The sequence below is a fragment of the Tasmannia lanceolata genome, unplaced genomic scaffold (assembly GCF_043159265.1).
Source record: "Tasmannia lanceolata isolate RefF3 unplaced genomic scaffold, GAP_Taslan_0.1 ptg000023l, whole genome shotgun sequence".
Classification (NCBI taxonomy): Eukaryota; Viridiplantae; Streptophyta; class Magnoliopsida; order Canellales; family Winteraceae; genus Tasmannia; species Tasmannia lanceolata.
In genome coordinates, this window is record NW_027518700.1 from 19865952 (window position 1) to 19926899 (window position 60948).

The following is a 60948-nucleotide window of genomic DNA, read 5'->3' on the forward strand; positions in this document are numbered from 1 at the left end:
TATAACCATGGTCCATTTTTTTATTCCTTGAACCTAATCACTCCTTGTGATAGCTATTAGACCAGGACTTGTCCATCAGTAAAAATTTTGGGTCTAACTATTAGCTATATTCTTTCACCCTCCAGTTCTCTAACCTGGTCAGTAATTTTCCCTGGCCGTTATCTTGACCATGGTTTATGATCTGCTTCTTGAGTGTACAATTGTGTCGTTCCTTTATACATGTCTTATTTGCTGAGTCAATACACAATTTTGTCATCTTCTTGTACATACCCTATTTGTTGAGTTAATCGTTTAGATTAGGACCCATCTTCAGTGGGTATTCCTGGTCTAACGCATCCTATTTATATTCTTTCGATATGGTGGGTGGCATTTCTTTTGCCATTGTTGTAACCATGACATATCTTTTGTTCTCGAGTTATACAGCTCTTTTGTATATATCCTGTTCTATCGGTTGATTAGACTAGAACCCATTTCTAGTGGGGGATTTCTGGTTCAATCAATCGTATTTACATTCTTTTAAATTCATTTGATGGATGGCCTGTGCTTGTCACTCTCATGGCCGCAGTCTATTTATTCCCCTTTGGATTATATATCCATTCTTTTGTTGTGTCATAGATTTATGCTATGTATATGTCACTCTCCGATTGTGTACCCATCCTATTGTCGTGTCATATATCCACATTGTGTATATTACCCATTAGGTTAAACTCTGGCTTGTTTGTTTGCTTTGTCTTAGATTTGGTCGATGGCTTGCCCACTGTCTTTATGGCCATGGTCTATAATTACCGATCTCTTTGATCATACAGTTGTTGGTATCCATCGTTAGATTTAGAGCTGGTCTATGACCTACTTCTGTCATTTTGTGGCCATGGTCTACCTTTCTGATCTACTGATCATCTTTGATTATTAATGAAAAATTCATTGTCTCAGATTGTATCATTTTCATATAATTGATTGCCAAGTTAACCTTGTCGTTTGTTTATGCAAAGTTATCCCCATTCACTCCTGAACTTTGTCCTATCTGAATGTTAGGTCTAATCATGGCAAACAATTTATTACACAAATGGATAGCTAAGACTATTAAATCTTTTCCGCTAAGGTGTGAAGAAAGGAGTGCGGCTGAGCGTTTCATCAGTTCATTTACCCATCTGAATAGTCGCGGTATAAATTGGAAGTTTCTTTAAGCAGCTGCTGGACTTTGGAATCCTGTTTTTCATGTCTTTCGATTTGGGTCTTCTGAATTTTGTCCTATATTTGAAGATTGGTGTGCCCTGTTAGAACTCCCTCCTGAAGGACTTTGGATCCAACCTTCAAGCCTAGACTCCCCTCATGATCTTTTTTGCAAATTATTCGAAAATAAGATTGTACAAACTCTGCCATGCTTAGCAGAGAAAAACGTGCAATTTCAAGTCCTCATTTAACTTCTTTCCAAAAACGTCAATCCTGCTGACTCCCGTTTTCAGGAATGTCGACGTAATGCCTTAATCTTTGTTGTCTTTGCACGTCATGTCATTCGTGGAGACTTTAGTGCTGCCCCTTTCACCATGTTGAAGATAGTAGATCAAATAAATGAGGGGATAAATCATGTTCCTACAATGCTAGCAGAAACCTTTTATGGCTTAGACCTTATTGCTAGTAAAAAGGTTCAGGATAATTTTTTCGGGTGTGCTAAGCTGTTATACGTGTGGCTTTGTGAAAAACTCACTATCCTTCAGCCACAAAACCGCATTGAGTACACCCTTAAGAGTTTTCATTCCTGGAAAACAAAGGTTAAGCAATCTCAGCTTAGTGAATGGCACCATTGGTTGCAGAATGTAGAAGAAAACTAATTTCGTTGGGTAAGCCATTCATGTCTACAAATTATCACCAACACCTACCCATACTCATTTGTCTATCTTATGGGTTTAGAAAAATCTTCTTTCTATCCACCATTGTGTTTCCCTCGTTAGATTATGTGGGACCCGATCCCGCGAGAGGGTCGCGAGCGCGTGAGGCGCTACACTCTCTCTTGGTCTCTCGTACCCACGCGAATGGCGTGTGCTTTTTATTATTGATTTTAATTACCCAACCAAGCAGGCAGCAACCAAGCCATAGGGTGCAAACAAACGTGCAACCCAGTACCCATAAGGGCAGGGGTAAGCCGCCGAGCCTAGCAAGGTGTGATTTAATTCATCTTTTTCGTGAACTTGGGATCACTAAGGCAATCCGAATTCCACACAAAAGAGAGTGACAGAGTCGCCACCTAGATGAGAGATCTAGGACCCAAAATTTACCAGAAATCTAGACTCGTTACCTGGTTACGAGAATGGAAGGTATGAGGAGTTACCACCACATGCACCATTCCTGTTCGATAATCGGTCTTCAATTCTAAAAGTTAATTCTTTTGAATTTCTTTTAAATGACTCATTTAACTCTATATTAATATGCGAACTACGTGACATGCATCTAAGATCTAATTTCAATATAATTCTTAAATGATTTAATTACTTTTAATTTAAGGATTAATGTACAAAACCCCACTACTTATGTGTGGAGCCGACTCGAGCTTGGTACGCCACTCAAGTATCCAAGTTGCCTATGTATCCCAGCCTCACTGGAATCAGAGTCGATCGTAGTTCGGTGCACCTATACTAAACTACTTATGCCTAACTCATCTAGGACACCGATCTAGACTGAATTGAATGTTTCAATAGTTTTAAGAGAAATTATTTAGTTCAAGTTGAAGATTTTATTATCCTATGACTTCATCTAAGATGCTATATGGTCCTAGCTAAGTGCACTTTGTCCCTTAGACTAATGCATGTTAACCTACATCCTAGGTAACTAGGCTTGTCCTATGGGAAAAAGAGATAAGTAGTGTAACTAGATCTATGACTCAATTGCTAATAATAACAATCGGTCATGATGAGGCTGAACTCCCTAACTCTAGGACACCCTAAAACCTAGAATACAACATGACACAAGTGTTCCTAAATGGGGCTCTAATGGTTCCTACGATGGGAAGCCGTAATCCAACGGTTCCAAAGACATGGAGTGAATTAGTTCAATTTGTTGAACTTGACGATTTTTCGATTTCAAGGATTTTCGATTCCTAAACATCTAAGGAATACCAAAGGCTCTATGGTTTGCAAGTTTCGACCTCGAATCGCAACCATGGAAGGGAATCATGCTCTCAACCCTTGTATAATTTTAGCACGTAAGTTATGGTATCTTATTGCCTGACATATTTCTCAGGATTTCCGTGGACAGTGGACCTCGGAGCCAATAACATACTATAATTTACGCACTCCAATTATGCTGAATCGATCCCAATTAGTATACGATTATGGTTACGATCTCGACATCTAAATTATCCTGGCATGTTATTTTACAAAGGAAATCTAATACTCCTAAGATTTCTATTTCAGATGGCTTGGTGATTGAATACATGATGAAAAGTTAGAGTTCTCTGAAAATTTTCAGGGTGCTTTGAATTAATTTGGATTTTTAAATGAATTTATCACAATTGGATCAGATTAATGATTTTACAAAGAATCCTATAGCTAATTAAGTTATCTATTCCATAAACTTTAGGATATGATATGTTCTTAAAAAATATATTCTGCTTTAATTTTTCATGATTTTAAAGATTGAAATTCGATTTTTAATTGATTTTGCACTTTCAGGTTAGATTGATGACATTACACTAACAAATATGGCAAATTAATTCCAAATTCATCCAAACTTTTACTAGGCCATTCTCGGACAAACATAAAATTATGAGAAAACATTCAGACATTATTTAGATAATTGTCTATTTTTAACAGATATATTCATGTTCTGGTCATAGCAATTAAAAATCAATAAAAAATATTAAAATATGCCCAAAATTTCCGACCAATTCACAATATGATTCGGACTGGTCAGTTCATCTTGCTACCAAATTTCAGCTTTTAAGAAGTTCGTTTAATGATATGTCCTTCATATACATGAAAATCAGTGATTTCATCAAAACAATTCCAGTAAAAATAATAAATAAATTCCAAATATTTTAAAAAAAATTGTATGATATTGAAACATTGAAAATATACTGAGGACCAAATTTCAATCAGTTTTGAATGGTTTTGTTATATGAACGATTTTTAGAACCACCAAAATCCTATTTCCGAATATTATTTAAACGAATTTTTGAGCCATCAAAACAAATGAAATCTACATGAATTTTTAGATTCTTGGTGCTATTTTAACCATATTAAGACTCAGAAAACATAGCTTCACGAAAAACCCTTGGTTTTAAAACACTCACTTTGTAAAACCGATTCAAAAGCCACTAGATATCCCAATCGGTCAAACGCCCAATTTTCTTATATAACGATTCATTTTTTTGACCAAAATAGATAATCAAATAAACTGACCTACCAAAATCATATTAGATCATGCTTGGTAGCTTTTACGAATATCATGAAGAAAACAAAGAAGAAACGGCCCTAAGCATGCTTTTCAACCTTTGATATTATAAAAATGGAGGAACCTACCGTTGATCGCGCTCCTTGTCTCTAGGGTGCGTAAATCCGAGGTATACGCTTTGTCGCACCCTTTTATATGCTCTAGAAAACCCCTTTGATGAAGTTGTGAATCGAAGCTATGTGCGAAGACCCGCAGAAGGATAGATGAGGGAGTAGGAGAGATATATGAGAGAGAGATTTGTGAGAGAGAGATGAGATGGAGAGATCAAGTTGCACTCCGACTCATCGAGAAAGAGCACAGGAATTGTCTTTTTTTTTTCTTCAAAACATCTCCGTTGCTCTTATATAGTGGGGTGAAAAAAGCAGCTTCGCACTCTTTTTAGAATTGATCCGGAGGAGTTGCCAAATTTATTTTTCTCGGAGAGCAAGGGACGATCCAATATAAGCTGCTTGCTAATATGAGAGAGATAAATAGAGCTATTGAGATTAGAAAGAGAAAGAGTGTCTCACACGTGGATCGCTTTCTCTATATAAAAGAGAGAACCCCCCCCTTATAACAGCCCATTGGATTTATTTTTTATAGCTTTGCTCAAAGAGTCCTTCCCAAACATACTTTCTAAAAGTTTTATTGAAAAGGAATTCTTAGTATAGGTGAAAGATGGGCATGGGCTACTTGCATTAGAATCCAAGAAGATCTTGGTCTCTTATGGGATTAGAATGATCCCCAAGTGGACCCACACGAGATGGATAAATCCAATTCCATGTTGACCGAAAGTTCAATAGCTCTAAAAGTAACCAAAACGGATGTTGAGGTTATTTTTATAAAGTTGGTATGCATTCCTTTTTGAAATTGTAGCTCTTAAAATTCTCAGGACTGAGTGAATATTCAACACCACACATTTTCCACTATTAAAAAACCGTGTGGGGTCCCCATACAAGGAAATAGAGGATTACTGAATTGTAGTTCTTAAAAAAAATTACTAATTTCTTTCTAAAAAAGGTTCAACGAGGCTGCTTTAGCATTTTTTTCATCTTTAAAAGTACTGTACGAGTCACCATGGGATGATCCAAACCATCCATTGTTGGGCCTTCACGCAAGGTGATCTCAATCATCAATTTTACGAACCACTAAGCGAGTTGGTGGCGCCCCAAAACCATTTTCATGGGAAGATCTAAACCGTTTAATTTGTGGGCCACAATATGTGAATTAGTTGCGCCCCTTAAATCATCTTTGTAGGGGGATCTAAACCGTCCAAGTGAAAGGCTATAATAATATTGAAAGTGAGCCCAAATCATTTCCATAAGACGATCCAAACCGCTCAAACAATGGGCCACAATGCAAATAAGTTGTGTCCCCCCTCAAATTGCTGCCATATATTGATCCAAATCGTCCATTGGATTGGCCACACAGGTTGGATGAAATTCCATGGAAATTTTTTTTTTTTGAAATCCTAACATAGTGGGCCCCACTTACATGCTTGACCGAGTATGTATTTTCTTTTGAAGAAAACCCAAAATTTGAATTGAATGGGAAAGATAGAGAAAACATAACAGGCGGACACGGAAATGAAAAACACTGAAAACCAATAGGAAAACACTAACTTCTTTATTGATTAAAGCGGAGCAAAATGAGGGTGTCTACAGATTACTGGAATCTTGTGTCCTCCCGGGGTTATTACACCACCTCGTTGTGAAGACCTTACTCCTGATCTCATTAAGTCCATAGTAGCTGCTTGGAGAAATAAGGTAGTTGAAAAGAGTTTTGCCTTAACATCTAAGGTCTGATGTGGGGAATTGCCGGGAAAGTTCGCGGGCAAGAGAGCTCGGATTGGAGAGCCTTGAAGATTCTTTTTCATGAAACTGTCATTGTTAATTTCTTCAAATTTCATTATAAACAGTTATTTTTCATCCAATTGTAATCAGAAGTTAAAATTTTGGCAGTTATACCCACAGTTTAATTTGAATTAATGAAGTGTGCCTGAGTTTCATCTTCTCTCTATTTGATCAGAATATTTTATTCCAATTATCAATGTTTTTAATCTAGTGTTTATACTTCCATCTCATGATTTTAAAGGCGAGCAGTCATGGCTCCCAAGAAAACCACAATCTCAAAACCAACCTGGTCCCGTCAGTCTTCTGATTCCAGGCTGAGTAGACAATCTTTGTCACCCATTTCATTGACTTCTCCTATATTACCTTTGTCAAATTTTCGGGAAAACACTTTCTCCTATTCAACCTACTCCTAACACAATGGCTGATCCAGTGGACCCCATGATAACTATACAAGAAATGTTGAGAAATATGTGTCGGGATATAGCAGGACTGAAAGATGAGGTGACTCATATGAAAAATCAGAATATTGAAAAGGTCTCTACTTCTTGAGATCCTGCCATCCAGCCTCCTTCGGCCGTATTTCCTAACCTCGCTAGACCTGTCATCCCTCCCGTAGAGATCGATCTGGACGAGGAGCAATATGCCGAAGAATATTATGTCCCTCAGAAAAATAAGGAAAAAGAGTTGTTTGATATGTATGAGAAGATGGCTCGTGACATTGAGAGCATGAAGGTTCAAGGGTCGTCCAAGGGGTTCGATATTTCTGAATTCCTGATATCCCCCGGTTGCATATTCCCACCTAAGTTCAAGGCACCGGACTATGACAAATATGATGGAACTGAATGTCCGAGAAATCACGTCAGGTGGTTTGTCACTCTTTCTCAACAGCATGGCCTAAATCGAGAGCAGATGGCCCAGTTGTTTCCCTTGTCTCTTACAGGGGTGGCTAAAAGATGATTTTTGAGGTTGAAACCCGAGGAGATTAGGACATTTGAAGAAATCTCTAACAGGTTCGTTGAACAATTCTCCATGGAAGAAGGGATTGAGGTCACTAAAAGAGATCTGAAGCAGAATCCTCAGGAGACTTTCACATTATTCATCAGACGCTGAAGGCGCAAGTCTGCCCAACTGAGCCAGAGAATGTCAGAGGAGGACCAAAATAAAGTTAGTCCTTAAGAGCTTGTCTCCACAGTACTTTCACTTCATGGCACCGCAGTATTATCAGAATTTCGATCATTTGATCAAGACTGGCACCCAGACTGAGGATGCTATTGCCAAGGGCCTTAAAGCCAAGAATCTTTCGGACGCCCGAGAAGGGAAGAGGCCTATGATCCAACCAAGGGAAGTTCATGCAGTCAATTATACCAGACCAATGGCCAAGCCTGTTGCGGAAGTTGTTAGACCAGTGGTAAAGAAGCAGTTCAGACAGTTTGACCCATTACCGTATCCACTGCCCATGATACTTAAGAAATTGATCAGAGACAAGAAGATCAGACTTTCAGATATCAAACTTGCACCTAGTCCACTACCTGCAAGCTGGAGAAAGGATCAATACTGCGAATATCACAGACGCCCGGGACATTTGACTGAGAACTGTTTGGCTTTGAAGCACACGATTCAAAACATGAACGATAAAGATGAATTTGCAGTTGAAAGGCCGAATATCACTCGAAATCCTCTTCCCAACCATCGTGTTGTTGCTCCTCCTACTACTAATGCCATCTTTGTAGATGAGCCCATCCTTGATCCCTCTGCTCGCATTTGCGCTATCACGTCAGACAAAACATACGTTTTGAAGTTTGACGAGGAGGTGCTCAAAGAATTCAAAGAAAAAGAGCCTTATATGCTGTTGTTTGACGACGCTGAACTCGCTGAGTCATCTTCATCCTAGTCTTATGCGCTTTAGAGTGTGGGTATGGAAAAAACAAAGGAAGCTACCTATGTTCTAAGGATGGAGGAATTTGAAGAGGAAAATGTCAGTAATGCACCATATGTTTTCAGAATGGAGGAAAATGAACTGCTGTTGCTAGACGATCAGTGTGACGAGATGCGTCACATGACCAGAGGTGGGCGAGTGTTCAAACCTCTGGAATTAAGTGTAGAAAACCCGGCAGAGGTTGCAAGAAACACAGAAAATCAAAGGTAGAATAAGATGAACACAAACGAAGAAGATGAGAGCTTGTTAAAGCAGCTGAAAAAAAACTCAGGCTAATTTCTCAGTATGGGGTTTACTCATGGCCTCATCAAAGCACAAAAATCTTGTCCTTCGAGAGCTTGATGCAGCACAAGTCTCTGTTAACACCACACCCGATGAGCTTGTCAGTCTCATGGCCATGGCTGGAGCAACAAAGACTTTGTCATTCACTGATGACGATTTACCTCCTGAGGGCCGAGACCATACCAAACCTCTTAAAATCACAGTCATTTGTAATAAGAAGAAGGTGCCATAGGTGTTGGTTGACAATGGCTCTGCGCTTAATGTTTGCCCGTTAAGCACCGCAACAACCCTTGGGTTCGGTCGTGAGAGCTTTATTCCATCTGAACAGGGTATTATGGCGTATGATGACACTCGCAGAGATGTAATCGTGACTTTGGTCACTGAGATACAGATCGGAGGAGAGGACTTTGAGATAGAATTCCAACTCTTAGATATTAAGGCTTCATTCCTACTGTTACTTGGCCGCCCGTGGATGCACAAGGTCGGGGTTGTTCCGTCTACTCTTCACCAGAAGCTGAAGTTTGTTCGCAGGAACAGAGTGATAACTGTAAAGGGGGATCCAGATCTTGAGATAGGGCAGATTACTCCAGACTTGACTGCGGGAAAGGCCGAAGATGTAAGTTTGACTGGGTTTTCATTAGAGGTGACTGCGATCACTGTTGAAGAAGCTATGAATGAGGAAATTTGTTTCCTAACAAGCACGAATTCGAATGTCATCAAGATGATTCGCCGACAAGGGTACATACCAGATGCCGGGTTAGGCAAATATCATCAAGGTTTGACTGAGTTTCCGGTGTTCAAAGCATTCAATGGTTTGTTCGGGCTGGGATACAAACCTACAAACAAAGAGATCATAGAGATGAAGCAGCTAATGCTGAAATGGGCAGAAAACCGTCGTCGTGGCTTGGGATTACCAATGGCACTAATTGATTTGACAATGAATGGCCGATTCCGAAAAGAAGGCGCGGCCTTTCCTTTCTGTGGCTTTACTGAGACTTGATTGGATGAGAATACAGGATAAATGTTTCCGGGGTTCAAAATTTTCTTTGATCTTGAGCTACAAGATGAGCCAATGGGTATGCAGATCACAAAAATTGAGCCAGACACTGATTGGGCAGAACACATAGAGTCGAGCCTTCTGAGTTTACTATTTCATGAAGAGTCACGGACTGTGGCCATGATTGACAGGAGCCCGCTGATACTAGACCCAACTCGCCTTATCACCCCGGTTGATGAACGTCTAACTAACTGGACTTCTCAAGTCCTACCCCAGGTTATTTTCCAGTACAATCATATCCCTTCAAAAGATTCAGTTGCCCGTAAGTATGTGTTAGTATCTGAGTTTGATTCAGAGTCTATTTCTTCTAATGAGTCTTTTGATGCAAGTACCGTAGAGGATGATTCTCCTGAGGTCGGTGACGGTTCTTCTTTTTCTAACGAGATTGAGTTGGAGATTGTTTCTAATAAAGCATTTGATGCTATTTTCTCACATAGTTCTGAGTCAGTTGACACTGCTGTAAACATATCCATTAAGTCTGTAAAAATGAGTCCAAAGTTCATTGTAAACCTCGATGAGGGTAATTCATCTTCTTATGTACTTGATTCAAATTTTAAAGAAATAAAGGATTTTCCTTCTTTGTACTTTCCTGTCTCTATTTCTATTTCATCTACTGAATCTGCTTTAAAATATGATAATCCTAATAATAACAATCAAGACTCGCCCTCTGACGAGGATGCTGACGAAACTCCACCTGAAATCAGACATATGATTCAACAGGAGGAGAATCGTCCAGCAAAACCGCTTGAAGAGGAAATTGAGACTGTGAATATTGGTGACGAAACCTTAACTCGGGAGATTCGAATTGGCAAAACTTTATCTCTTGAGAAGCGCAATGAATTGATCACCCTACTTAAAGAGTTCAAGGAAGTTTTTGCTTTGTCTTATGATGATATGCCGGGATTAAGTGAAGAGATTGTCCTGCACAAACTACCTTTAATCCTTGGCTCTAAGCCAAAGAAGCAAAAACTCTGAAAACTCAAAATGGAGTGGGAATTGAAAGTGTATGAAGAAGTAAAGAAGCTGTTAGAAGTAAAATTTATTCAAGTGGTCGAATATCCAGAGTGGCTTGCAAATATTGTACCGGTGCCCAAAAAGGATGGGAAAGTTCGAATGTGTGTCAATTTTCAAGACCTGAAAAAGGCAAGTCCTAAAGATGACTTTCTGCTTCCAAACATTGATCTCCTGGTGGATAACACTGCTGGACATGCTCTTTTATCCTTTGGATGGGTTCTCAGGTTACAATCAGATTAAGATGGCACCTGAAGACACGATGAAGACAACGTTCATTACTCAGTGGGGGACTTACTGCTACAGGGTGATGCCGTTTGGTTTGAAAAATGCTGGTGCTACATATCAGAGAGCCGCTACGACTCTTCTTCATGATATAGAGGTCGAGGTTTACGTAGATGACATGATCGTAAAGGGAAAGACTCGGCCAGAACACACTATTGCCCTAAGAAAGTTCTTTGAACGGATCAGGAAGTATCAACTTCGCCTAAACCCGAGTAAATGTGTATTTGGTATTACATCAGGAAAACTCTTGGGGTTTATGGTCAGCGAAAGAGGAATAAAGGTAGACCCGCAAAAGATCAAGGTGATCTAAGAAATGCAGCCGCCTAAGACGGAAAAGCAGATCCGAGGTTTTCTTGGAAAGGTTCAATATCTAAGAATATTCATATCTCATCTAACAATGACGTGTGAACCCATTTTTAAGCTGTTGAAGAAGAATTCCTCGAAGAAATGGAATGAAGAGTGTCAGGAAGTGTTTGAAAAGGTTAAGCAGTGTTTAGCTTTGCCTCCTGTTCTATCACCTGTCATTCCGGGCCAACCATTGTTGTTGTACTTGTCTGTCACGCATACAACGATGGGTTGCATGCTTGCTCAGCAAGATCCAGAAACTAAAAAGGAGAAGCCTATTTACTACATCAGCAAGAAAATGCTAGAGTATGAATTAAAGTACACTGTTATGGAGAAGACTTGTCTAGCATTAATTTGGGCAACCCAGAGGCTTAGACATTATTTGCTGTCAAACAAGGTTCTGTTGCTATCACGGATGGATCCGTTAAAGTACTTGTTTGAGAAACCCGCCCTTACGGGAAGGGCTATAAGGTGGTTGTTGTTATTGTCTGAGTTCGACATCACTTATGTCACTCAGAAATCAGTTAAGGGGCGAGTTATAGCTGAGCAATTGGCTGATGCGCCTGTTGAAGAGAATGTTTTTCTTAAGACAGAATTTTTTGATGAAGAGATTATATTATTGAAGAAGAGACTCCGAATACTAAGTGGCTAATGTATTTTGATGGAGCTGTTAATAATCAAGGACAGGGAGTAGGAGCTGTGCTGGTATCCCCTCAGAAAGAGTACATTCCTATCTCTATCAAGTTGCAGTTTGCGTGCACTAATAACATGGCAGAGTTTGAAGCTTGTATTGCCGGACTCGAGGTAGCCTTAGCTTTGCAGATTCAAGACATTGATGTGTTTGGGGATTCCATCCTGATCATTTGCCAGATTAATGGACAATGGAAAACTCGAGAAGATAGATTGATCCCTTATAATACGTATTTGGAATCTCTGGTCAAGAAATTCAGAAGTGTCACATTTACTCACTTGTCAAGGACCAGAAATCATTTTGCTGATGCTTTGGCTACTTTAGCCTTGATGTTAAATATTTATGCTATAATGGAAGTTCAACCACTACCCATCATACTGCAATGCGCTCCTGCACACGTGAATGCTATAGAGATTTCAGCTAGGTGTCCAGATGGGAAGCCTTGGTACACAGATATCAGAAACCTCATTTCAGACAACGGACATCCTCCGGAAGCTTCAAGCAAAGAAAGGAAGACTCTTCAGAAGTTAGCTGTTAATTTCATCATTTGTGGTGAAGAGCTGTACAGAAGGTCATTTGATGGCATACAACTTCTTTGTGTTGATGAAGATAAAGCTGCAGAACTCATTGAGCAGACCCACGAAGGAGTTTGTGGACCTTATATGAATGGGAAAATGTTATCTAAAAAGATTTTGAAACTTGGGTTCTATTGGCCTACTATGGAAGCCGATTGCTTTGCTTTCGTAAAGAAGTGCCACAAGTGCCAAGTTTATGCTAATCTTATTCATGTTCCTCCTTCAGAGTTGCACTCCTTGACTTCGCCATGGCCGTTTTCAGTATGGGGAATAGACATTATTGGGAAGATTTACCCGAAGTCCTCGAGCGGGCATGAGTACATTTTGGTAACTATTGATTATTTCACGAAGTGGATAGAGGCTGCATCTTATACTTCCATCACTTCAAACACAGTTGCAAAGTTCATCCGTACCAATATAATTTGCAGATACGGAGTACCTCATGAGTTGATTTCAGATAATGGATCACATTTCAAGAAAGAGGTGTTACACCTATGTGAAGAATTTAAAATCGAGCACCATAAGTCATCTCCTTACAGGCCTCAAACAAACGGGGCTGTAGATGCTGCAAATAAGAATATTAAAGTCATTATCAGTAAGATGACTGGGACATATAAGGACTGGTCGAACAAACTTCCTTATGCCTTGTGGGCTTATAGGACATCGATCAGGTCTTCAACAGGTGTGACTCCGTATTCTTTGGTGTATGGAATGAAGTTGTTTTACCAGTTGAATTGAGAATCCCATCTTTGAGGGTGATGATAGAGGCTAACCTGCCAGAGTCAGAATGGGCGAAGGCCAGACATGAAGAGCTGTAGATGATAGATGAGAAGAGGCTGAGAGCCTTGTATCATATCCAGGGATATCAGAGACGGATTGAGAGAGCTTTCAACAAGAAATTTCGTGTCCGGGATTTGAAGCCTGGAGATCTTGTTTTGAAGTCCTACAGGGCACCGGTATTTGACCCAAGAGGAAAGTTCAGGTCAAACTGGTCTGGTTCTTACATTGTTGATAAAGTCCTGCCTGAAAAAGCCGTAAGACTCCTCAATGAAAATGGAGAAAAATTAAATGAACCTACAAACCTGGATCAGTTAAAGAAATGTTATGCTTAAGTACACCAGAAGGCGATCCTTGGTCGATTTGAGATTTCAAGCCAACAACCTAAATATTTTTGAACCATTTGCAAACCCTTTGGGCCTAAAAAAACAAACCTTGTTTTCTTTAATATCCACAAACCAGGGGCATTTTTATTTTTATTCTTTATTTTTATGAACTACGTTATGACCTGATCCCTTTTTAAGGGTACGTAAGCAACCTGACCACTTCAGGTTCGGTCGTCATCTTTTACAACCTTTTGCCATCTTTCACAACTGTTCGCAACCTTTAAAAAAACAACCTTGAAACCCAAATGGGCGAACTACGCGGACCTGATTCCCATTTCTTCAGGGATATGTAGGAAGTCTGGAGGGTCCAGATTCGGTCTAAATATATTCGAGCACTCCAATGTTTTAACATGTTTGAACCTAAGCCTACCTGACAGTCATTCTGGTGTATTTTAGGCCCAGGTTTGTAGAGAAACAGAAAGAAAGAAAATGATGGAATCTTAGACCCGCTAGACTGAAAACCCGAAAGGGCGGTCTAGGCAAAAGTTAGGGTCATTCACCCGCTAAGTTGAAAACCCGAAAGGGCGACTTAAGCAAAAATTAGGGTGATGAGCCTGCTGGATTGAAAATCTGCAAGGACAGACAGTCCAAACAAAAATTAAGGCATACGGTCCGCCAAATTGAAAACCCGAAAGGGCAATTTGGTAATGGTAGTGACTTATACAGAAAGGACAGAACTTTCAAGAGCCAACTAGACTTTCATTTGCTTTGGCTCTTCTCTGTTGTCTGAGTAAGCGCCAGCAATGCTTCCTTTGGTACTCTTTGAGTTAGGGAGGTTGAAACTAAGCAATCCAAAGGGATAATAACCTTAACAGAAATACCAAAAAGAGGAATGAAACACCTTTAATCACGGTACTCAAAAGACTCTAAGAGTGGTGGACTTTTAACCATTTAAAAAATATTTATCAAACTAAGAAGCAGATTTCAGTCTCTTTTAGTGTTGAAGTCATGTGTCTATAAACGTCATCGTTCATTGTTCGTCAATGTCCTTCCTTTGTTGAGTTGAATTCAAATTTTGAGGTCTTGTTAGTCCAAGTTCTCCCAAAGCCGGGGTGATTAGTAAAAAAAGAGCTCAGAAAAGCAGAGAATTCGTGGCCCCTGTGAACAAATGCAAAGCCAAGCAATGTTCAGAGGTGGACGAGCTTTTAGCCCAGTTCCAACATTAGCAGATGGCAGTGATGAAGCATGATTTTGAGCAGAACCATGTTCTTGTATTTTTGAAGAGCTTCATAAGCCCAAGTGTTCATAAAAAACTTTGTAACCGTAAGTGTGCATTAGTGAAAGCCTTTGGCCTGTTTTTCTTGTGTTGCCCTGCAATGAATTTTGTTATGGAAGTAATCATACTAGGGGCATCTTTTATGACTTGCGTCATAAAAATGTCAAAAATGCAACGATATCTGAAATGGACATTCTCCTCAAATAGAGACTAGAAAAGTTTGAATAAAATCTTTTAGTTCAAGCTCCCCCGTCGAGTTGTTTTCTTTTGGACAAAAGTTTTCAAAAATCTTAGCCCGACGGAGTCTAAAACTCACTTCGGCCATCTTCAAAATTCCGTATAGTGCTTTACATCTTTTGAAAAAGGGTTACAACCTTGAAAATTCTGTTAAAATTACTTGAGTCTGGTCTTTGGTAAAGATCGTGCATTCTCATTATTCTCTTTGAGAAATTATTCTTCCATTGGTGAAATTAATATTATTCAATCATTTTGTGTTGTCTTTATTAAAGGAAGAAGTTGCTCGATTCCATGATTCATGGCCTAGCCCTTTCTTCTGCCCTAAAAAAAAGAAAAGAGAGAGACTCTTTACGTGTAGCAGGCTCATGGAATGATGGAGACTCATTGAGTGTTATAGATTCTTTGAGTGTTATGGTTTCTTTGTATGTTTGAGACTCTTTGAGTAGTTGAGACCCTTTGAGTATTACAGGCTCTTCGGGTAGTTGAGACTCTTTGAGTATAAAGGTTTCTGTGTGTGTTTGAGACTCTTTGAGTAGTTGAGACCCTTTGAGTGTTACAGACTCTTCGGGTAGTTGAGGCTCTTTGAGTGTTATGATTTCTTTGTATGTTTGAGACTCTTTGAGTGTCACAGACTCATTGAGTGTTATAGATTCTTTGAGTGTTATGGTTTCTTTGCATGTTTGAGACTCTTTGAGTAGTTGAGACCCTTTGAGTGTTACAGACTCTTCGTGTAGTTGAGGTTCTTTGAGTATAAAGGATTCTGTGTGTGTTTGAGACTCTCTGAGTGTTACAGACTCTTTGAGTGATTGTTTTGGGCTCTTTGAGTGTTACAGACTCTTTGAGGATTGATTTGAGACAGAGTGTTACAGACTCTTTGAGTGATTAATTTGAGACTCTCTGAGTGTTATAGACTCTTTGAGTGATTGCTTGAGACTCTTTGAGTGATTATTTTGGACTCTCTGAGTGTTACAGACTCTTTGAGTGATTGTTTTGGACTCTTTGAGTGTTTATTTTGGACTCTTTGAGTGTTGCAGGCTCTTTGTGTGATTATTTTGGACTCTTTGAGTGTTACAGACTCTTTGAGTGATTGTTTTGGACTCTTTGAGTAGTTGCAGACTCTTTGAGTGATTGTTTTGAACTCTTTGAGTGTTACAGACTCTTTGAGTGATGATTTTGGACTCTCTGAGTGTTACAGACTCTTTGAGTGATTGTTTTGGACTCTCTGAGTATTACAAAGTCTTTGAGTGATTGATTTGAGACTCTCTGAGTGTTACAGACTCTTTGAGTGATTGTTTTGGACTCTCTGAGTGTTACAGACTCTTTCAGTGATTGTTTTAGACTCTTTGAGTGTTGCAGAATCTTTGAGTGTTACAGACTCTTTGAGTGATTGTTTTGAGACTCTCTAAGTGTTACAAACTCTTTGAGTGATTAGTTCGAGACTCTTTGAGTGTTGTAGACTCTTTGAGTGATTGATTTGATATTCTTTGAGTGGTTGATTCACATTTGTCTTAGTGATTGATTTATATTTGCATGAATAACGGTTTACATTCTCTGAGTAATTTCATTGTGTTCGTTTTCATAAAACCTTGTTTTAAAGATGAAAGCGTATGTTTGTGTTTTGTGTTTGCTTACTTTAATAGAGTCCTTGCGTATTGGTGTAGATAGTTAAGTCGTGAGTATTAGCGAGAGGCTATCTCATTGAGATGTCATGATTACCGAGTTAAGGGTCAGTGAGAGGTTATCTCCCTTTTGCTTACAGTCTTTGAGTCTCATAGTGTTATTTTGTTATTTTACCTTTGTAAATACCATTTTAGAACCCAAAACCCAAAAATTTGCTTTGTTTTCAGGTCGGCCAAAATATTTTGTCTGTTCAGCTTTGGCATTCGCGCGTTACACACGCTCTGCTAAAAATGGGCATCTGTAGACACCCCATTTTGACCGAACCCTAATAGCGTCGTTAGGATAGAAACCCTATCAAACTAGTGTTTTAGCCTCCCTAATTTGTTCCTACAGTAGGTTAGGGTCTCATTTAAGTTCCCATAAAATTTCATCTGAATCCATCGCGATTTGCCTAGTAAACAGATCAAGTTTGTATTATAGTGTAGTGTAGGAATAAGGGTGGCGATTTAGCTAGAAAAAGGGGTGTGCCGGAGCCTGGAAAGCCAGTTCAAATTTGTTGCAATAAGCTGTCCAGGAGGATATATAGGTGTGCAGATTAATGTGCAACATAATTGAGGGGTGCATTATCCGGAAGCATGGCAGTTTGGTAAATAGGGAAGATTCTTTTCTTCCTTTTCAAGCCTCAATTAGGCCTAATCATGAGTTAATGAGGTTTAAAGCTAGGATTAGTTAGGAGGGAATATTAGGAAGCTTCCTAAGAGGTTTAAGGGTTTTGATCTGTGGGACCCGATCCCACGAGAGGGTGAGGCGCAAGCCGTCACGCTCTCTCTTGGTCTCTCGTACTCACGCGAATGGCGTGTGCTTTTTATTATTTATTTTAACTACCCAACCAAGCAGACAGCAACCAAGCCATAGGGTGCAAACAAACGTGCAACCCAGTACCCATAAGGGCAGGGGTAAGCCGTCGAGCCTAGCAAGGTGTGATTTAATTCATCGTTTCCGTGAACTTTGGATCATTAAGGCAATCTGAATTCCACGCAAAAGAAAGTGACAAAGTCGCCACCTAGATTAGGGATCTAGGACCCATAATTGACCAGAAATCTAGACTCGTTACCTAGTTACGAGAATGAAAGGTATGAGGAGTTACCACCACATGCACCATTCCTGCCTGATAATCGGTCTTCAATTCCAAAAGTTAACTCTTTTGAATTTCTTTTAAATGGCTCATTTAACTCTATATTAATGTGCGAACTACAGGACATGCATCCTAAGATCTAATTTCAGTGTAATTCCTAAATATGTATCGTGATTTTCTTACTTTGTTTGAATTCAATCTAAGTGAAAGTTCTCCTAAAATTCTACTTTCATGGAAAGTCCTAAGTGATTTAATTATTTTTAATTTAAGGATTAATGAACAAAACCCCACCACTTATGTGTGGAGCCGACTCGGGCTTGGTGTGCCACTCAAGTATCCAAGTTGCCTACGTATCCCAGCCTCACTGGAATCAGAGTCGATCGTAGTTCGGTGCACCTGAAGTAAGCTACTTATGCCTAACTCATCTAGGACACCGATCTAGACTGGATTTATTGTTTTAACAGTTTAAGATAAATTATTTAGTTCAAGTTGAAGATTTTATTATCCTAGGACTTCATCTAAGATGCTATATGGTCCTATCTAAGTGCAAGACACCCCTTCGACTAATGCAGGTGAACCTACATCCTAGGTAACTAGACTTGTCTTATGAGAAAAGTGAGGTGACTAGTGTAACTAGATCTATGGCACGATTGCTATCCATGGCAAACAGCCATGATGAGGCTGGACTTCTAACTCTAGGACACCCTAAAACCTAGAATACGACATGACATAAGTGTTCCTAAAGGGGGCTCTAAAGGTTCTTACGATTGAGTCCGCAATCCAACGGTTCCGAAAGACATGGGGTAAATTGATTCAATTTGTTGAAGTTAATGATTTTCAGTTCCATAAAGGTTTTCGAATCCTAAAATCTAAGGAATACCAGAGGCTCTATTGTTGGCAAATTTCAGCCTTGAGTTGCATCCATGGAAGGGCATCGTGCTCTCAATCCTTGTATAATTTAACACATAAATTATAGTATATTATTGCCTGGCATGATTCTCAGTATTTCCGTGGACAAAGGACCTCGGAGCCAACAACATACTATAATTTACATGCTCAAATTATGCAGGAACGATCACAATTAGTATACGATTATGAATGCGATCTCGGCAATTAAACTATCGCAGCATAGTCAATTTATAAAGGGAATCTATAACCTCTAGGGTTTCTGTTTCAAACAATTTTAAGGTTAAATATATGATAAAAAATTAGGATTTTCTAGAAGTTTTCACTAACTTTTGTGTTGATTTGCTATTAAGTTGCGATTTATTAACATTAAGACCAGATTGCTAGGATTACACAGTAACCCTAAGCAATCGAACTTTAAATTCATTGTAAGTTTGTCAGTAACAAGATATGAATGAGGTTAGACTACTGGAAGAGTTTCATGAATTTGGAATAAGTTTTTCTATCAATTTTCGAATTTCCAAATTTTGGGTCAGATTACAAATTAAAAAATCAACTCATAGCATACGAATCTCAAATCAAGTAAACCTATTACAGTATAGATAGAATCATGGTATTAGACTACGGTAAATATTTCAAAGGTGTTTATCAAGATTTGATGCCAATTAAAATTCACACAAAATTCAGATAAAATCAATGAATCTATTAAAAAGTAGATTAAATGGTATCCTAAAATCATGTCCAAATTCCAGTAGATATAAAATAGGATGTATGATTTACTGGCAAAATTTTAAGACCTAATAATTAATCCTGCTCCAAAAAATTGATTTTTGAATAAAAAGGGAATTTCTTTTCCTAGGAATTAAAACCCGTTTTTTTAAAAGAAAATTGTGAAATCATATTAAACCTTTGTAAAATCTTTTAAAATATTTTCACTAACCTTCTAATGGCCTAAACTACTGGTTTGTAGGAAAAAGATTCGAAATTTCATTAATTTAATATAAAAAGGAATCACGACACGTAAAACGAAGAAACAATTAGAAAATAAATAAAAAAACCTTTTTTCAAAAAAATAATTTCATGAGAAATTCAATTTAGTATTGAACATTAATTCTGGAGAGTTTCATCAATTTTTAAAATACTACCCACACCTAGCTGCCCATACGGCATCCTTCCTATATTGAATTTCGGGGATGCCCTCTACAAAGAAAGTTTCCTTCCTTGCTGCTGCTCATGTTAGCAATGCAATATTGCTTTTTGGGTAATCTTTACTAACCAAGGGATTCTTTTTGCCCATGATAGAAAATTTCTATTTATAACCCAACCCAAACGGTTCACTCTTCATTGGATCCATTCTTAAATAAGGCCCACACATGGTGGCCCACTTTAGGATGGAAAAATGCACAATAAGCAAGGCCCACACATGGTGGCCGAATTTCGGATAAAGCCCATTTGGAATGATCCAAGCGGTTCAATTAATGGGCGGCAATGCGAATGGGTGGGGCTCACCTTGTTTAATGATTAAAAGATGGGGACCCAAACTAGATGGTTCAGATCATTCTATGGTGTAGGTTGCTCAATCCTGTGTTTTTCTTTTAAAAGTACTTGTATGCCCACTTCGTTGGGTGATCAAAACCGTCCACTTGCCGGGATAGGTTGTGCTTAGAAAATCATTTCCATGTACGATCTAAACCGCCCAATTGGTAGGTTACAGTGTGAATTGGCTATGCCCCCTAAATTGCTTCCACGGGATGATCTCAGCCGTCCAATTTATAGGTCTCAATATATAGGGGATGTGCCCCTCCAAATCAATTTCGCTCACAAGATGATCCTGAATCGCTTAATTGGATGGGCCGCAATGAGAATGGGTTGGGCCCACAAATCATTTTTCATGGGATAATCCGAGTTGTCCATTAGATCGGCCATGTCATAAATAAATTGTGTCTCTAGAAATTAACACCTTGTGACGATCCAATCCATCCAACCGATGGTCCATCAAGTGAGTATCAGGCACCGTTCACAAACGGGCTCAAGGAGAAGACAAGACCATTCACAAATGGACTCGAGAAATGAGGCACCGTTCACAAACGGGCTCAAGGAGAAGACGAGACCGCTCACAAATGAACTCGAGAAATGAGGCACCGTTCACAAACGGGCTCAAGGAGAAGACGAGACCATTCACAAATGGACTCGAGAAATGAGGCACCGTTCACAAACGGGCTCAAGGAGAAGACGAGACCATTCACAAATGGACTCGAGAAATGAGGCACCGTTCACAAACGGGCTCAAGGAGAAGACGAGACCATTCACAAATGGACTCGAGAAATGAGGCACCGTTCACAAACGGGCTCAAGGAGAAGACGAGACCATTCACAAATGGACTCGAGAAATGAGGCACCGTTCACAAACGGGCTCAAGGAGAAGACGAGACCATTCACAAATGGACTCGAGAAATGAGGCACCGTTCACAAACGGGCTCAAAGAGAAGACGAGACCATTCACAAATGGACTCGAGAAATGAGGCACCGTTCTCAAACGGGCTCAAGGAGGACACGAGACCATTCACAAATGGACTCAGAAAATGAAACACCGTTCACAGATGAGTTCAAGGAGAAGACGAGACCATTCACAAATGGATTCGAGAAATGAGGCACCGTTCACAAACGGGCTCAAGGAGAAGACAAGACCATTCACAAATGGACTCGAGAAATGAGGCACCGTTCACAAACGGGCTCAAGGAGAAGACGAGACCATTCACAAATGGACTCGAGAAATGAGGCACCGTTCACAAACGGGCTCAAAGAAACAAGATAGCTTTGGTTGATGAATTCAACAACGAAGAATTTAGAGATTTTTCATGAACTTGAATTTGACGTAGGATTGGATTTTTTTGAATCGGGGATTGGTTTTGATGAATTTTTGATTTTTGAGAAATGAGGCACCGTTCACAAACGGGCTCAAGGAGGACATGAGACCATTCGCGAATGGACTCAGAAAATGAGACACCGTTTACAAACGGGTTTAAAGAAACCACGAGACCATTCACAAATGGACTCAGAAAATGAGACACCGTTCACAAACAGGCTCGAAGAATATAAGAAACTATTCCCAGATGGATCACAAACGGGCTCGAAGAATATAAGAAACTATTCCCAAATGGATTTAAAAAAATGATGCACAGCTCCCAAACGGGTTAGAAGAAGATAACAGGCCGTTCCCAAATGAACCCGGAAGATGAGACATCGTTCACAAACGGGTTCAAAGAAACGAGATAGCTTCGATTGATGAATTCAACAACGAAGAATTTAGAGATTTTTCATGAATTTGAATTTGACGTAAGATTGGATTTGATGAATTTTTTATTTTTTGAACTCAATGAAATCGGGGATATTATGGATCGTGCCCGACAAAGATGTTGGAAACCAAGACCTTGACGAATGATGAGACGACAAACCTTATAAACGAAGAACCATTACTAACAAGAATGGATTAGGAACACTTTTATGAAACTTCAACAAGATTTTTCGCATAGAGACTGTTGGTCTTGTCTTCCGGGGATTTTGATAACTGAAACCTTTACCTGAATACGTGAAATTGGTAATCTAGAACAACGGCTCTCTTGGATACTTACATGGAAAAGCAGGATTTGCCTCTTGACAAGTGTTTAGATAAACATTTCTTGACCAGGATAGTATTTAACTAACTGGAAGAAAATTCTGAATTTTAATGGTTCATCTTTCTGAGAAATTGGCTCAACCACCACTGTATCTGAGGCTCTTCCAAGCTTAATGTGCCTTCCTGGGGTATGATCTTCTTACGAGAACTAGGCTTTCTGATGTTTCTACTTCTGAATTCTTCTGAGCTGCTCTTCTTTGAAATGAAGCTACTTGACTAGATTCTCGAGCTCGTTCAGGTACAATCGGGGGAGCTGACGAGGCCGGGCCTCCTTCACCGAGACAGTGCATCATTTGGACACAAGGACGACGATTGACTCTTTCTAAAGAGAAAACTTAGATAAAAGGCACTACTCAAAGGATTGAGCAGCTCTGAAGGAGTGAACATAGAATGACAAAGATTGACTAACTACACTGACAGACACAGTGATGCTTCCGACTTAGTTAACGTTTTATTTGGTAAGTCTATCTTTTCAAAGAATGATTTTTCAATTGGTAAACACTGGACTTTTTCCTTAAAACAGTAATGCCTCAAAGATTTAATTACGACTCCTAAGATTGCTTAGCTTCAATGCCCCCAGTTTTGAGGGTGTCACTTGAATTTGCTTGAACTCCAGTTGATCTTCAGTCTTGATACCGGCTGTAGCCTTCTTATAATAATTCTCTTACCGTGACCAAGTCACCTCTTCGGGTTTTTTAACTTGGCAGACCGTGTTAGCCTTAAGTTTTGCCTAAACCACATTTCTAGGTTTTTGATCCAGCAGGCTATCCCCTTAGCTTTTGCCTAAGCCGCCCTTTCGGGTTTTCAACTTAGCAGGGGAATGATCTTAAATTTTGCCTAGACCACCCGTTCAGGTTTTCAGTCTAGCAGATCTTCAAACTCTGTTCTTTTTTTTTTATTATTCATCTTTTTTTTTTTACTTATTGTGTCTCGGGACCTAGCTCATTAGTTCTGAACACCGGAAGGACTTCATAGGTAGGATAGGGCTTTTCAAAGAATGGCTTAAGGTTCAACAAAGATTTCGACCGAACCTGTGAACAGGTTGCCTACATATCCCAAGATAGGAATCAGGTCGTGTGTAGTTCAGGGCGAATGCCCCTAGTTTGAAGATAAATTGTTTGAAGGTTAATTGATTTTTTTTCTTTCTGGAATAATTGACTTCTCTTCTTTTGGAACTTGTCCCTCTTTTTTTCTGAAAGGATTGAATTTCTTCTCTTTTTTTTCTTTTTTGAATCGACCGAACTTGGTTTAACCGAGCTGCCTACGTACCCCAGTGTAGGGATCAGGTCTCGGGTAGTTCGGGGCGAATGCCCCGAGTTTGATGGGTTTTCAAGAAAATTTGATTCAGGCTCGAAGGGTTTGCAAACCGGTATTCTTTTGACATTGGGTTCTGATATTGGGATTTAATCGGCCAAAGGAGGCCTTCCGATGTTCAGAATGGGAATCGATCTAGGTTACTAGAGTCCCTCTGGTACTAATTATTTACTTCTTCTTTTTTCGGAGTTTGACGGCATTTCTAGGTAAGAGATAATGGATCTTCTTCTTTCAAGATTCTAATATGTACTTTCGACTTTCATAGAGCAAAACGTGTTCTTTGACATCCTCCATCTATGGATTTGTAACTCTTGATATTTGATGATCACTTTTCAATACTTGCTCTTGAACTTCTTATCTTGAATTTGTTGGCTTCACGTTATGAATTTGAGAACCGAGGTCATTGATTGGAAATATGAAAGTTGTTTCCACTCTATGTCCCTTGTATAGCATATGTCTCTCACTTTCTTCATTCTCTTGAGCTTTCTATCTATGTCTTGCCCCTGGTATCGGTTGTAGCTTTTCCAGACAATCTTCTTATTCTTGAAATAAGTTTATCAATTCTTCACACTCTTTAGAGGGTAATGTACTTTTAATCGGCATTCACTGAATCAAAGATTCAGTGCCAATGTTTACCACTTCAATTTCATCTTTGAAAGGCTGGGATTGACGCTCCTTCTCTTGTTCAAGTAATTGCTGTGACTCAAGTGGAGTTTCGTCAATTTTGTCCTCATTTGAGGAGGGAGTCTTACTTTAAGATCAGAAGCATACTTAAGAAACAGACACAAGTGAACTATTGGAATTGAAATTTTTATTTAAAGAAAAAGCTATTACATCTGACGACCTATCCTGAACATGCTCAGGATTCACAACTTTGAATAAAGAGAAAAGCAAAAGATAACTTGCCTGGATTAGGCATTAACCTTGAACTGTAAAACCGGACTCAACAATTGTACTGACCATGATGACTGACTTCAACATAAAATAGTAAACGACTAAAACTTTAACTGCCGCAACTGTCTAGCTTCGGAGGCTCGGCGAAGGCTGGTTCATATCAGGATAGCAGCTACTAGAACATCTTCACTGTCTGTATCTTCTTCTTCTTCAAAAGGTTCCGACCCAGATGTTTCAAAGGTATGTTCTAAGGCACAGATAAGAATGAGAGGATCAAATTTTGGGTCCCCTATGGTTATAGCACTGACAGCAGCAGCAGGGTTTGCATGACCAAGTAATGGGTTATTGGTAGCATCGGGTCTTAGCTCGAACACAAGGCCTTTATTGTCAAGCAACCTCTGGATTCTGAATTTTAGGGCAATGCAATTATCAGTGAGATGGCCGAAATTTCTATGGTATTGCAGTGTTGATCTGTTCGCCAATTTGCTGGTAAAGGATTAGGAAGAGCCCTAATGTCGGGCAGGATTATGCGACCTGAGGCTAGACACTCCTTGAGTATCTCAGATGGTGGAAGAGGGAGAGGGGTAAATTCTGTCTGGGCCTGTGACCGAGGTGCGACAGCAGGTTGGGTATAATCCATCACCATGGGGTTCTGAGGTTTTGAAGGCTGAGGCTTGGAGCGGGAAAGGTTATTAATTTCAGCTGATGGAGACTTCCTGAATTCTCTGGTATTCGGGTTACTTCGGTTGAATACACCTTGAGCCATAGCCTCCTCTATTTGGGTGCCTGCCACGATAAAGTGTTTGAAGTCCGGATAATACTGCAACGACATGTGATACTGGAGCTGGGGAAAATATTTTTCATGATTATCTGGACCTGCTCTTCCTCCGAAGGGCGCTCCATCATCTGAGCTGCTATTCTCCTCCATCTTTTCACAAAAATCAGAAAGGATTCCCTCGAGTCTTGCTTTGTTCTCTCTAAATCCTTTCTGGTGATTTCTGTCCCATCATCATAGTTGAACTGCCTGATGAATTGCTCGCCGATATCCTTCCATGTCCTGTAACGAGTCTTGTCCAAGACCATGAACCACCTTCTAGCGACCTTGGTTAGGGAAACCGGGAACAATTGAGCCATTTGCTCAAAAGATAAGCCTTGAGGCTGACACATGATGGTAAACATCTGTAAGTGGGTGATTGGACAACCCACACCATCATATTTATCAAAGATGGACTACGGCCTAATCTAGACACAAATGGGCAGGATATCCTAAGCTAGGCTTACACGCGTGATGCACATGTGTTCGTATACTACATGCATGTGTGGGTTAATCTAGGGGTAAGGCCAAGAGTTCCCTTAGAGCGAATCCACGTTCGATATACTGTACCAGTATCCGGCGTATCAGTACGTGAACAAGAGATCCGTTTACGCACCATAAGGTGCTAGGCTAAGGGTGGAATGCTTCTCTAGCACAAAGGCACCAGGTGATGAAATCCCAGTCAACCATGCTAGATAACACTCCGGGTTTCTAAATAGGACTTGTGTACATGTGAGATGCAAGGGTTTAGATGCAAGTGATGTAAGTGTGTGCAATAAGTTCGCGCAATCTATGATGCCTTCAGGTTTTGTTAGATTAAGTTCGAGTAAAATGTGAAGAGAAAATAAAACAAGACAAACTAATCTAACAAGTATAGAGTTTTTATGAGCCAGTTAAATTAAATTGAAATGAGTTATCTTTTGAAATTTTAATGAAGTTAGGTGGTCCCTAGCAGAGTCGCCAAACTGTGGAACCCGATCCCGCGAGAGGGGTGGGGTGCGAGCCGCCACACTCTCTCTTGGTTTCTCGTACCCACGCGATTGGCGTGTGCATTTTATTATTGGTTTTAATTCATCTTTTATGTGAACTTGGGATCACTAAGGCAATCTGAATTCCACACAAAAGAGACTGACAGAGTCGCCACCTAGATGTGAGATCTAGGACCCATAATTGACCAGAAATCTAGACTCTTTACCTGGTTACAAGAATGGAAGGTATGGGGAGTTATCCACCGTATGCACCATTAATGCACGATAATCAGTCTTCAATTCCAAAAGCTAACTCTTTTAAATTTATTTTAAATGGCTCATTCAACTCTTTGTTAGTGTGCGAACTATGTGACACGCATCCTATGATCTAATTTCAATGTAGATCCTAAGTGTGTATCTAGATTACTTTATTTGTTTGAATTCAATCTAAGTGAAAGATCTCCTAAAATTCTAATTTCATGGAAAATCCTAAGTGATTTAAATAAGAATTTACAAGAAAATTAATATACAAAACACCACAATTTGTTGTAGTGCCGACTCGCGGTTGGTATGCCATCAGACATCCAAGCTGCCTACGTACCCAAGCCTCACTGGGATCAGAGTCGACGTAGTTCGGTGCACCTAAGCTAAGCTACTTATGCCTAACTCAACTAAGACACCGACCTAGACGGGATTAACTGTTTCAACAGTTTTAAGAGAAGTTATTTAATTCAAGTTGAGGATTTTATTATCCTAGGATTTCATCTAAGATGTTATATGATCCTATCTAAGTGCAAGTTGTCCCTTAGACTAATGCAGGTTAGCCTACATCCTAGTTTACTAGGCTTGTCCTAGGGGAAGATTGGGTGACTAGTGTAACTAGACCTATGGCACGGTTGCTATCTATAGCAAACGTACGCGATGAGGCTGGACTCCTAACTCTAGGACTCCCTAAAACCTAAGACTCCCTAAAACCTAGGACACGACCTGACACAAGTATTCCTAAATTGGGCTCTAGAATAGACGCGAAGAACTACGTGACTCTGATTCTTGTTGAGGCGGGGATACGTAGGATTCTTTGGATGAACATCAGATCATCTAAAGACTCGGGTTTAGGCATTAGAGTCTTAGGATTTATTGTTAGTACTTTAGGGTTTGTGTTTGTATTTTGATGATAACTTTTGCATAGGATCTTGATAGTGTGTGTTCATTTCTTTGATTACTTACATGTTTAGCTGTAATATTTACCTGCTTGTTTACCTTGATCATATGTTTAGTTGTATCTCATTTATCTTGTTTATTGTATTTGATATATCTTGTACTGACCTTATACCTATAACTGTAGCATGCATGTGTTTGCACATCATAACTTAGACACCAATTAGGCATGTCACTCATAACCTAGCTGTGATTAGGTGACATTTCTTCCATTTATTTTGTGTGCGCTTATTCTTCCATCCCCGAGTCATGCATGTTTAGGTAGACGTCCACTCGGGGATATTTGGTCCCATTTCACGTGATTTTCGCCCAAAACTCTTCAAGGTTAATAAATAAATGGCATAAGAGACCAAGTGCTTACACTCAGACGAATTAGGGGTGCTCTTCGGACCTTCTCCATTCATAATCAAGCACAGGCCTTTTGTATCTCTGGTTATCCGTTGCAAACAGAACATTTGTTTTTTGTTCCATGGGATATCCATGGATGGCGACTCTGAGTTTGTTTTAGGTACGTCTTGGTTTGAGGATTTATCTTTGAATCAAGAAGTATCTCTTTTATCGTCACTCGTGCTATGCTATGAGAGTGGCACTTATTTGAGAGTTCCTTGGTAGAGCTCTCCTTCACATGTGGAGATCTTTGAGGATTGCAGAGGATCTCGTGTCCTCAGCACCCGTCCTCTCGGATCGGGGTCCACAATAGTAATCTAGGTGATCTATCTATAGAACTAACTAATCAATTCGGTAGAGATTGATTGGTTTCTATCCTTAGCATTGGATTGCTTCCCCTTATCCTGATTTTTAATTTGGCAAAGAGGACGTTCAAGAGACGTAACCTCAACCAGTACATCTATGAATCCCGTCTTTTAGTCGCACAAAAACATTAGTTTAGTTTTGCCTTTTAATGTGTTGTGTCCATGTGCCATAAGGAGAGATGAGATGATTAAGCTTTTGATGACTGGGTGCTATTACCTTTTTTTCGAAAGCCTGGATTGGTAATTTCTATTCAAAAACCTGTTTTAATTGTCAAAAAACCACTATAAATGGTGTTTGCCTTATTATTGGCAGGTCCTTCCTATGTTTTTGAAACTATCTGTTTATCCAGATGCATTCAAACATCACAAACGGGTAAGAAATTGTGATCTGTTTTTATTTTTATTTTTCATAGATTGGTAATCTCTATTTGGATTGTTTGGTACCAATAAAAAATTAATTAGTGGGGATCTATTGTTGGTTCTCTTCTACACTTTAGGCCACTGGGTTGATCCCTCCTTCTAAACTGTATTATGAAAGGTATTTGGTATCTCGATTTTGGTACATCCTATTCTAGGGGTACCTAAAATGCACTTTCTTTAAGATTTCAAGTTAACCATGGGACTATCTGCATAAGATGAAGATTATGTAGAAGTTATGCGAATTGAAGGTGAACACTTTTTCAAGCCCACCTGTGATCTGACATTTTTTACTATAGGAATTGGAGAGTTGATTTCTCAATATTTATACATTCCTCTTCTCTTTCAATGACCAGTCCAATAAAGACTCTTTAGTTCAAGAAGCTACTGACAACCATCTTTAATTGCAGTTCTTTACAAATTGACATGTCAATATCACTTATGAAAATATTTTCTTTCGTCTTTTTTAGGAAAATACAAACAACGGAGGGTGGAACTATGATTTCCATTTTCATGTCAATTTTTATATTTTTTAAATTTAGTGGAGCTATTGCTTTTTTCTCATGGTTTTAGGCAAAAGTTGCATCTCCAAATTATAAGAAATCGCATTTTTATCTTTTAAAACAGTTTTACGCAATACTTTCTTCCCTCGACCCGTGCATCACACCATTTTTTTCAGTCCCATTAACTACCCATTTATTTCCAAAGAATTTCTTAAGGATCTGTTCACTCGCCTTCTCGAGAAAGGAAAGGAGAAGAAAGTAAGCTAAATTTTCTCGTGATTGGACATGATTGGACATTTTCCGCCGTTCACTCGATTTCTCGGGAAAAGCGGATTCACATGTGGAAATTCTAAATAATTACGTGGAAAACCAACTTTCTTGCACTTTCCCTCTAAATTTTCTCACCAAAAGGATGAGAAAATCATTTTCCTGAGAAAACCACTTTGCCTGCATACTTTCTTTTCCTTTCTCAGCCAAGTGAACAACGAGAAAAAAGAATTTTCTCATAGTTTCTTTTCCTTTCTTTTCCAATTTTCCACGTCATATTCTTTTCCTTTCTTTTCTTCTCCTGCAGATGCAATTATTACTCTTGCATCGGTTGGTCTTCCCAAACGTATAGTACATATACAATTGATTTCCGCAACCTTTTGCCTTTCCTAGCACAATTTGGATTGCAGGAATTCATTTCTTAGATTTTCTTTGTTTTCCGTTCCCGTGCAACGTACGGGTTTGCAACTAGTGGAAATGATAATAATCATATAACTATACTAGACAAATTATATGGTGTAAGCCCTTATAGTCCTGTATTTTTCTAAAAGTATTGTACGACCTGCACCATAGGATGATCCAAACTGTCCATTTGATGGGCCACAATGTAAATAGGTTTGCCCAAAAAATTATTTCCAAAGGATGATCATAGCCCTTCGAAAACCTCTATAGATCGAAGGGCTATGATCATCCTTTGGAAATAATTTTTTTGGTCATAACCTATTTATGTTAAGGTCCATCAAATGGATGGTTTGGATCGCCGTACAATACTTTTAAAAAAATAAGGGACTATAAGGGCTTACACCATATAAAATCTAACAATGAGAAATTATATGGTGTAAGCCCTTATGCTCTGTTTGGTTACCTTTTTTTGAGAAAAATACCAGAGAATGTAATTCTACTGATTTGCTTAAGGCTGTTTGGTTTGGAATTTAGCTAAAATGGGGAGTTTGACCACTGGAGTTGTCGGGCCCTTGTCTGCTGACGTGGAACCTGCTAAACTCCCTCAATAAATTTCTCCAAAAAGAAGAAAAAATGGGAGAAATTCTCCGGCTAATTCTTTTGCCTGTTACCAACAACCTCCTTCACATCTCCCTACGCAACCAAACAACATCTGTTAGATTTGCTTCCAATCTCCCCGTGGACTGATTTGCTTTTAATTTTCCCTTTGACTTCTTCTTCTCTAGATCTCCCACCCATCTACAAGCAACCAAACAGAGCATTATAGTCCTGTATTTTTCTAAAATTACTGTACGGCCTGCACCATAGGATGATCCAGATCGTCCATTTGATGGGCCACAATGTAAACTGGTTGTGCCTAAAAAATTATTGATGGTCATAGCCCTTTGATCTATAGAGGTTTCCATAATAAGCATTTCCTCTATAGATCGAAGGGCTATGATCATCATTTGGAAATAATTTTTTGGTCATAGCCTATTTATGTTAAGGCCCATCAAATTGATGGTTTGGATTATTTGCGTAAACGCCCAAAATTTTATGACCAGCGTACCCCTAATTAAAATTTTCGTTCACTTTGGATTTGGGGATAATTATGTCTTTTGTACTTAGCTAGGGTTAGGACTCCCTAATAGAAGCTATAAATACTCTCTTTAGGGATTCTGCAGAGGATTAATTAGCCCTAACTTTCGGTAGCCCAAGGAGAGGAGAGAATTCGTGCGGAAGACCTAGGAGATCTTGGAAATCCGGGTTTTGAATTTCCGTCGGTGAATTAAGGTAAGATCTATACTCGTGCGATTATTTCTTAACAAAGAACCCTAAAAAAGATCTTGAATTTAATGAAAGCTAGGTTGGAGATTTTATCCCAGATTGTGTATAAGAACTTAAGAGAGGGATTTTGGATCCCCATGGAATAAGAATATGGGTTTTGTAACCCTAATGAACTAGGTTTTGTGTTTAACCCTAATAGATTAGATAAATCAAAATAATTAGATTGGTGATTTTTTCTGAGCGTGAAATCAGGTTTAATGGATTCCTCGTGACGAATGGAGTCCATCGGATCCGACCTTGCGCAAATCGGAGAACAACGAGAAAGATATGAAAATTCGAATATTTGTGAAAATCGGGCGAAAAAACCCAGTCCCCAATAATCGGATGCCCGAAGAGTGGGTCAAACGTCCGATCCGGATGCCTGACCACGATACCAGAGAGTCGGGTTTTCGAGAAAAATATCATAGACACTCGAAGAAAATCTTCGAACGTCCGGAGGTGCTTGGTCAGACGCCCGTGGACTTCGGTCGGGCGTCCAAACAATAAAGAAAATTGATGTTTTGAATTTTTGGAATATAGGCTTCAACTTCTTTGGGTCCTTTAGTGACACTTAAATGTACGATTGTCAGGTTATTAGCTCTCAAATTGGGAAAGCATTTGGCACATTTGAGGTACGTAATAACGTACTAGTTTTGTGTGTTTGACCCCTTTGCATGTTCCATAGTATTAGTTTTTTGACATGGTGAATCATTGAGGATCATTACTTATTGGATTTATACTAAATGATTACTTATTGGATTTATACTAAATGAGCGAATGTCCTGAAATGGATTTAATGATAATTTAATAGCTTTGTTAAAGCTTTGGTTCTGATATGATTATTTGTAGCTATGTATATCTATAAGGTTATCTTCGTGGGTATACGGGACTGTTATACTCTTGACTGTGAAAAACGGTTTGGGGGTGTGACAGTAAAGTGGTATCAGAGCCTAGGCTGTAGGTCCTAGGTAAAATGAGAATGTGAATCATGAGATTGAGATTGGGACTTAGACATCGAGCAACACTTAGGAAGCGACGACGGATTCATGTATATAGGGGACGCCTGGACAACACATGAGTTAGTCATGCGACTAGAACCCAATAGTAGACTCGAATGGTACCAGGGACGCTTGAGAAACACGCGAGTTCACGAATGGGCAAGAAGTTAGGGAGTAGATAGTAGCTCCAAAAAGGAATTGTATTGTAGTATTAATTATATGCGCAATACTTTATAAGTTAGTATTCATTGTGTTCTAATTAGTGATTATTGGATTTTCACCCTTAGATTTTGACATGTGTCAGTACTCCAGTGGTAGGAAGTATGATTTCTGATAGAATTAGTAAGATGTGCCCCATTAGGATTTGTGATAGGGAGTTATTAGCAGATTTGATTTGGTTAGAACTTAGAGACTTTGATGTGATCTTGGGGATGGATTGGTTATTCGCCCATTATGCGTTTGTAGACTGTCATAAGAAGATTGTGAATTTTCAATTTCCAGGGAAGGAAGAGTTTTCTTTTATTGGGAGTTGGGCATAAGTTGGGCATATCCGACTCCCGTCATTATGTCAGCACTACAGACTAGTCAACTTAGTTGACAGGGTTGTGAAGTCTACGTGGTTGCAGTCAATGACTTGAATAATAAAGGATTGTGTGTCGAAGACATCCTTGTGGTGTGTGATTTTCCGGACTGTCTTCCCTAAAAATCTGCCAGGGCTGCCTCCAGATAGAGATGTAGAATTTGTTGTTGATTTGGCACCAGGTACGGCTCCGATATCATCCTTGTTTAGTTGCCGGGTTTTTTTTTTCCTGGGATTTATGTGGGTAAAGGTAGGAGACAAAAGAGGGGACAAGCATTAATTAGAGAAAGATATTATGATGAGTGGAGAGAGAGGGTAGAGAGAGAAAGAGAGACCACCATTTTCAAGACAAGATTTTGCTGATGTCACCAAGAAAAAGCAAATGTGACCACTAAATATTCTCCCACATAAATCCTAGGAAAAAAAAAACCCAGCAACCAAACGGAGCCGCGCGACATGTACGTACATTGCACAAGATGTTGGAAAATTTGTTGAGGGTACTGTTGATGATAGAAAACAGAAACTTGTTTCTTCAAGGCGTGATATCACTTTCCTTAAGACAAGATTCACCCCCACTAGTAGTGTGCAAAGGGGATCCGCGAATTGCCTCCAAGATACAATGAAGCCTAGTAGGGAAGCCCTACTAATGTTTGATGACGCGTAGCACTAGCGGAATCAAACCCGAAATGCCCTTCCGAAATCTCAAGCCTTAGAGAAATCTCTAGATTCTGTTTCTGCAGAAAAACAGTATCTAGAACAGTAAACAAAAGAAAAACAGTATGTAGAAATACTTGGGGATTTTTGTAGGAGTGTAGAAGAGAGTGTAAAGTCTGTCAGAATTGCCAATTCGATTTCTATCTGAAATGATTGAAGTTTGCACATTTTTATAGACCATCTGGTGTCTTTTCAGTGTGAAAAACACCTCTACAGGGCACCTTTCCAGAATGTTTGAAATCTGACCGTTAGATCGTACCCATTGATATTGAATGGTCCTGATCGATTCTAGAGGTGACTGTTGGTTTGAGTAAAACCTCTCTCCAACCCAGTCATCGTTAGATCAACCATCTATGGTGTGGATCGCACCCCCTTGGCACATGACTGTTGGGGGAAGGGACACAACCCATTTGATCACACCCTTTGACCGTTGGAGTCATGGGCCTGTTGGGCCGACCGTTAGGCCCGAACCGAAGCCCAACCCAACTGAACCATTCGGCTTGATGGGCCTGCGAACCATTTGACCCACCCATCCGACCGGTCCACCTTCATCTTGATCCAACGGTGCAGATCAAATCTGGAAAAATTAAAGGCTCCAATCGCTCCTCGCGACGTTGCGTACATGCGAAGTGCAAAGTGCGCCTAAAAAAGCGCCACTATGCGCCCTATAGCCCATTGCCCACGCCGCGCGCGCGCGTGCGCGTGTGCGAACGGTGCGTTGCACCATCCTGTGGGTCCAACCATGGGTTCAACCCAATGTGCAATCAACAAGAGTTAGAAAAGGTAGTGCTTTATAAGCCCTTCTCTTTCTTTTCTCTCATCCGATGTGGGACTATCTTTTCAACTACACTTCTACATCCTTTTGTAAAAGCAAATATTTCCAAGAAAACATTTTCTTTTTCCCAAACGCTTTTGATAAAACATTTTCCAAAACACTAAAAACATGTAATATACATGATTTTAAAAATGCAAAATCACTAACAATCCCCCACCATTTTCAAAATAAAAAAAAAAAAATTCTCATCAGGCTTGGAAATCTTATGCATAGATGAAGGTATCTCTCAATTTGAACCTTCACTTAGTGAGGACATATCAAAGTTAACCAGAATTGCATAGTAGACGTATCTTTGAACTAGCTATTCTATATGATTAACCGGATACGTCTCACACACAAGATTTCACCTCTTTGGGCAATTTCTAAAACCGACACATGTACTGGCCTTGTGTCTATATCTTGGTTTCATGAGCGCTCTAGAGACTAGCCAAGTCTCATAGGAAGCGGCACCACTTCCACACTCACATAGGTAGGCTTATCAAGAGTGCCCCTGTAACTAAAACACTCCAACACTATGTTATAAGCCTATTAAGAGTTTAAATACTCAGTCTTCTCCTTTTAAACATTACAGGTACCAAGCACTTTACCTTGGGATGGCAAATAATACAGATTATAGTGCTTGCAATCACTCCATATGATGTACTTGGACTCATTGAACTCAAGACTTGATGTTTATTCAAGTGTTGAGTTGATGTTCCATCATTGGTGACTATTGGTCAATGGCTTTAACCCCATCCCTAATGATGTTTTACACACCAGATCTCTTGCAAGAGCTTTAGTGAATGGATCGGCCAAGTTTTGGCTCGATCTCACAAAATCAATAGTTACTACTCCATTAGTAAGTAACTCTCTTATAGCACTATGTCTAAGTCCTATATGTCTGGACTTACCATTATAAACATGATTATATGCCCTTGATAGTGTGGCCTGACTATCACAATGGACATAAATCGATGGCATTGGTTTAGACCATAACGGAATTTCCAATAACAAATTCCGAAGCCATTCCGCCTCTTTACAGCATGCTGCCAGAGCTATAAACTCTGCTTCCATAGTTGAAGTTGTTGTGCATGTCTGTTTCTTAGAGGCCCAGGAGACTGCTCCCCCACCAAGGGTGAAAATCCACCCACTGGTTGATAAATGGTCTATACGCTCAGTTATCCAACTAGCATCAGAGTATCCTTCTATTACAGTTGGATACCCACTATAACATAAACCATAGTCTATAGTTTTCTTTAAATATTTTAAAACTCTATAGACTGCATTCCAATGAGAAAAACTAGGATTACTGGTAAACCTACTAAGTTTACCTACAGCATATGCTATGTCTGGCCTAGTACAAGTCATAGCATACATAAGACTACCAATTACACTAGCATACCCTAGTTGAGAGATAGTCCTGCCAGTAGTAAGATACAACTTTATATTTGGGTCAAAAGGTGTTGAAATGGGTGAACATTCAAAATGGTTAAACTTTTTGAGAACTTTCTCAATATAATGTGATTGTGTTAGAATAAGACCATTATCCTGTCTTATGATTCTAATACCCAAAATCACATCAGCTTCACCCATATCTTTCATATCAAAGTTTTGAGAAAGATATGATTTAGTACTTTGAATGCTTTCAATATCGGTACTAAAAATTAACATGTCATCAACATATAAACAAATAACAACACCTTTGCCACCCTTAAATTTACTGTATATACATTTATCTGACTCATGTATCTTATAACCATTTGACACTAAGACTTTATCAAATCTTTCATGCCATTGTTTAGGGGCTTGCTTAAGCCCATACAAAGATTTGATAAGCTTACATACTTTATGCTCTTGGCCTGGCAGAATAAATCCCTCAGGTTGTTCCATATACACTTCTTCATCAAGTTCACCATTTAAGAATGCGGTTTTAACATCCATCTGGTAAATGTGAAGTTTGTATATGGAAGCAAGGGCAATCAACACTCTAATGGTAGAAATCCTAGCAACAGGTGCATATGTGTCAAAGTAATCAATACCTGGTTTTTGAGAAAACCCTTTGGCAACTAACCTTGCCTTAAACTTTTCTATGGTCCCATCTACTTTGATCTTCTTCTTGAAGATCCATTTACATCCTATAGGTTTAGACCCAGGTGGTAGATCAACCAAAATCCAAGTTTTATTACCCATGATAGAATCCATTTCGTCATTAATTGCTTCTTTCCAAAAAGCAACATCTTGTGACTTTATGGCTTCTCCATAGGTTTGAGGGTCACTTTCTATGCTTAAGTTTAACAAAACAGAACCTTGGAGTTTTTCCCTTGTCCCTTCTACCAGGTAGGTTACAAAGTCAGGGCCAAAACTCCTATCCCTTCTATCTCTTGAACTTCTTCTTATTTTACTAGATTGTACACTAGGTTCACCAACTTCTGTTTGTGATTCTAAAGGATGATCTACAGAAGTTGTAGGTTCAATTTCTTTAGGAATTGAAGTGAACCTATTTTCATAGAAAAAGGCATCTCTAGATTCAATTATGGTATTGACATCTATTAAATCATTAGGTTCTATAACTAAGAACCTATAGGCCTTACTGTGACTAGCATATCTCAAAAAGATACACTCAATACCCTTTTCACCTAATTTTCTTAACTTAGGTTTAGGGACTTTAACTATAGATCTACAACCCCAAACTTTAAGGAAACTTAAGTTTGGTTTCCTTTTCTTCCACAATTCATAAGGGGTTATATCAGATTTCTTGCTTGGTACCCTATTCAAAATGTGACAAGCTGTAAGTAAGGCTTCACCCCAAAAACTTTTATTTAAACCAGAATTAACAAGCATAGCATTAATCATTTCAGTAAGTGTCATATTCTTCCTTTCTGCTACACCATTTTGTTGTGGTGTATAAGGGGCAGAAGTTTCATGGACTATGCCTACTGATTCACAGAAATGAGGAAAGTGATATTCACCACCTCTATCTGATCTAAGACATTTAATGCTTATTATACATTGGTTTTCTACTTCAGTTTTATAAATCTTAAATTTTTCTAAAACCTCATCTTTATGACTAAGTAGATAAACATAACAGTACTTAGAATAATCATCAATAAATGTAACAAAGTACTTTTTACCTCCCTTTGTGGGAACACTATGTATGTCACATACATCAATATGAATTAAATCTAACAAGTTAGAAGTTCTATCTACTTTAGGAAATGACTTAGTGATTATCTTGGTTTGCATGCATGTTTTACATCTATCTACTAAGTCATTTTCATATTTAGGAATTAAGGTTAACTTAACCATATCATTCATTTTTCTAGTATTTACATGTCCTAAACGATTATGCCATAAAGATAAAGAAGAATCCAAAACATAAGCAAAGACATTCACTTTATTGATATTAAGTTTGAACATCCCTTCATACATATATCCCTTCCCAACAAAAGTACCCCCCTTAGAAAGAATGAACTTGTCAGATTCAAATACAAGTTTGAAGCCATTCTTGTTGAGAATGCTTCCAGACACTAAGTTCTTTCTAACTTCTGGTACATGGTAGACACCGGTTAGAGTGAGTCGCTTGCCGGATGTGAACTCAAGTTCCACCTTGCCCTTCCCTTTGACTTCTGCTGTCGACGAATTTCCCATGTATAACACGCTTCCATCTTCAACTGTTTCATAAGTTGAAAACAGGTTCCTGTCTTTACAGACAGGCATCGTCGCACCAGAGTCAATCCACCAATCATTGCCATCTTCAAGCATATTTGCCTCTGAAATCATGGCGACAAACTTTTCTTTGTCTGTTGGTGCACCCGACTTCTTATCCTTAAGAAGTCGGCACTCACTCTTGTAATGGCCTGGTTTGCCACAGTTGAAACAAGCACCCTTTCTTTTCTTATTCTTATTAGTATTCTTTTCAGGGTGTTTGTTTCTCTTCCAATTGCCTTTTCTTTGTTGGTTCGAATTCTTGACATTTTCCACCAAATGGATCTTAGAGGATACAGTTTCATTTTCTTTCTTGTCTCTGATTCTTGACTCTTCCTCAATCCTGAGGCATTGAGCCAAGTCTTCAATAGACATTTCCTCTTTCTTGTGTTTTAGACTTTTTCTAAAGTCTTTCCAATTTGGTGGAAGTTTGTCAATAATTGACGGGACAATGAAGGAATCATCAAGAAGGATGCTTTGCAAATGAATTTGATTAATTACATGTTGTATTTCATGTAATTGATCAATAACAGACTTATCATCTACCATTTTAAAATTTAAAAATTGACTCACAGTGAATTTCTTGCTACTGGCATCTTCCGCCAAGTATTTGGCTTCAAGTGCATTCCAGATTTCACTTGCTGATCCCATGCCTTGATATATGTCAAATAGTGTATCTGACATAGCATTTAGGATGTGCCCTTTGCAAATGTAGTCATCCTGTTCCCACTTCATCCTTGCACGAGCCTCCGCCAAAGTTTTATTTTCATTTGCTGACGGCTTTAGAGTAGTGAGAACATGGACCACTTTGAGTGATGTCAAAATGAAGTGCAACTTCTTCTGCCAGCGCTTGAAATTTCCTTTGTCGAAACGTTCGAGTTTGACAAAGTCTTGGGTCATTTGACGAACTGAATAAAGTGCCATTGAAACAACAGTAGTAAAATCTTGTCTTAAGATTGTTGGAAAATTTGTTGAGGGTACTGTTGATGATAGAAAACAGAAACTTGTTGCTTCAAGGCGTGATATCACTTTCCTTAAGACAAGATTCGCCCCCACTAGTAGTGTGCAAAGGGGATCCGCGAATTGCCTCCAAGATACAATGAAGCCTAGTAGGGAAGCCCTACTAATGTTTGATGACGCGTAGCACTAGCGGAATCAAACCCGAAATGCCCTTCCGAAATCTCAAGCCTTAGAGAAATCTCTAGATTCTGTTTCTGCAGAAAAACAGTATCTAGAACAGTAAACAAAAGAAAAACAGTATGTAGAAATACTTGGGGATTTTTGTAGGAGTGTAGAAGAGAGTGTAAAGTCTGTCAGAATTGCCAATTCGATTTCTATCTGAAATGACTGAAGTTTGCACATTTTTATAGACCATCTGGTGTCTTTTCAGTGTGAAAAACACCTCTACAGGGCACCTTTCCACAATGTTTGAAATCTAGCCGTTAGATCGTACCCATTGATATTGAATGGTCCTGATCGATTCTAGAGGTGACTGTTGGTTTGAGTAAAACCTCTCTCCAACCCAGTCATCGTTAGATCAACCATCTATGGTGTGGATCGCACCCCCTTGGCACATGACCGTTGGGGGAAGGGACACAACCCATTTGATCACACCCTTTGACCGTTGGAGTCATGGGCCCGTTGGGCCGACCGTTAGGCCCGAACCGAAGCCCAACCCAACTGAACCATTCGGCTTGATGGGCCTGCGAACCATTTGACCCACCCATCCGACCGGTCCACCTTCATCTTGATCCAACGGTGCAGATCAAATCTGGAAAAATTAAAGGCTCCAATCGCTCCTCGCGACGTTGCGTACATGCGAAGTGCGCCTAATAAAGCGCCACTATGCGCCCTATAGCCCATTGCCCACGCCGCGCGCGCGCGTGTGCGAACGGTGCGTTGCACCGTCCCGCGGGTCCAACCATGGGTTCAACCCAATGTGCAATCAACAAGAGTTAGAAAAGGTAGTGCTTTATAAGCCATTCTCTTTCTTTTCTCTCATCCGATGTGGGACTATATTTTCAACTACACTTCTACATCCTTTTGTAAAAGCAAATATTTCCAAGAAAACATTTTCTTTTTCCCAAACGCTTTTGATAAAACATTTTCCAAAACACTAAAAACATGTAATATACATGATTTTGAAAATGCAAAATCACTAACACAAGAGAGGTAATTATTGCATGCCTACTGGAATTTTGTTTGAGAATAATTCTTTTCATCTCTTTCTCTCTCTTCTGCCTCTCTTCTCTCAATATTTATTGGTAAAGACACCCCCTAAAACTACTCTACGAGATTGACTGCCATGCAAAATACCTTTAAAAATACCTTCACAAATCCTAATTCCCTATTTTAGCCGACCCCCTTCCCTTTCACTGGCATAAAATCATCCCTTAAAACTCACAATTTTTTGGCTTCACCTTTAACTGCCTAAAACCTAACCAAATTACCCCACGTCATTGACATCACCACTACGCTGCCTCATGCACCCACTTCATTGGGGACCAACAAATGAATGATATAGATCATCCAATATGCCTTCCTACATTGGGGACAAACAAATGAATCGTTAAGATAATCTAAGATGCCTATCTCTATATTGGGGACCAACAAATGAACGGTTTAGATCATCCAATATGTTAACAATGTGACACTCTTATTAAAAGGCGGTTTTGAAAGAGCTCTTTTGCTGAGCATTTGCATCTGCCTCCCTTCAAATATGATTGATCCATTTTAAGGAAATGATATCCGCACTCCCTTTTTTTTTTAATGAAGAGACTTCTTCCCTTTTTTGAAAAATCGACACTCGTTCCTTTGTTTTAAGCCTTCTCTAATCTGTTGTCACAATCTTCAAAAAGCTACCAACATCAAATCAGAAAAGTGCAAAACATAAAAAGAAACCTGCTAACAAAGCTCTTCTGCTTTAATGGTCTAAAACAAAGCAAAAGTGCAATTCCAACCCATAAAGCTTAATTCTTCTAGATTGCAAAATGAACCACGGTGTAGACATGAGCTTTAGTTCAATTAGAAATATGGGACCATGAACCAGAGTAGCATAGAACTGCTAATAGGTGAGAACACTTGAATGCAACTTTCTTTTTTTGAATGGCTAGAACTACAAATAGGTGAGAACACTTGAATGCAACTTATTTTTTTCAGCTTTAAATAAAAGAGAATTCTACAAAAAGGGGCAGCATGAAACAAATGTAGGGGCTGCCCCTCCCCACTCCCAAAGAGAGAACAAAAAGGGAAAAAAACGACCTCGCAATTTTCCATTGAAGAAAGACACAAATTACAACATCTATAGTACACCCGCCGCCGCCCATAGATGGCACCGGAATAAGGATAAATCAAAGAATCACCCCAGCAGGGTCGAGACCGATCAACATACTTACGCCTAGCAGGTTGGAAAGGATATGTTATACAGCATCGAAGAGAGGATTTAGCCGATAATCCCATCATCTTTGATAAGAGAAAACCGATGAAGATCATCTTCCACGAGATTGATTGATGTGCACCCAACTTTTCTAAATCCACAAACTCTTTGACCCAAGTGGCTACTGGTTAAACTGCTGGCTCTAACAGTTCATGGAGTAATTCAGAAGCGGCCCTCTCTCACCTCATAGCTTCTCCTAATGCCTACCTGTACAATTTTTTACCCGGAGTTCCCTGCGACCTCTGCAGCTCTTTGTCTCATCATCTCCATTACTGCAGCCCTCCTCCGAGAATCGGATTGCTGTTGCAGCCTCCTCAAATGTTCTTTCAAATCCCTAGATACATGAAATGATATATAGTTTAGTAGATACTAATAGTTAGTTGGGGAATGCTAGACTCACAGGCGCCCTTCCCATTGGTCAATTACCATTTAAGATGGAACAGAAAATTAGGATCATAAGTCATAAATGGGAATTGATCAATAGGGGCGCCCTTTACCCCGTTTTTCTGCAAGGGTGCCTGTGAATATAGCATTCCTATAGTTAATTAGACCCATCAAACATTAGAAAAAGCTTGAAGAGAGAGAGAGAGAGAGTATGCACCTGCAACGAGGTACATGGCACTCTGATTCTTTGCACGCTCGGGCATGAAGTTGAAGAAGATACCACATTTTCTTACAGAGAACACAACCTCCAGAAGCGCGTTTTTTGCACTGTATCCCATGGCGGAAAAGCCCTTTAACTTTGCGGCAATTGGGATACGGACAATTGGGAACGCGACATTGCGAAGCATGCACCAGAAGATCGAGCATTTTCCGGAGCTGGAACAAATTAAGTGGGAAGATTAGAAGTAGCACTACTACAAATAGCCTCTAAATCTATGTCACGAATATCATTCTTGGAAGGGAAAATCTCAGGATATATTAAAAAAAATTTGGGTTTACATCGGGAAAAACAATAAAAATAAAATTATTCTTAAAATATATAAAATGTGTCAAAAAATTTAAAAATATATAAAATTTAAGAAAAAAAAATATAAATAAATATCGGGATAATATAGTGATATTTTATGATAAAAATGAAAATATGGCTATATTTTTAAAATCTAGTGATTATTTCAGGATTTTGTCATTTTATCAAAATGTCGCTATAAAAACGAGATATTTTGAAAATATCGGAGATATTTGTGACATAGCTCTAAATCAAGCAGAAAAGGGAAACCTCCAACGTGAATTAGTTCCAGAGATCAAGTGAGGGTGAGGGTAGATCCAAATTTTTAATAATTAATGGTTGGCATTGCATGGGTGAGAATTATTTCTTCCATCAAGACAGTGTAGCACACAAGCTTTACTAAAGCAACAAAAAGAGAGAAGAAACCTGCAAAACCCTATTCTGCCGAGCTTCCTTATTCTGTGCATCGCGATCGGCCATTGATGGATGATTTGTTAACCTGTGAGGATGATCAACACCGCCCTCCTTCTGATAACAAGCATTGCACACATCAAAATCGGAGCAGGTTTCACAACGCCACCCCTGGCCGGCTTCAACATCATGATGGCAGACGTTGCATGTAGTCACAAAAGCAGGGGCAGTTGGATTGTGGAGATGATATAGGACCATCATAGAGGAATGCTTAGCCCGGCGTAGAGTATCATACTGATAGTGATTTCCTTGGCAGAGGCTCAGAAAAGCTTGCCTGGTGTCGAAAAACTCACTTTCAAGAATCTCATCTTTATCCTTGGTGTCTACGGGCACATCATTCACTTCAAACTACAAGGCAATCCTCTCAAATTAGAGAACATCTTATGCAATCATATGTGTGAACCGGGTGATTCGTAGAAGAACTTGTAACATAGAATCATTCAAAAAAAAAAAAAAAAACTTGTATTACATATAAAATACGCTTTTGGATAATATCCATTAAAAAAAAAGACTGTCGGCACATTTGAGATGGGAACTTTTTGGATTAGATAACTCACTGGAGAGAGAGCATGTTTCTCCCTACTGTTGATAGGATGTCTATCTCTTTCTTCAAGATGTTGCTCTGCATCATAACACCTATAAAAAAAATAGAGTCAACAATATCAGATTCTAGCAAAGATTCACGAAACGAACTCAATGATCAGGAACAATGCATAGAATAACATTAAAAATAAGGGGGACGCATGATAAATGGTCAGGAAATAGTAAAAGCTCAAATAATATGTTAAAAACTAGCAATTAATCTACGAATTGTGGACACGGACACGAGTGTCGCGTGTCGACACGGACAAGGAGTGTCGGGCACGACAAACTCCCAAAACTTAGAAATAGGGACCCGGCTAAAATACAAAGTATATATATAATCATAATTTATAGATACGGATTCATGTGTTGCGTTTTGACACGGATACGAGTTGTTTGACATGGCAGCATCTAAAAATCTAGAAATGGTGACATGTACGTACATATAAAATTACTTAATGCTATCATAATTTGTAACAATATAAATATGATATTCATTTTACAAACTAATAAACTCAACTCAACTCAACTAAGCCTTTGTCCCAAACTAATAATCTTAGAATTAATCAACTATAATCTAAAAAAAAGATATAATTAAATAATAATGCATTCATCAATTTAATCTAGTTTGATATATTAAATAATAAAGCATCCATCAATTTAATCTAGCTCTCTTCCGTCCCCAATATACAACGAAAAAGGGAGAGCAATATGATACAATGAATATAGTATTGGAATAAGAGTTTGTTTAGGATTTTAGGTTTATGGTAAGGGATATAGCCAACAAATATTAGCTAAAAGAAAAGTTTATAATAAATGAAGACTCAATAATAAAAGAGGTAAATACAATATTCAATAATAAAACTGGATGTCACACTTGACACACTACAAGAATGTGTCTACGTGCCCTAATAAAGGAGGTAAATACAAGATTCAATAATAAAACTGGATGTCACACTTGACACACTACAAGAATGTGTCCACATGCCCACATTAAGCCTAACACTTCTAGCAATACCTTTAAAAGTGTCCAAAGGAGTGTCGACACATGTGGACATGGGTGTCGTGTCGGACACAGCAGGACACGTGTGTCAGCAATATATGCAAAGTGTCGAGTAAATCATAGCAATTAATTTGCTAAGGGCTGATCCTTAGGAGACAACAAAAAAGTACTGAGCTGACCATAATGCCAGTTAACGACATTCACTTAACAAGGCTCTGTTTGGATGCCAATTGCAAGAAAACTCCAGACAATCCTCAAGAGAAAAAAAAACCACTTTTCTGTTACTTTATGGTGCTTGGTTGTCAATGTAGCATCAAAATCTGACATGGCATCACCAGGATTTCCATATGAAATAACTCAAAATAGAAGAAATTTCTTAGGTAATCCTCCCGTCCTCTCACTTTCTCTCTCTAACTCTCCCTCTCCGGCTCTCCTAGTTAACTTGCGTCCAAACACACTTGGCTTTACATGGATTTACCAGGGGTTTAATTGCATCCAAACCCTGCCCCCCTCCATGGACTTTACTTGCCCAAAGAATGCTTAAGCATCCAAAAATAGCCTAAATAGTGCAAAATACAAGGATCCACAAGCGACGCTGAAGCATTTTCTTACAAGATAATAAAAATACAAAATGCAGTTATAAAAGGCGATAAGATAGGTCAGATAAGAGCATGCTTACTTCTAACAATAAATACTACAAAAAACCAAGATCCACAAAGGAGGTCGAAGCATTTTCTTACAAGAAAATAAAAAATACAAATTGTAGTTATAGAAGGCAATAAGCTAGGTCAGATAAGAGCATGCTTACTTCTCACAAAGCTGAAAATTTTTGCACTGGCTGCAAACCCAACGCTTTCCAGACACCATAAGAATACAACAATGGTTGCATGCATGTTGCAAATGAACCATGATAAAATCTTCCTTCATTGGACAGATGGTTTCGCCAAGCTGTAGAAGAATGCGATTTGTGAGAAACAGTAGACCAGAACTAGTAAAGATGCAAATGTCAAAAGAATGGCACTTAATAATGTTGGAAATAGTGTGTGTCTGAAACAGTTAAAGTAATAATCTTAGTCCTAAACACCTACGCCACAAATATCATTCTCGGGAATTTCTCGACATGGGAAAATCTCGGGATATATATTTTTATTTTTATTTTCAGGTTTATATAAGGAAAAATGATAATAAATTATTTAAAAATATATAAAAATTTATATATTAAGAAAAAATTAAAAAATATCGTAAAAATATAATGCTAAATGAAAGTATCGCTATTTTCTAAATTCTCGAGATTATTTCTAGATTTTGTCATTTTATCAAAATATCACGATAAAATCGCTATATTTTGAAAACATCGGAGATATTTGTAACATAGCTGTACACATTTCTGAGCTTCCAGCAGTCAATTAGTAATTGCTCTACATCATGAACCCAATTTAGCTTGACAGGGATCAAACCACCTTGTGTATTAATAGTGCTAATTTAAATTCCAAAATATCAAAAATTCAGTCTGCATGAGTTGTAATTAAAATCAAATGACCAAGTTAGAAGCGCTAAGAAAACAATTACTTTCTGCATTAGTAAAGCGTCCTTCGAGGCGTTGCCAAAGAGATCAGATTGGCCAGCAGCTTTTAAAGCCCTTTTTGTTATTGTCTTTTTAGTTTTCCCTTTCTTTTGTTGTTTTCTACCATCCTCTTCTTGACGGAGTTGGTTGATCATATCTTCCGCAGTACCAGGCCAGTAGTCACCGTCGAAATATGGCAAACGCGCTGCCGTTACCTTAGCCTTACATTCACCAGTAGATACGAAGAAATGGTCGTATAAATTAGTGAGACTGACCACAATATTTTCCCTGGCAGCTTTCCTCAGCATTGCCAAATACCTGAGAGAAAATCAGTTATTAAATGCATGCCCAACAGGTGTCAAAAAGTTGTAATGCTATAATTTGTAAAGTATTGTTCTCAATGGTTATTGTCTCACCATTCCCGGAGTTTATCAGACTTTGGCGTCTTTTGAATCTCAGGGTGGCAATATAAAATATAATCTTCACCCTTCAATGGAGGGCAAGCCCAAATGTAGCAGCTAGTAAACCCCCGTTTCTTGCAATATTCAAGGTATCCTATCTGAAAAAAAATTAAAGGAGCAAAAGTAAGTGATCGTTTATGGTCTGAATGTCTGATTTAGAGGCCTCAAAAAGCTCAATTATGAAAAAAATTTGAAACCAAATCGAACACCCACTAAAGAAAAAGAAAATCATAGTAACGAAACATAAAGAATTTAAAATTCATGATGGGAAGTAAAAAATCCAAAATTACAGCCTAAGGGGGAAATGCCTCAAAGTACCAGAATTTCATGGTAAACAAATGTACGAAGAGCTTCCCCAGCCACTGTTTTTATCTCGGGCCTGAAGTACTTTACAGAATCCAGATATGAAAGATAAACACGCCGTTGATTTGGGAATTGGCATTCTGAACCAAATTCCTGGACGTACATGCCAAAAAGACATACTTCTACCCCTTCAATCTTCTGAAACAACAAAACAACCTGGAAAAAAAATTAACTAAATCAGTAAAAGGGTCTTTGAAAATGCGTAACCCATTAATGTATAAATCATAGAATTATCAAAATAGGAGAGAAGGGAAAGACAGGGAATTTTTTTAAGCAGCATTACATGTTTTTACAACAATCTCCCATTAGAAGAAAGGCAAAAAATTTACAATATGATTCACAATTATTTGCTGAGTGGAAAATCATCAGAAGTGCTGGAATCATACATGCCCAAATAGTTAGGGCTTTCCATACTTTAACCAGTAACAAAAACCATATGGCTCATTTTTATTTCATTTTTCAAAGATAACTGCAAACAAAGCCATATGATTTATAATCATTTTTTTTTAAAATAAAGCCATATGATTTATAATCATGAAAAGTTTAAGCTCAACACCTTGGATTTGTATGGGAATTCTATTGGGTAATTCTCTTCTTGAAATATCTCCAAAAAACGCTGCTTCACTTCCAATGTTTTGTCAACTGAGGACACAACTCTGACTACAAGTGCCTCTGCTCCTGGTATCTGGAAATAGCAACTAGTAAATCAGCTTTCTGCTATTGACTATTATAGGATCCATTGCACCACACAAAAATACAAAGGGAGCATATACAAGGACTAATCAAATGAGGAATTCATCGGAATCAATTCCATGTGTCATGTTTCATTAAAAAAAGAATGGAAACATTAGCCATGCATGCTACCAAAAGGTAAATAAGGTAAGCATCACAACATCATGCCAATCATGTGAAAAATGCAAAACAACTATCATCCTCAACAGCATGGTAGGAAACTCAAGAATCGACTTCAAGTAACACTGACTCAAAGTCATGACCCAAGCAAAACAACTTCATGAAAATCACATTGTCCTGACAATGGTTTTAAATTTCGAAATACCTAAATTTCAGATTTTGGTTGGGACCGAAACTGTAACCACCCAACTCAACTCAACTAAACTAAGCCTTTGTCCCACACTAGTTGGGGTCGGCTAATGAATCCTTCAAAAATTTCGGATTTTGGTCGGACCGAAACTGTAACCACCAAAATCCGAAATTTCAGTAATTTAGGCCAAAAATTTGGGGAAATGTAATTTTAAAAAAAAATTCCTGAAAGTTAGGCCGAAATTACTGAAATTTTCGCACATTAATGAAATTTGTTTTTTTTTTTTTACCAAAATTTCGGTTTCAGATATGTCCGAAACTGAAACCGAAACCAAAATTTTAAACCTTGGTCCTCACACATCAAAACTCTCGTCACAAATGTGATCACGAATCACATGTCATCTAAATATTCCCATCTTCAATGATCTTCATTGGGATGAAAATAGTAAGAATGACACCTCTTAAGAATCCCATTCTGGATATCCTGAGTAAGCCAACCAGAGTTTTGTCAATCCTTGAATGGACCAAGCATATGATTATTCTACAAACTTACAAAGTCTATTTAGCTCATGCAAGTAATGAGGTGAACCAACATCTGTGAGTTCGCAACCTTGATGAATGGACATTTGGACAAGATGCAGATACATGAAAGTAAGAACCTATAACTAATCACTGACAAATCCATCACCTCAAAAATAACACACATTTTGTACACATTATAACCATGGTTATGCTCTTGTCTGATATGGAGTATAGTCCCAATGCAGCTTAGATTTTCAGTTGGACTATACATATCAAAATATATACATATTTACCAATATATACACTGTTCACGCTAGAAAAAAAGACTCATCCAAGACACTGGGTGAATGATACAGTATGATACATATTGGAACTTGGGGTCTGATATGTATACTTTCAGTCATGCATAAAATTTGCATCATGATCATGATGGGAAAGGATTGCACCACTGAAATTTAAGAGAATATTGAGATTATGAAAATACAGCCCATAGACCGTTTTATATAGGTCTTCATCTGACCAAGTAAGACTGGGCAAGTTCAGATCGAGCTGTGATCCAATAAATAATTTTTTTAATGATAATAAACAGCGAGATCAACTCATAGAAACCCAGATGATGAATCTGTTGAAAATGATTAAAAATAACAGCATTATCTGTTTTTTGTTTTTTGTTTCTTTTTTTTTGAAAGGTAGAACAGCATTATCTGTGCACGAAAAAGAAAAAACATAAGCGACAAAATGTTCATGACAAGCGACAAAATAAAAAAACAGCTAACGAAATTGAATAGATGAAAACACCTGAATCATAGAAAATTTTGAGCCATTTCATCACCATTTTGACCGTATTTCCAGTTGATATTATTCTAATTTAATATAAGGGTTTCAACATGTTAATAAGAGCTATAATGAACTCAAACTTACACTCGAAGATAATGGAGAATGATTAGCCATTTCGGATTACGTAAGTGCAAAAGTTACACTTGCATCCTCTTCATTATTTCTTGGTATAATTACAAGCTTATTGCAGTTGATGGTTGGAAATTTTGACAAGTTTTAGATTATTTCCCCATGTTAACAACTGAGCGAAGGCCTAGTCTCCTCTCCATTGATTCTACCTACAATTCAGCTCAAGATATCCATCCTGTGATAACCGGCAATTTGATGGAACCATGTGCCTTTTGAAATGATGAAAAATTATGTTATGGACTATTTGTACATCTAGTGAAGCAGCGAAGTATATTAGCAATCAATGATACTCTTAAAAAGTATTGCATGATAAGTCTTTCTTAGTCAGCGGCATTGAACCTGTCTAACGATCTACATACATGAGCATGTGTTTGGGATGGTGAACTGTTAGGTGAGTTTTGAACCGACACCCATGGGATGGAGACCGCCATGGTTTAACTTTTCAAATGAAAAAATTAGATACAAGGTTTACACATTAAAAATATTAAAAAAATGACATGTTATTGAACTTGGGCTATGAGGCACACATATATTTCCAAAGCAATCAGGATACACAATCAAGGAAGAACATTAGAAAGACATAGGTCTGATCATAGTTGAGCATTCAGGGAGAAAGCGACATTTTTAACAACTTTTAATAAAGGAATGGCTTCTAAAAATGAACATGTGGCATGTTACAGAAAGCAAATTACCCCTGAAACACAATTCCTACCAACCAGATAACTTTCAAGGCTAGTCACAAGCAAGGTTTTAAATTTTGGCCGAAATCCGAAATTTCAGATATCAGTAGGGACCGAAATTTTGAAATTTCAGATTTCGCCCTAAATTTCGGCCGAAATTTGGTCATTTCAGCCTAAATTTTAAAGTTTCGGCCAAAATGACCGAAATTTCGGATTTAAATTTCGGTTTTGGTTTAGGTCGAAACCGAAATCGAAATTTCAATCCTTGGTCACAAGTTCTAATTCAGCAAAGTCAAAAACATCATGCATCCTGCTTAAAATCAGAGAGATCACCTCATCAACATGTTTCCCCAAAACCCTTGCCCTCTCTTGTTTCTCCTGCCTCAATCGCTTAGAAAGGCGTTGCTCTATGTGGTCGCTAAGAATTGTTCTTGGCAAATCTTTTGCTCCAAGGACAGCACTCTGTGGTAGGGGCTTACGCTCTCCTCTTTCTACCTCCACTACGTAGCAATTAGGACAAGTGTATTCAGCTTGCCCTCCATCATTCCTTCGGCCATTAAAGAGGGCACATATTTGATGTTGCCAAGCTTCACATTTATCACATTGTACCCACTGCATAGAAACATAAAAACAGTATACAAGAACCTTTCTGTGTACCATTAAAAAAAACACTTTCTGCAAATTGTCACAAATAAAAAGATGTAAGAACTTACCCATTCTTCAGTCTCCTCATCATTCCTCTTCTTCTCAAGCCTTGCCTTGGATATAGTAGCGCCATCAACCTCGATGGTGTCACTCTTGACATCTTGATAGCATGGATTACAAAAATAGTTCCGTGTATCACCAGTTCCCATGGTATAATACATTGCATTGCGCTTGATACGAGCACCACATGTTGTGCAATATATAGGTGGTGGTTCAAAAGTTAGCTTTTCTACTGCACACAACTGGCATGAGTTCTCACTCATTGAATGCTCCATTGCTTGATTTCTTTCAGCCTTTGCTTTACTCTGTAAAAAGAATTGGTAACAATAAATAAGCAAGAGTAAATCACATAGAAGCTAAAAGACAATGTTCTTCCTATTCCATTTTTTGAATGATAACAGCATAAATCACATAGAAGCTAAAAGACAATGTTCTTCCTATTCCTAATACTCTAATTTCTGCAAGATAACAGCATATGCAATCAAGTCTATCCAAATTCCTTGATAACCTTTTTTAAGCTTGGCCTGTCCTTCGTGATAGGAACCACAATGACAAGAAAGTTTGTATCATGAGTAGCAATACACATATTGCTTTTTTTTTCTACATATTCATTTTGACTTTTAGACATCTCCTTAGCCTCTCTTAGACCCATGGATTTGTTTTTTTTTTTGAATGGTATCTCTTAAACCCATGGCCAAGCTAGAGATCTTTGTGGGGGAAGTGACAGCATGTGAGGAATGTAATCCAGGAATCTCCTGGTGTTGTATTTGAATTTTCGATTTTGGTTCATGGGATAGTGGTAGGAATTGCCGTGCGAACACCTCTTGTTGCATTAGAAGTTCTAGTTTTCTTCTTTTGTAAGCTGTGGAAAATATTTTAGAAAAAAAAATTCTAGGATTTTTGGGAATCATAAATGAACACATGATTTTCAATTTCTTGTGATATATATATTTCTCACAAAAACACCACTATAATAACACATTTTTTCATTGTTATATAATTTTTTATTTAAAATTTAAAAAAAAAAAAAAAAAAAACTATTCGGATGGTTCCATGATAGAAAACCAATCCTTGTGTTTGTGGCTGGGGATCATGAACATTGGGTAATGTCCCATCCCACGTTCAAGCCACAAGAATTGGTGCAAATTCCCATTCAAACAATATGTGCAACTGGTGGTTCCGACACCCATTCATAAAATGACTAAAATTCACATAGAAACAACCTTCAATACACATATCGGAAGCAGTGGTAAACCATGATGGACTTCCATCATGAAAGGTACTGAATAGGAAAATCCTAATAAAGAACTCAATGCCTTCAACAAAAAAATTTATCGAGAAAAACACTTGTTTTTTGTATTATTTAAAATATTTGACATGAAAAAATAAATAAATATTTGAGAGTTCTTTGAAAGTAAAGATTTTATTTAATGATTTTGAAAGGAAAGATTTAAATATCCTTTTGATATAAGTTACATATTATAATATTCCTTTGAAAGTCAAGTAAATTTAAATTGATGGCAAAAGTTACATAACTAATAAAATATAAATAAGCCCCTATGGTCTCTTTTTTTGGTAGGCAAGCTGGGATTGAACCTCCAACCTCAGAGTTGAAGAACAAAGCCTTAAGTCCTTAACCAAATGAGCTAGAGGCTCAACCTCCCTATAAGTCTCTTTATTGAAACTGCCACCATCAAACACACAAAAATGGGAAGGGTGAGTATCACTTATCACCTCCCAAATTTTAACTTAATAACTCAAGTTATAATTGCTCCAACGTGAACAGTTCAGTCGGTGATACACCCTTTACAACTTAAAATAGCTTGTACACATACAACAGTTATAATTTAAATAACTGACTTTCTATATTTGTATTTCTTTAGATTTTTTAAAATTGCATCTTTTTTACACAATTTTACTTTCTGTAAATTTTCCAAAAAATAACTCAAGAAAAGCAACAAATTCTGAAAGGAAGCTAAAGTTTACACTCCTTCTTAGGTATCATACCACCCCTCCTTATTTTAGATTTTTTCTCACTGTTTCTTACAAAAATCAGCTTTGACTATAGTGGAAACAGTACTGACATCAATTTAAGTAAAATAGTTCAAAATTAAATTCAGACTCCACTCAGAAGTCAGAACACAAAATTCTTCACAAACATTGCCTTGTTTGGTTGCTCAAAGCAAGTAGATCATTGGCGTTTGAAACACCGATGATCTTCCACTAATCTGCCCAACACATGTTTGGTTGCCATTTTGCATTGAAACTCCCTTTGCCCCAGAGATCTTCCAAACATCATAATTGCGTTTTTTTTTCATACGTGGCAGCAATGTTCCCTCCTCTAATATTCTCCTCATCTTTCACCATTTTCGTGGAATTTGGGTGGAAGAAGAGGAGAAAATTCTTGTCTTATTCTCTTTTCTCTCTTTCTCTCTCTTCCCATTCTCTCTCTTCCACTCTCTATTTTGGTAATGACACCCCTACATCTCCCACTAATCTTCTCGAGGATTGCTGTGCAACCAAACACTTCTTACCACTCTTCCACTATTCTTCTCCCCATTTTCCATGCTTGTCTACTTCCCTTTGACTTCTTCTACTACTAATCTCCCAGCCACCTTTGAGCAACCAAACAGAGCATAACGAAAATCAGGAAAGTAGGTCAATGAATGATATCCATGAGTGAAATCCTAGCAGTGAATGCACTACAAACCTACCAGATTACAAAGACAACACCAACTACAATAATAAGAGCAATTTAAAGAAATGATAAATGCGCCCCTTTTCATTACTTGGGACACCCATGTGCACTTTATCTATGACTGCAAAGAGGCAGCTGTACATCACATGGTAAGGATTGAAGGGACATTATTGCCACCGTACACTGCACCTCGGTGCCCCAAGTAATGAAAAGGGGCGCATTTATCATTTCCCGCAATTTATCAAAACAAGCAAACATGGATAAGAAGCCATTAAAAAAAAAAAAAGGCATGCATAAGAAGAATAATAGGCTAACCTGACCAACCCATTTCCTAAGACCAGTAATATGCTCCTTAATTTGCTCTGGTGTGAACAGTTCAGTCAGAGATACACCCTTTATCTTTGGTTTCCCTGATTTAGTGCCAGCCACATTATCCGTTGGTGGTGCAATGGTTTCTTGTTTTATTTCCAAATTAGCCTCATCAGTCACCACAACCTGTATATTTTCTATCTTAGCAGAAACAGAGGGTTCATTTGGAGTACTAGGCTCAACATCAAGATGCATGGCGCGTACATCCTCTAGGTTATCCATCTTTATATCACAAAAATTAGAAGAACCGCCTAGTCCAGAACTTAGGGTTGGTTCTATTTTCGCTTCAATAACCTCGGATTTTGCAGAGATAGGTGGCACTTCGATCTGTTGGCATACTTGGGGTTGTGACTCTAACAAAGAATGAGACCGGTTAAATGACGGAACTGATACCGGAGAACTTTCGCTTTTGGGCATAAGGGAAGGGGAGGTATGCTCCATCTTTATGCGTTTCGCCGATGATTGCAAATCATCCAAAATTTCAGTAATCGGTAAACCATCCTTCAATGTCATTCTAGCGGCATCACTAACACCAACAATTTTCCAGGACCCATTTAGTGAATTTTCCGAACCAGTATCGGTTACAGGACGAATTTGTGCCTTGCGTTGTGCTGCAATATAATGATGGAAGGGAACACACACAGGACAATCCGACAACTGGCAATTCCGATTATGGTCAATCAATCTCTTGGAAGAACGACAACGAGGATACACACAATGACCACTACATCTTTCCATATGCATCCACAACTCCTGAACTTTTATGCAATTAGCTTCTTGGCATTTTCCTTCTGGAGCAGAACATCTACGAGCATGGTACAGGAAAAGCATCCACCTCATTTGATCAAAGTATTGCCGTTCCCGTGTCCCATTTCTAGGTCCACAGGCCACCGCCCCACTTGATTCTTGGGGCACTGCCCCACTTTTTGAAGCAATGGTCCAACCAGTGATCGGTCGTTCTAAAGGAAGATGAGGTCTCTGAGCTTCGTCCTGTCCTGTTATTCTTTGGCGGAATTCCTCTTGGACATGCTCATCAAGTGAGGACTGGTCTGGTACATGGGTCTTCTCTTGAAGTGGGGGGTGCCTTTGACCATGTAGGTGGGCCTCAGGTTGTGATCCAGCTGAAAGGCAACTAAAATCATTTTGAGACTGAGGGGTCTGTTGATGAGGTCGCAAAATTTGTGACACTTGCAACGAAGTTTGGGAGAGTGACGGACCTGAGTCCTGAGCACCTTTAGAACGATATTCCGTAACACTGTTCTGCTGGTACTGGTTTTGTAACTCAGAAAGGTGAAAGTTCTCAGAAATTTGTGCTTGCAAATGTTCATTATTGGATTTGATTCCTTGCCCCGGCATCATTTGACCACCTAAATTGGACCTCAAATTATCATTCTTTAGTAAAAGTTGTTGGTGCTGGTGATTTTGTTGCTGTTGTTGTTGCTGGTGTTGTGCAAACTGTGCATATGACTGATGGGGCTGTTGTTGGATTCGTTGTTGTTGAAACTTTTGGATCTGTGGCTGAGATTGTAGCAAATGGTCTCGAGTTGAATGAGGTGACTGGAAATTCATTTTCGCCGAATGACCACTCATCTGAGGTTTTATATATGTCATTTGAGGTATTGTCTGCATACTGGGTTGGTGTGTTAGCAAGCTAGAGTTTGCCTTTGATTTTGATTGCAAACTCACTGGGGCAGCATTCTGGCTATTCATTGTAGATCCAACGGTCGTGGCATGGCCATAAATGTTTACTGATCCGGACAGATCGAGGCCGTTCATCCCATACATGTCACCTGTCAAAGGAATCATTTGCTGGGTCATTGCTGCTGTGCACCGAAACAGGAAAATATCCTCTCAGATTTTGCAAAATACCTAATGTAGCTACTCATATTCAAAAATTAGCAAAACGTGGTTCGGCAATAAAACGGTACGGCAAAGATTTGAGTTTAATATGGCTTTGGTTCAAAGAAACATAGTAAAAAAACGGAAACACAAAAAAATGCATTTAAAATTTTGTAATTTACAAAATATAATGAGGTAAAGTTGGAAAGTTGACCAAAAAACGCGTTTAAGACGTTTTCCTAAAAACAAATGAAGTTTTTTTACTGTGAAAGTTTTAAATGGAGTTTTAAACGGCAAACCATTAAAATGATTTTAAAACGGCATTTTTTGAAGAAAAAAAAAAGGGCATTTTTGCTAACTATGCCAAAAAAAAAAAAAAAAAGCCACAGAGACAGAGAGCTTACACTGCATTAGTTGCTGCTGAGATTGCGGATCAAAGTGTTGTTGTATAGGATTTGAAGAATCACCATAAGAAGACGAACTCAGGTACCCCTCAGAGACTGCGGGCCCATTCATTAGTTGCATATTGTTCCCAATCAAACCATTCAAGGCCCCATTGGAAAACTCATAAGAGGAAGGTTTTTGCTGCATGCCAGACCTCATCCCAATGCCCACTTGGCTACCAACACTCTGCAATATACGGTTGTTTTGACCTCCAATGTACTGCTTTGGCTGTTGTTGTTGTTGTTGTTGGTGTTGTTGTTGTTGCGAAACCATTGTAGATTCGATGCAAGAAAACCCACCCCCATTAGAACATTCGGAATTCATGGACATCAACTGGGGATTATTTAATCCAGGGGTAGGAATCATCTGGCTTGCAATTCTCGATACACCCATTGATGACATCATATTGTTTCCACCAGAACTAATAGAAATATTAGCAGGTGACTGCTGATAGCCATTAGGCAAGGGTCCTGAACAAGTAGATTCTGTCAGCACAAATTGAAAAAAGCATGGTTTTAAATTTAAACCTTGGGAAAAAGTCAATTGCATTGTGCAAAGAAATCAAGTGGTGCAATTACCATCAGATGCATTGAAGGAACCGGTATGTATGCCACCAGACCCATTGGAAGTCGGTAACAAGTTCCCTGCATTGACTGTATTTGGTACCATTGAACTATCACTCATGGAAGTGTCCCCAGAACGGACTGTCCCACTTTGTGGCATGCCGGGGGTTGGTATCATTGTACCAACAGATGAGGAAGAAGACATAATGTTGGGCATTTTTTGACGGTGATTATTGGAAGGTATACGTCTGATCAAAGTAAGCAACCGTTGCTCCAATGTATTCAAGTCCATGTACTCCTCCTAACAGATAATACAGATGCATCAGTTTAACTCGGGATTGTATGTGGAGAAATGTAATAGTTAAGTATTTAAAGCCATGTAAGAAACAAAAGGTAAAAGTCCAAATTGTTTTTTGATGTTAAATATAAGTTTTGGTGAAATTCAAATGCAAGCACAGCAGACCTTTGAAGTAGCACTCTTAAACAGACATTCCTCCAAGCGCGGCACAAAATCACGTAGCTTATGCTTCGATTCATGAGATGGTTGTCGCCGCTGGAAAAATTGGAAGCTGCAGAAATATGGAAGTAGTTACAAAGGCTTCATAGTTATAACTTATAAGTAGTTAAATATAAACATTAAAACAAATAAATAAATCATAAGATATATTTAATTACATATAAATAAAAATGCAAACATGAAATTTTATGCTAATATCATGAGGAATGCTAGCTGCAGATGCAAAGTCAGCTAATGCACCCCAAAATATGCGGACACGGATTTAAAGAAATGTCAATACCATAGAAAGTTTCAGAAAAGAAAGGGCTAATGTTCAGTTCAAAACCTCTAACACATAGTAATAAAAAAAGCAGGTTGATTAAAGCCGTGAATAGATGACAGCTAACAGAAATCCAGGTTGTTGTTTTTTTTTTTGAATGGTAGAAATCCAGGTCTGTTAATTTATTGCTCTAAATAGAAGACCAATGCCTAGGACTTGAGATAGATACAAGGATTTGTATGCAGGACTTGAGATAGATACAAGGATTTGTATGCAGGACTTGAGATAGATACAAGGATTTGTATCCATAGTTACAAGATAATGCATTGGAATACTCTAAGGCCCTGTTCGTTTAAGATTATGGCAACTGATTGTGCGGGCCAAACCGATTACTGGACCCAAAATTAGGTTTAAATTTGAGTCCAATAATAGGTTTGGCACTCACAATCGATAATAATAATCCTAAACGAACAGGGCCTAAGATGTAACAAGGTAAAAAAAAATAGTAACAGGAAAACTTACATTCTTTCTCGCATGATTCCTCGCACCATTTGAAGTTCCTGGTCCATATTGGATGTACTACGGAAACCTAGGTTTTGTATCTGAGAAGGTAGAGAATTGCCATTCTGCTGGGGTAGACTAGGCAACTGTGGGCCAGCCTGATTAGGTACCTGTCCTGAAATCTGTCCCGACATATGTGCCTGCACATGCATCTTTCCCCTATAGACTTCTAAATACAAAATAAGTCAAGATATAGAATTGCACAACTCCACCGCCGACACCTCCAGCACCAACCAAAATTTACTATGACGTAATAACAAAGTAAACCAAAACAACAGGAGAATCGAAATCCAACAGGTAACACCGTGAGCCCCATATTCATATCACCAATAATGCTTCCTTGAAATCTTCATTACTTGATACTCTGGGGCGTGTTTACTACGTGATTGTAAATATTATGATCACTGAACCCTGTCACAGCATGCAAAACACGTCAGATGAAACTTTGTACATCTTTAGACCTAAATTTTACAGATCGCATAACTAGATTGTGTCCAGGATACAAGTATCAACTAAGAACAATCTTTGAATGTCTGAGGAAATTTGATCGGAAAGTTTCTTCCCCTCAAAAAGGTCAGAAAGCTTCCAAGATCTTGCCTTTTCAGTTTTCATATACAACATGAGAAATCTCTGTTTTTTCTATCTATAGTTAAAATTATAGGGTTTCGGGAAAGACTTCTAACATCATTTTGAATCTCTTTCTTTTTTTATATATATTTAAGCATTCTCTTGTTACTTATTGGGTTCCTAAGGTGAATTAGAGAATCTGCATTATATTTGCAAATTTGGTGATATGTGGTTGCAAGCCTAAGACCTCACATTTAACATCGTGATATGGGGTTGCAAGCCTAAAACCTCACATTTAACATCTCACAATGGAGAGGATGTGTGATTCTTTCATTTCTTCACATAAGAACTCAGTATTTCCGTTTATGGCTAAATTTTAGGTCAATATTTCTTAGTACTCTCCGTGGTCTACAGAGTTGGGTTTTGTTGATTTGATATGATCAAAATAAGTTATGTTTGTAGTTTTGTATATCTAACCAATAAACTGCAACTGTCATGTTCATTCTATGAAATATATGATACTATCTAATCAGTGTTTGATTTCCAATTCTTCCAAGATGAGATTTTCAAGTTTCATTACAACTGAAAAGTAAAATTGATTAGTTCAGGGAAAGGCGTGACTGAGATTGTAAACTGTAAACATGGAAAAGAAAGGAAAAATAGCAGAATCAGAAACGATAAATGAAAATCATAATGTTGGTGACATGATGGCCCAAGATTCAAAGGAACATAGAGAGAGAGAGAGAGAGAGAGGCTAAAAATCTTAGCTATGACATCATTTGCCTTTTACTATTGATCAAAACATCTATATAACATATAGAACATGCAGAAACTCCTGTCAACATCATGCAAACCATTAAAACCAGTGTTGAACTTGGAACACTAACGAAATACATTTTCTGGGATAATTTGTACACAACAGTGTGTGTCCTCTACAATCAATGAAAGATATCCCATTGGTAACAAAAACAACTTTCAGAACATGAATCAGAGACGATGGAACGAGTTAGGCTAGGTCCTTCAAACATGTCCCATACCAGGCTGGGTCCCACATAGTCCCATACCTAGGAAGGCCCCCACTCAGGACCGTAACTGATGCCCAACATCACACAAACCATTAAAACAAGTGTTAAACTTGGAAAACTAACAAAATACATTTTCTCGGATAATTTGTACACAACAGAGTGTGTCCTCTACAATCAATGAAAGATATCCCATGAGTAAACAAAAGCAACTTTCAGAACATGAATCTCAATACCAGATATCAAAGCAGAAAAAAAAAACAGATAAGAATAGAAAAAATAAGTCGCATTTATCATAACTATTTTCCATCTCTCATTCCAAAAGGCAAACAAACACAAAAAACAAAACCCCCCCCAAAAAAAGCATACTACATAAATTAGATGTTTTGCACAATCAAATAAATACAGTTTTCATTCCAATTTTAGCTATAACTTTTAACCTACTACATAAATTAGATCTTCTACACAATCAAATCAATACAATTTCCATTCCCATTTTAGCATTAACTTTTATTGTTTTAGCTTTTTCTTACTTCATAGGAATTTATTGATTTCCATGCCAGGAACACATAATTTTCCCACAAAAACATTGAAAAAGTAAAAGCATAGCAGATTAGCTCTCCAAATAACATTCCAATTTCTATCCGAATGAAACCCTAGATTTGCAAACCCTAAAAATTGGAAGGCAAGAGAGAGAACGAGAACAAACCTTAAGGGGAAAATTAGAGAATTTAGAAGGACGCAATCGCCGGAGATCGCTGCGATTTGATCGGAGCTCCGATCGCCGGCCAAAATTCACGGCCGATAAAAATTCGAAGAACGAATTTGGAGAGCGTGTAACAGATAATTAAACGGGGAATCACAAGACGTTTAATTATAGAAAACGAATATTCTATCTATTAGGGTTTTGAAACTTGGGGAAAAAATTGAAATTGGGGTTTCAATTCGCAGTTTAGAAACTTTTTATCGATTTGGGTTTTTTTCGGACAAAGGTAAGCTAGAGGACGAGGACGACGATAGTAAACGGGATACGCCCGAGAATAACCCCTTTAGTTTCGATATATTAACGAAATTACCCCTGCAATCTGTTAAGTGGTATTTAAGCATGTGCGTTAAGGAAAGGGGTTTTATGTCATTGTAATTTACCCCAATCTAGTTTGTGTCCAAGTCTAGTAAGTTTGGTTGTGATTTTGTCTGGATGAATGGTCAACGGGTAGGAGAATGTTTAC

General features: G+C 38.5%; 1 protein-coding gene across 2 annotated transcripts; it reads right to left on the minus strand.

The window, feature by feature from the left end:
- Positions 1-41272: 41272 nt before the first annotated feature.
- LOC143856686 (histone acetyltransferase HAC1-like) lies at positions 41273-60723 on the minus strand. 2 transcript variants are annotated; one of them, XM_077366950.1, is made up of 17 exons: positions 60429-60723; positions 58092-58541; positions 57257-57362; positions 56809-57094; positions 56191-56700; positions 53894-55770; positions 50889-51185; positions 50509-50787; positions 47523-47651; positions 46922-47122; positions 46559-46701; positions 46148-46460; positions 45387-45526; positions 43551-43629; positions 42949-43341; positions 42175-42392; positions 41273-41907 (listed from the first exon to the last, which is right to left on the minus strand). In XM_077366950.1, exons 2-17 carry the CDS (start codon positions 58280-58282, stop codon positions 41793-41795), a joined length of 5277 nt encoding a protein of 1758 aa, XP_077223065.1. In that variant the 5' UTR covers positions 58283-58541; positions 60429-60723; the 3' UTR covers positions 41273-41792. The 2 variants fall into 2 exon arrangements, with proteins under 2 accessions (XP_077223065.1, XP_077223066.1); XM_077366951.1 differs by having other exon boundaries at positions 53894-55737; positions 60429-60722.
- Between the last annotated feature and the right edge of the window lie 225 nt (positions 60724-60948).

Excerpts from the sequence above, each read along its gene's own strand:
- LOC143856686 (XM_077366950.1), bottom strand. The coding sequence starts at position 58,282 with ATGCATGTGCAGGCACATATGTCGGGACAGATTTCAGGACAGGTACCT. Across the intron at positions 46,702-46,921 it reads TTGTTTACCATGAAATTCTG|ATAGGATACCTTGAATATTG; the intron begins GTACTTTGAGGC and ends ATTTTTTTTCAG. Across the intron at positions 42,393-42,948 it reads GGCAGAATAGGGTTTTGCAG|CTCCGGAAAATGCTCGATCT; the intron begins GTTTCTTCTCTC and ends AATTTGTTCCAG.